General features: G+C 49.1%; 1 protein-coding gene across 4 annotated transcripts; it reads left to right on the top strand.

Moving 5' to 3' along the window:
* The first annotated feature begins 3,664 nt into the window (after window positions 1-3,664).
* JCAD (junctional cadherin 5 associated) lies at window positions 3,665-45,376 on the top strand. 4 transcript variants are annotated; one of them, XM_030321233.1, is made up of 5 exons: window positions 3,708-3,731; window positions 13,523-13,639; window positions 15,987-16,325; window positions 31,800-35,542; window positions 41,060-45,376. In XM_030321233.1, exons 3-5 carry the CDS (start codon window positions 16,045-16,047, stop codon window positions 41,092-41,094), a joined length of 4,059 nt encoding a protein of 1,352 aa, XP_030177093.1. In that variant the 5' UTR covers window positions 3,708-3,731; window positions 13,523-13,639; window positions 15,987-16,044; the 3' UTR covers window positions 41,095-45,376. The 4 variants fall into 4 exon arrangements, with proteins under 4 accessions (XP_030177094.1, XP_030177093.1, XP_030177092.1 ...); XM_030321232.1 differs by lacking the exon at window positions 3,708-3,731 and adding an exon at window positions 13,229-13,281; XM_030321234.1 differs by lacking the exon at window positions 13,523-13,639 and having other exon boundaries at window positions 3,665-3,731.
* The last annotated feature ends 25,450 nt before the right edge of the window (window positions 45,377-70,826 follow it).

Raw genomic sequence — 70,826 nt, forward strand, 5'->3', positions numbered from 1 at the left:
TGTGTCCGACGTGGATGAGGACCAGATAGTCGGCTTCCAGTCAAACCCAACATTAATCTGAAATTAGGTGGTCCATGGAACGCAGTTTGAGAAACAGATTTCCAGTTTAGGGCTAAAAATAATTATGCAGAATAGCCTCTGAATTAATATAGACCATGTCAGTATCTAAAAAAAATATAAGGTTTATTAGCACTTGTTGACATAAAACCTTTTGTAGTTTTTGTATAATACTTATTGTCTGACTTTTAGTACAAGCCAACGAGAAGGATTCAAGATTTTATCAAGGACATTAATCTTTAAAAAATGAGAACTGGTAGTGTTTTTCAAACTCAGAAAAACATCAAAGAATATCTAAGTCAACGAAAGGAAACCGTATATTAGGTCATCACAAAAGAGCCCTAAAGCAAGGAGGGAAGAGGGTTATTCTAGGTCCTTGAAAAGGCAAGGAGTTAAAGAAACAAGGGTTTTTTTTTTTTTTTCCGTTTTTTTTCTTAAGAGGCCATTAAGCATTCTTTCTCTGGTCATCGCACATCTGCCCTGATGACTCAATAATCCAAGTTCCTTCCTGAGTCTGTGAAATCCCTTCTCCAGGACTCAGAGAAAGGCGGAGACATTTGGGCACCCGGGGCTGGAATCTGGTTCACGTTCCCTAGCCGGTGCTGGGTTTCTAACAGCATCACGCTCAAAGTTGTTTTCAGTCATATTTTATATCACATATCCCATAAGCAGCAGATAGATATTTTTGTCCTGTGTTTAAACCTCCCCGAATCAAGTAGGTAGGAACAAGTGACTGAAGTTGCACAGAAGTGGGGTGGGTGGCAATGAGGAGAAGGAACGTGACTCTTCTTACAGTCAAAATAAAACTTACACAGGTGGTTTCTGAGCGACAAAATCCTGACTTACGAAGAAATTTCCTTTCCTCTAAAATCATAACCGCCAACATATGCATACATGCGTATGTACAGCTGGCTTCTCACATATCCTGTCCACCACCTCGTGTCTATGCCCCGGTCACCAGTGTGGCAAATTGCCCAACGGATGGACCTCACCAACTTTCATCCTCATGTGGGGAAGCACCACCCTCCCCTTTGTAACTCAGACAACTACCTACTCGTACTCATGTATCTTTTCACCCTTACCTCCTTCTTCATTTTTCTATTTTCAAATCTTTTGAAAAAATCTCCCACCTTTCTCCTCGCTCTCCAGCCCCTCCACCACCTTCTATCCTCATGTTTTCATTTGCTTGTTCATTTGAAATGGCCTTAGTCATGGTTGGGAAGCAATAGAACAGGGCTGGTGACACATCAGTGCTGGAGAAAGAGGGAAGCAAAACATCTTGAAATGAGGTTGTCATGATAAAGAGCCAGTGCTCAGAAACCACAAAAATCTTTGAAATTGCACCGTCATCTTCTTCAGAATCTACAGTATCTCAATCTCATCACCTTCCTCTAATGAAATCTGCCTTTACCAACCTTTCTGCTGAGACACAACTTCTTATTAAACTTTATTTAGGTATGTTTAGCCTAGTTGCTGGTATTGCTTCCGTGTTTTCTCTCCTGCAACTATATAGCATTTCAGTGACATTATAAAACTTCTGCGGGGGTGACCCAGAAACCCAACAATATAACATTGTTCTAATCAGTTTTCGGGCTGAGAAATGATCTCGCAGGAATATTGAGCTCCATATGTGTCTGCATAGTGCCGGGCACGTATAGGCATTCCACAAGAAGAAGAAGAAGTTATTTCATTGATTTGACAAATTGAGGACAAATGGGAATTGTATGTCACTGAAGCACTCTGTCCCTGAAAGATGTGTTTATGGCAAGAAGCAATGTCACCACTGTGTATGATTATGATTTTCCAGAAAAGCCTCTGCGATTCATCGTCTTTTTTTCTCATCTTAACTCCTCCAGCCTGGAGATGATACCCTTTGCCTCTGCCTAGACGCAACCCACCTGTCCTCCAGGGTGCCCTCCCAGAATGCCTCCCCTGCCGGCTCCAGCCCACAGAACTTTCCATGGTAGGGGCTGCCACTTTCTACATTTTCACTATGTGCCAGGACTATGCTGAGTGCTCAAAAGGCCTTACTTGCCTCCTTCAATTCTCATTTCCTAGGAGGTGAACACTGTCATTATCCCCATTTTGTTAGAGAGGAAATTGAAGTGGACAGAAGTAAAGTAACACATCTAGAAAGTGGCAGAAGTACCCCAAATCGGGATCCACACCTTCTTCCTTGAGCACCTGATCACGCTGCCCTGTCTGCACCGTCTGCCCGGTATGCTTGATGTGCGGTAGATAACGCACACACACACAGCATCAGATTTGATTGTTTCTCTTTTCCAGTGTGTTTAGCTCTTTTGCTCTCTTGGCCTATATACTCTTCCATAGTCAGCGTTAAGGGCAAGGGTCTTTGGCCTGATTCTGCAACTTCTGTGTGCCTCCCTGAGCCCCAGTTCCCGTAGTGAGGATCAAAAGAAAACAATCCTCGGACCGGGGTCGCCCATGGTGACAGTGCAAACAGCTTCATGTGTTAATGCTGTTCTGACACTAAATCCACGGTGTGGCTAAGAGGTTTCCTAAAAATTCTGCAGGGATTCCAGTCTGCTCTGCCATCCATGCTTGCCTCTTGGACTTGACTTAGCCAACACCCTCTCTCTCTCTCCAACTCATCAGCAAACTTGAACGCTTCATGTCTTTACTCTCCAAAGTACAAGGACTTTTGCCCCTGAGTGGACCTGGCAGTGGTCTAATCACTGCTGCCAGGGAAACGTGGAGCGGGCTACGAAGAATTGTTCATTCTGCTCTGAACTCTCCCTCTGACCTCCTCCTTACTCTTGCCTTTAGGCAAATCCTACTCCTAGCCTCAGTTTCCTCATCTATCACAAGAGAGGATAAACTAACTGGCCTCTAAGTCTCCAGCCTATAGCTAAGGCTCTTAGAGGTCTTTTTTTAAACGAGGAAATCCCAAGCACTAAGCTGTTGTCCCCGGCATTATTTACTGCTCCTCACACCTTCCATGATTGTGTTTTTCTGAAAGTGCGTGTGTATGGGTGTTTGTGTGTGTCTGTGTTGTATGTGTGTCTTTGTGTAAGTGTGAGTGTGTATATGTGTGTATATGTGTGTGGGTTTGCCTGTGACCGAATGAGGGTGTTTGTATGCATCTGTGTGTGACTGCATATGGGTGTGTTTATGTGCATCTTTGCGTAATTATATACGAGTGTGTATACGAATATTTTTGTTTTGTATGTATCTGTGTGTGTGTGTGTGTGTGTGGACATTCGCACAGGGTTGAAGCCGCTCAAACCTAAGTGACAGGGAAAGAGAGAGAAGGTCCAGTCACCTGTACCTCTGGGGAGACCCACCCACGCAGGGCCCACTCGAGGCGGGTGAGCTAGGCTCCCTACTCGGGTGCCGCCCTCCCGCGGAGAGAGCCAAAGCCTGGAGGCCGCCTAGCGGGCGGGGCGGGGATATGGGCGGGGCGAAGCAGGGCGGTGGGCGGGGGTGTGGGCGGGGCGAGACCGGGCGGCGGGCGGGGATGTGGGCGGGGCGAGGCCGGGCGGTGGGAGGAGATGTAGGCGGGGCGAGGCCGGGCGGTGGGTGGGGCGGGCGGCGGCGGCGGCTCCGGGCATGCTCCGCCGCGGCGGCTGCAAGCGGGGCGGGTCGCGCTGGTCCCCGGCCGGCCCGAGCGGCGGCGGCGGCGGCGGCGCGGGGCAGCATGAGGGAGCCGCTCGGTAAGTCCCGGTGTGTCTCGCCCCTCCTGACTCCCGCCGCCCATTTGGCCCGTTCCCACGGCGCTACGCGGGCCTCGCCCCCAGCCTCCCGCGCGCGCCCCCAACTTCTCCAGCCCGGACGTTGCTCCGGTGAGAGCCTCCCCCGGCGTTGGGGGGCGTCCGCACCCCCGCCCCGGGCGTCCCACACGGTGCCCGGCCCGGCCGCCGCGGGCCGCACGCCCGCAGCCTCGGGGTGAGGGAGCGTTCGCTTTTGCTGGGAGGGGGCGTCCGCGCCCCTCAGGTGCCCAGCCCGGGTGCGGGACTCGCGGGTCCCGCGCCGAGGGCCGCGGCTGGCGTTAGCGCTCGCTCGGCCCCTTTCGCGGGGAGGGCCCGGAACGGCGGGGGTCGCTGCCTCGGCTCTCGGCGTCCTCCCCGCCGGCCCGGCTCCGGCCAGCCCGCTCTTTCGCCTGCGCGCCCCGACTTCGCGGACAGCACCCCAGGAACTGACAGCCGCTGCTCAGAGTCTCCGAGGTCCTCGGTTCCCACGGTGGCCCCCTACCCGCCCCCCCACCGCCCCCCCCCCCCCCCCCCGGCAGTCCGGACCTGCCCGCGGGACGTTGGGAGCTCGTTGCCGCGCCCGGCGCTCCCTGCTCGGGTCTCCGCCCGGCCTTCCGCGCCCAACGCTTTGCCGGGTCAGGACCCGGGATTAGGGCGCTAATCGCCGCTGCTTCCCAGCAACTGCCCGGGGCTGCCGGGCCTCCCCGGCTGCTGGTGGTTAAGTTGGGGGTGGAGGGGGGGAGAGAAAAGGGTGGGAGAAAGGAAAGAGCCCCGCCTGAGAGTGCTGTAAATCTCGTTAATCAGCTCGTTTATGGGATCTGGAGCCTGCCTGCCTGCGCCGGGTCTTCGCACTTGGATCTCCTGAGTACCCCCACCCCACCCCCGTCGCCATCAGTTCACCCTAGAATGCCCGGGTTTGCCTAGATGCCCTGACCGCAGTGAGGTTCAGCACCGCTCTTGGTCCTTGTCACTGGAGGTAGCAGCCCAGCCCCCTTGGGTTCCTCTGGGGTTTTGAGAAAGGAGCTGTGATTTCACTACTGGAAAAAAGAAAAATGAGAACTCCTCGCCAGCGCGACCTGGTCATGCCCCATTCCTTGCTCATCCGTGCTCTCTAGGAGCAGAGGACTTTGGGGAATTAGCTTAGGCAGATCACCCTCCCTTTCCCCCTCCCAACACACACACCCTGCCACCCTCACGGCCATCCCCGGCATCTCCTCCCTCTACCCCCATGCTCACCTCTCCCTCCCTTAGTCTAGTTGCCTGGCCTGTCTTAGGGAGACGGATGGAGTAATGTGGACCACACAAATTTCAAGGGTGTGTGTGTGTGTGTGTGTGTGTGTGTGTGTGTGTGTGTTGCATCTTCAGGTCTTCCTTCTCTGGCTTTTGTCTTTTCAGATTTGCAAAGAACAGACATCTAGGGATTTGAGATGAGGGTTGGAAGATGGGGTGGGAGGGGTCAGGCTGCCCGAAATATTTAGACAAAAATGGCAGACTCAGTATTCAAAACTGAGTGGTCACAGGCTATGCAGGTAAAACTTCAGGAAAACAGTGCCTTGAGTCAGGCAGTTTTAGAAGTTAAGATGACTGGATTATGGCCCTTTGGCAAGGCAAGCGTGTATAGTGTTTTGGAACTCATGCAGATTCTATTTCAGGAGAATTGTGATGGTTTTCATGTGAAATTGGGAATTTGGTAAATTCATGTGGTTTTTCATAATGTTGTGTGGGTTTGAACTTGCTATTTACCTTGCTATTAGGTGTCTAATTCTTAGCCACCAACTAAACAGGCATCCTGCAGGTCCCTAACTATTACTCTGGGGAGGCAACTTGTAGCAAACAGTTTTCACTCCCACAAGAGTGGGTGAGCAAATATTTGTTGAACAGAGGCCTTAATCTGCTGGGCCTTCCTCCTGGCAAACTTCACCCTGTGCTCCAGAGAATGGAAGGTCAGGCCCTTGGCAGGCCCAAGAGATTTAAGGGGATTGGGTGGGCGGAGAAAGCCTGTGCCAGGAAAAAAAGAAAAAAAAAAACAAACCAAAATTTTTTTGTCTTTCTACCTCCTTGGGATATAACTTAAAGTGCCTGAGTGTTCACATGCTCTGGAGGACTTGACAAGCTAATCAGAGTTAGCTAATAACGCATCTGAGTCGTCACAGACTCCAGAGGCATATGGCTTCTTGTTCAATAGCTATAAAATGTAACTGGAGATTGGAGGTACACAAGGAGAGTAAATAAGGACCAGTTTTTCATTTAAAAAAAAAAACACCCAAATCTGAAAAGATCCTTGGACTATAATTTTTTTTAAATGCAGCTTAAAAATAAACTAGAAATGCTATCAGTAAAGACAGCCCAGAAGTCTGTGGTTCCGCCAAGTTCCCATTGTCCTTGTTGGAGAGTCCTGTAGTTTGGGAGGACAGTAAACACCAGTCGTGCTGTAGGAGTCCAGAATTTCTCCCTTAATGAGCTTGGCGGGATTTCACGCTAATTAATCTAGAGAGAGTTTAGAACACAGAGTGTTGCGTTGAAACAATTGTTCTGTTGTGGTTTTGATTTTGATAAGTGAAGACTATGCCTCTGAAATCCTTTAGGTCTATCGTTGATCCCATTACCGCTGTTTCTTTTTATTTATTTACTTACTTTTTTGGTAACAGATGTTGTTTTTCACCTTTTGGATGGGAAGGGTTCTCTCACTCATTAAAACCTTGCTGCTGTGTTTTGTTACAAGAGCTTACCAACTTAAGGAGTGCTGAGGGACACTTACTTGGTAAGGCCAGCAGCCTGGGGCGGGGCGGGGGGGGGGCAGATGGGTCTCCAGTACTTTGATATATCCTTTAACCACTAACATTCATGTAAAAAATACAGGAACTGCCCTGATACTGAAACGTCAGTTATCTTGATTTAAATTTGTGGTATCTTGTTTAGAATTTGGACTGTTACCTTTACTTTCTTTAAATATATTCTCCAAAAACTTTCTATAGATAATATAGTTGGGCACAGGCAGGCTAAACTAGTAAAGATTAATTATTAGACCATGAAATATCCTTGTAAGTTGCTGCTTGTTGGTGATCTCTCTGTAGCTTACCTGTAAGCTTGTTTCTTCTGTACGTAAATGAAAGAATGAAGAGACACCAAGATACATTTCCAAGAAGAAGAAGAAAAAAAAAAAGGAGAGTGAGAAAGCAACTGCATGTATACAAAGAATAGAAGAGATAGAAACCGAACTGTTGGTGGTTATCTCTTGGCACAGTGGGGTTACTGGGAACTCTTTTTTCTTCAACACTGAATTTTGCAGCGTTTACTTCTAGAATAACTTTACATGACTTTTGCAATTAGAAAATAATTTATGAGTTTTATGAAATGATTTAAACTTTAACATTATTATAAAACCTTGGCTCTTGTGTTCTCAAGATATTTTCAAAGAAAACTAGTGTGTTCTAAGTTTAATAGACTATTCCAGGAATCTTTACATGTGGAGTTTGACATGCATGTTGGTAGTGGGATTAAATTCTAGTCTATTGTAAGTTTTATGGTTATTTTCGCAAATAGCCAGAAATTCCAGAAGATTTAAAAAATCTTATCCAATTTCACTCCTTTTCTTAATGACTACTAATCTTTCAGAAATGTTAATGAGGTACTTAGGGTCTCATAAAAAGGGGGTGGGGTCACCAAAGCAATAATTGTGTGACCGAACATAGAGGTGAAAGAGAAGACGGGAGCTTGGTGTGTGTGTGTGTGTGTGTGTGTGTGTGTGTGTGTGTGTTCACTCAGGTCTTGGGGGAAAAGACAAAAAAGTTAGAAGAGATAATATTTATGAAAAAAATAAAGTGCATAACATTTGGTACTTTGTTTCCCTTTCTCTCTCTGTTTTGGAATCAGTGCCTTAACACCGACCCAACCCAGCAAGATTAGCATTCCAGAAGTCCTTTTGATCTGAGACCCAAGTTTTCCACCTCCTTTTTTTTTTTTTTTTGTCACCCTAAAGAAACTTAACTCAGGAATGGTTGCCATACTGAAATTATTACTTCACAGATTAAATATGCTTTTTATGTGGAGAAGATTTTAACAACTTGAGTGCCCCGACAAGAGCTGGTCATCACAGTATTGTGGTATGGTAACAACAGCGTGTGAGCACTTCACCGCGCCAGAGCTTACACTGAAACTGTTGAGTTCTTTCTTTCACTAAGATGGAAAAGAGAAATGGCAATCCTATTGTTCATAATAAAGTACATAGAAAGCAGTAAATATCCATGTGTCAGTTAGCAACGTGCTTCATCCTGCTGTTAGGTCTTAGCTATTTACCTCTTGTTTAAAGAAAGTACTTTGTTATATATTAATCATAACATTAGACTGAAAAGTTGTCAGTGGAAGAAGTATTTACAGTGAACTGCCAACAACTCGAGGGACTAATTACATCTTAAATATGGAATGTCAGTGAACACAACTGAGAAGTTTTAGGTTTTCTAGAAGAGTAACAATGTCTAATCAAGACCTTTAGAATGCTGTTTTGTAATCTTGTATTAGATTTTTATCAGCAGAACATGTAACTTTAGGCTTCCTGGAAACAGGTTAAGAAACTCTGTAGCAGATAAGACCCATGTGCCATATACTAGACCCTTAGAACCTTATGTAATGTATTGCTCATTTATTTTTTTCTTCAGTGTTTCTTTTCATTGAGCCTTCCAAATACGTAATATATTTTCACAGATACATTTTCCTAATCCTACCTAAGAAACTGTTCTTAATTGTTCTTCTTTCTATCTGTCCATCTATCCATCTATCTATCAATCAAGTAAACCCTACCCCTAACGTGGGGCTCGAACTCAACAAGCCCAGGATCAAGAGTCACATGCTCTACTGACTGAGCCAGCCAGGCACCCCTAAGTTGTTCTTTTTTTTTCTGATGGTGAGATCATATCAAGTTAAAGTACATGAAAGTGTCAGCATGTGGCCATTTTTTCCTTGAAAACGGCATTACTTCATATGGCTCTACCAAATGCATTTCATGACAGGTCACCGTAAAATACAGTAAAATATAAATAAGAACATTAAAAAAAAAAAAAGCAAACCAGAATAAAACACCACTGTTGACATTTTGATATGTTTCCTTTTGGTGATTTTTCTCCTCTGTGTGTGTGTGTGTGTGTGTGTGTGTGTGTGTGTGTGAAATTGCTATTGCACTGAATGTAGGGTTTGTATCCTGTTTTTCTGTTTAACGTGGTACCATGAGCATTTCCCTGTGCCATTGTATATCTGAAAACATAATTTTATACATGTGTGTACATATTCTAGTCTACTGTGTGGATGCATCAGGGTTTTGTTTTGTTTTTTTAACCATATCTCAAGTGGACATTTATTTGGCCTAATTTTTTTGTCATCATAATTGAAACTCGGGTAAGTCTCTTTATAGAAGACTTTGTGGGTATCTCTGATTATTTCATTAGGATGGATCCCAGGAAATGAGATTATTAGACTTTCAGGTTTTTGAAGATTTTATAACATATCACTTTTAAGAAAGGAAATACCCATTTACACACAGATACTTCCCCCCTCCCCATTCATACACCACCACAAATAGGAGAACCCTTACAGCTTACCATGGCCGTACCGACAAATACTGCCTTCTGGAAACTTCGATAATTTGACCAGTGAATAATGGCATTTGGGTTTAATTTACGTATCTTTGATTACTGGTGAGAGTGATCATTTGTTTTACATTAAAAAAAATTTTTTTTACATTTATTTATTTTTGATAGAGACAGAGCACAAGTGGGGGAGGGGCAGAGAGAGAGAGAAGGAGACACAGAATCCAAAGCAGGCTCCAGGCTCCGAGCTGTCAGCACAGAGCCCGACGCAGGGCTCGAACTCACAAGCCGTGAGATCATGACCTGAGCCGAAGTCGGACACTTAACCGACTGAGCCACCCAGGTGTCCCAATTTGTTTTACATTTTTAATTGGGTATTTGTCTTTTTCCTTTATTTTCAGTGCATGTTCTAGGCAAATTTTAAAAGGAAGAAGAGTTTTGGTTGATCTCATGAGCTTATTAATAGTTTTATTTCATTGTGGTGGGGAGCCTTACAACTGTAAATACGAGAACAAAAACTATTTTTATTTTTAAGGCTGTAGAGGGAGGAGGAACTGGTACCTGTTATGAAATAACATCCATTTGCCAACGTCTATCCTGGTGATGAGCCCCTAATCGACATACTACAACCTAGACCATTGCATCTGCAAGGGAGGGTGTTGGCTGGCCTTGTGTCTTTATGTTCTTTAGTGCAGCCCAGTGCCTAGCACATTCAGTGTAAAACAAGTGTCCTGACCAACCTACGTTGGAATAAGTGTGCAACACCTGCCCTCCGGGACCCCTGGGTGGAGAGTTGCTGGATGGTGTACTCCATGGCCTCAGCCCCCACCCTCTCCTCTTCCTCTTCTTCGTGTGTGACCATTTTGCTCAGCTCTCTTGGTTGGCCTCTATGGGTGCTAATGGGGCCAAGGTCAGAGGTTCTGTCTTCGTGTGACCTATTTAGCTTTGTTCCGTGTCATGGCCACAAGCTGTACCCTTTTTACTGTGGCCAGCTGACTTAGAAACACATGCTGCTCATCACAAGGGTGAATAGGCTAGAGAGACAGACAGATTTCTAGAACGAGAAGGACCCCGAAGAACCTTCAGAGAAGACTGAAGCCCAAAGATGTTCCCTTCTTTTGTGCAGTGTCTCAGGCTCAATTCAACACAACAGATACATATTGAACAACGTGGAGAAACAGAAATTCATCCCTACAATGAAGGGGTGGACAGCTCTCTGCTTAAATGCTAATGGCTAATATTGAATAGAACTTCGAAATCTACCACAAAATAAGATTACTTTAAGTGGTCTCATTCCGGTTTTTTGGACAGGACAAATAATCTGATGAAAATCCACTCAAAAATGATTTGGAGAAAAAAATTTATGGGACTGGGTTGGCTAAATTAAAATCAAATTACCTGTCATCTTCTCCAACTGATAAGTTATTTCTGATTTCCGCATTTCTCTTAAATGACCATTATCTTAGTCACCAAGTAAGACATTGCACTTGTTTTCTTGAAAATTACTTGTATTACTCCTTTTCCCCCATCTCCTCTGCTACCAGCCTTGCATGTTACAAGAGAAGAGACATAACTGCTCGTCTGCACGTCTGTCTGTGTTCTAACCACTTTAGTTGTCCACTTTCCCACCATACTGATTGTCAGGCACACTTTCCCCTGCTCGCCCAGACGCTTTTGTGGTTTCCCCTTGCCCAGATGAAGCCCAAATTCTATCAGTGTTGTAGATAAGAGTGACTATTTCTAGATCGATAGTTTTTGTTTTAGAATTTAGGTGGCTTTTTTTTCCTTGGAGGTTACTCACTCCTCTCCCATTTACCATAGCTGTAGTTTGTCTGCTTCTCCAATTCACACAACACGTTTCACGATAGCTCTGTAGGAGCCTGAATCCAAAAATGACCAAAGAGGGCTCCTGAAGGTCACAGAGCAATGACGTGATCTATGTGTGAATGAGTCCTATTCCTGGGCATTGAAAATTAATACAAACACTGCCATAGAAACCTTACAGTCAAGTGAGGCATCAGGCCTTGTGGCTGTGTGTGACTATGTACATATGTGTGTGTGCCCTGGTGTGTATCGGGAAAGAATCCTGTAGAAGAGCCATCTTAACCCAAGAGAAGAAAGGAGATTTTTTTTTTCCTTTTAAGTATAGTTTTGCACTTAAAAACTTGTTTTTAATGTTTATTTATTTTTGACAGAGCGTGAGTGGGGGAGGGGCAGACAGAGGGAGACAGAGAATCTGAAACAGGCTCCAGGCTCCGAGCTGTCAGCCCAGAGCCCAACGCGGGGCTTGAACTCACAGACCGTGAGGTCATGGCCTGAGCCGAAGTCGGATGCTCAACCGACTGAGCCGCCCAGGCGCCCCTAGTTTTGCACTTTAATGTCACCATGCCTTTCATTTTTCCTTGTTTATATTTATACAGTATTTGGTAAATTAGGAAACTTCTATTGTCATCAAGGAAGGAAATTTAGATGGGTAAGCCTAAAATAGTAGTGAGGGCTTTGAAGCTAGACAGACCTGTGTTTGAACCTCCGATCTGCGCTTACAGGCTCAGGCCCTCAGCCTCAGTGTTCTTGTCTGCAAAATGGAGACATCTGTAGCTACCTTAGGAAGTTTGCTGGGAGCATAAAATGAAATAAAGTGTGCTTTCTCTCTGAACATGTTTGTTCTTATGTTAAATGTTTCATCTGTGTGAATGCTATTTAGATATTCACAGAATGAAAAAAATAAATATTTAAAGTGAGCTCATTTGTCTCTTGTGTCCTGGCCCAGCTGGTGCCAAAAGTCCCCTCCTTCCCTGAGATCTGTCCAGGCACCTGCACTGTCCTGATCCCTCTTCCTAGATGAACAAGGTAATGAACCAAAGTAGGGAAGGAAAACATTTCTTAAATGAACTGGCTGGACAGTCACACTTACAGGGTGATCTTACAGTGCAGATCTACCTTGAGGTGGATTTCAGTCTTCCTTCCAGAAGCTTCCTTGACCCCTTGAGACTGGGTTAGGGTCCCTTCTGCCTATTTTCCTGCTGTCTGTACAGCAGGATAGTAAGATTCTCAAGGGCAAAGTATGTGTCTTATTCATTATACTTTGAGTGTCTGGTGGTTTCTAAGCACTCAGGAATTGTGCTTCAATGTTTTGGGCTCTCCAAAGTACCACTTACTCTTCTAAGTGACTTGGATGGAGATCGAAATATCCATTCCCAAAAGATGAGATATGTGGGTGATATAAAGCAGGTTTGACCTTGGAAATCAAAAGTCAGATCCCAAGGGACACAAGAGGAATTAGGAAATGGTCTAAACTTCATGGCGAAAATTAACTAATATGAAGTCTTTCCATAAGGCAAGTAGTAACCCTTCAGAGACAAACTAGAACCACGGTAGCATGATAAATCCACAATCTTGGATTTACGTGGTGATTTATACTTTTATATATCTTTATTTGGTCCTCAAACAGTCTAGTGGCACGGGCAGATGGGAGCATTGCCATTTCGCAGATCAGGAAACTGAGGTTTGGTATAGTTAGTGACTTATTCCAGGGGTCATAGCTGGGGCTGGGTGCCAGCGGCATTAGCGCTAGGATTAAAAGGATCACCCCTGATACTTTGTTACTTGAGCCATACCCATACCTTTCGAAGTTGTTAAATCCAATGCTATAATAATTTACATTTATGGCAAATTTTGCTGTGTATTTGTAGTTACAGCCACCCTGTGAGTCGGTGGGTGGGTGATCAAGTTAAATACTGTTGATTTAGAATGCTGGGATCTCAGGATCAGAAAGAGACTTTAAAAGGGACAGCTTTTTTCCAGTTCATTGGATGCCTGTCTCCTCAGCAAGCCAGCTCCTCTAACGGTGGCCGCTGTGACTGACGTGTGATGGGGCGCTTGCTACCTCTTGAGGCAGCCCATTCCGTCTGAAGTAGATGAGGATGCTAAAGACAGTAAGCAGAAGGTGACAGGGATTGGAAAACCCATGTAACTGTTCCCAGATCTGTCTCAGGTGGTGTTTAGCATGGGTGGAAATGAGGTGGAGGCCCAGGGGAAGAGTTGGGATGAGAAGGTGAAGAGTGTCAGCCCAAGGAGAGAAGTCCTCGGGGATCGGGTGGTGGCTGGGACCGCCCATTTGGGTTGTGGGGCTTGCGGGTCATGCCCGTTGCTCTTTGTTCTCCTGCACGGCTCTAGGCCCGGTGTCCTGAAGCTGGCGTGCGTTGTAATCCCGCTCCGCAGAGGCACCTGGCCTCCGTGAGGCAACACAAGTCCGGAGTTTCCAATAACCAGTATGCTTTTGACCTCACACCTGTAAGTTCGAGTTATGGCTCTTACCTTTTGAATCTTTTTGGAAAGAGGTTTATGGGTCGGCCTGGGTCGTCATGCCACTTGAGGGTTTGTTAAACACAATGTCCACGCGGACGTGACCATACCAGACCAACCAGACCATCTCCTTCCCCATTAGGAAGAGGGGCCGCGTGCGTGTTTGGTGAGGGCCCTCTCTCCTTGCACACTGGCAGGGGGCTGTGCCATGGGCGCTGCCTGCCCCCCCCCCCCCCCCCCCCCCCGTGTCCTGCATGGTACACTTGGCTTTTAAAGAGCCTGACACGGTAAGAGAAACTGAGTGTAATCAGACCTACATTCCAGGGCTTACTGTGGTGCCGACTGTATGTGCGACATGAAACCAGTCAGTGGGGGGGACCCTCCCCGATCTATGGGGGCCCTCCCTAATCTAAATGCTACAATGAGATACTTGCACCCCAGATCTATTTTATATACCAATTCCCTCTCTCATACACGCACATGCAGTTTATCTAGTGAACTCCTAATCATTCGTCAAAACCCAGCTCAAATGTCCCTTTCTCCTTTTTTGTGCATTCATTCCACAGTTATTTATTGAGAGCAGGCTATGTGCTAGATGCCGGGGGTATAGCACCGCACAGAACAGGGAGCCGCCTTCGTGGCCTTGCCTCTGTGTTCCCGTAGCCCCCCCTGTGTTTGTAATGGGATCACTTTCCCCTGTGGACCGTAGTCCAGTGACTTGCAGTGGAATCCAAGAACACATGCTCGCCTCTCTGGTCCTTCCGTTCCTGTGAACAGCCCAAGTGGTACAACCCCTGCGAGCCGTGCAGCAGGAGCGTCAGGAATGGCTTCTGCTACAGTAACCGCCAGGGCCTGTCAGCCTTCCATAAGACGTGGGGGCCTCGTGGGAAGTGATTGACTTCCCGAGTTCGATGCTCTCTGCGCTGATGGCCGGGACTTTTCTGCCACCGTAACGGAGCATGTGGTGAAGAGCGAGGATGCGCCCGGTCAGCAAAATTGTGGGACGGGCCCCCGTAAGAATTCCCCCGACAGGAAGCACATGTGTCTCCCTTTCACCTGCACACAGGCCGGCAGGCATTTCCTGGCCATTGTTCGCGGGGGCTGCCACGGCGCCATTTCCGTCCACCAGAGAAGTGGGGCCGGCTCTGGCCTAGCTCTTGCAGGCCTGGCCCGCGGCCCAACCTCCGGGGCCGCAGGGCTGCTCCCCACTAGCCGGAAGCCACGGGAAAGAAGATTCCCCTGGGTAAAAACAAACACGGCCCCGCCTGTTTTACACCTGTGCTCACAGGTAGGTTCCTTCTGTTCCCCTGTGGTCCTGCTGCCCTGGGCCGGTTGACTTGGGGAAGTTGCCCAAGTAGAATTCATCTACCACGGTGGGATTGGGCAGTGGCTCCAAGATGGAAGAGCTGCCCCAGGATTTGTTGGCGAGAAATCTGAGTCTTAAAATTTTCACGTCACAGGGGCGCCTGGGTGGCTCAGTCGGTGAAGTGCCCGACTTGGGCTCAGGTCGTGATCTCGCCGTCCGTGAGTTCGAGCCCCGCGTCGGGCTCAGAGCCTGGAGCCTGCTTCGGATTCTGTGTCTCCCTCTTTCTCTCTGCCCCTTCCCCACTCATGCTCTCTCTCTCTCTCTCTCTCTCAAAAAAAAAGACAAACATAAAAAAAAATTAAAAACAATTTCACATTGGAAGGGAGAAGTTGGGGATTGTGGAGCGTGCTGGGTGTGCGGGCTTGGCCAGCCGGGCCCGTGGTCTCTCACGATGTGCCCAGAGACCTGGGCTCTGCTCGCAGCAGCCCGGTGTGGCCGCCCCCCAGAGCCCCCAGAGCGCCAGGGTGGATCACAGCTCCGTGCTGATGAGAGATCCGGCTCTGCCCTTTGAGAGCAAAAGGTATGGCTGCAAGATGACAAGTATAATAAGGTAAAGCCGGACACTGGCAGTTTCTCATTTTAGAAACTCAACGTGGTAATTGCAGCTTCCGCATCTGTATTTATTTTGCCTTCGCTGCTCGTGCCCGTTGTTTTTGGATGCCCGGGGCAAGGGAATGGTGGACACTGTTAGTCATTTCATTGCTTCAACGCTAGTCCAGACTCTTCTGCAAGAGGCAGCCGGCACAGGGTGGGGTCCCCAGGTTTCCCTCCTCATCCTGCAGAGCCTGTGCCACGTGCACCATCCCCAGTGAGTTAGACGGGACAGAATTTTAGGGGGAGCGATCCCCATTCCTTCATTCGTTCCCAACTGGGGACGAGTTTGGTGGGAGCGAGGGGAGGAGGACGTGTCAGCCGCAGCTCCGGGGAGAGTCGGGCACCCCTCACGAACCCTCTCTGTTGTCCCTTCAGGGTGGGTCCTGCCAACGCGACGGTCCTGGCGGCCGAGCTCCCATGAAGCCAGCGCATTATGTACAGCGTAGAGGACCTCCTGATTTCTCATGGATACAAGCTGTCAAGAGGCATCCCGGCGCCACACGACGGTGACCGCGAGGGCCGCCGGCACGCCAGGCCCCGCGCGCGAGCTGGCCAGGGCCTGCTGAATGGGTGCGAGGATGGCCCCGCGGGTCCCCCCCCCAGTAAGCCGTCCCCGGGGAAGGGCCACGTGAGCGCCTCGGAAGACAGCCACCACCTACGGAGAGCCCTCGGGGAGCCCCAGAGCGCTTCTGCTTCTAGAGCTCGTGAGGCGGGGTAAGCTCCCACAAGAGCCCGCCGTTTTCTTTTGTCTCGGGGACTTGGCGGCAGGTGTGCAAGACCGATCCTTCAGAGAGAGGTGGGGAAGGGTGAGAGGGGCGCGTCGTTCCATGGGTTGGGGGGGGGGGTGCAGGGTTCGCTGCACTGAGCACAGGGCCTGGCCACGGGAGGCCTTCGATGAACAGTGGTCAGCAGGTGAATTCTGTCATGGGAAACCCACGGCATTTTAATACCCACCCTGTTTTCCCTTAGAATCTCCTCACGTTGCCTTCGCTAGGAATCGTTTAAAAACCCTGGAGAAGCTAGTTTCTGTCAGGCACACATTCCTAGTGCACCAGGCTTCCTTAGTAATTAGTATGTTTCAATATTGCGTACATTACAGAGTTGGAATAGGTGTATGTCCCCCTCCGTGTATGAAGAAGAAAACCTTTCTTCTTGTACATTTGTGTAATTTCGTTGGCTTCCAACCCATCTTTCCCTTGCACACACTGGCCCTAATGTGGGTATCCCATCTGAATACAGCTGCAATCTGTGGGTGTTTTCCTACAACAAAGAAGAGGGCGGGTTGGCTGGGGGGCCAGCGGGGGGGTAAAAAAGAGGGAATTTGGGCAGCTTGCCACAGAGCCGCATGAGAGGGGAGCCCTGTAGCCCTCATGCTCCTAGAGGAGTTTCCACCTCATGCACCTAGGGTTTCCACCTAGAGGAGACCCTTGTCATCACTTCATAAAAGTGCGTTTGTCTCCAGGGCTGCGTTAGGACCAGGCTCAGACTGGAGGAGGAGGGTTCTGCCTCTGTAGAGCAGGTTATGTAATTGTGCGTAACCGGCAAGAAAGGGACCAAAGCAACCAGTGGAAGCAGAGGCCTATCTTCAAGGGAAACAAACAAACAAAAAGCCAAGCAAACTTAAAAGGGGAGTGAGTTCGGTCTAAAGGGAAAGAAGCAGGCTTCCATGGTGAAAACTCACCTTTTCCCAGAAAGGATTTTCCATGTGGGTTGACGGCTTTCAGGTGAAGAAGGGAGAGGGTTCATTCTTAAAATTTAGAGCGTTCAGCCCCGTCGTTATCGAGTAAAAGCCAAGGTGATTGCCTTCCACGTGCGCGGTGCAGCGAAAGCAGGCTTATGTTGCCACGTCAGAACCATTTCTCTGGCTAGGGGCAAGGGTTAGTGGCCAGGTTCAGGACGACACCCACAATGGAAAGGGACGTAAAACAGCTTTTATTTAACCTTGCCCTTCAGACTCACACTTGTGTCCACTACTGTCTTGGGCCTAAGTCTCTTTTTGGCCACGTTCCCTGAAAAACACGCCCGCCCTGGATTTTGGAAGAGGCTGCTTTCGGATGAGTTGGCTGAGAATTAGAGAATTAGTGTAATTACCACTACACAAACTTGTGCTGGACTTTGTCCTGCCCTCTGTTGCTTCTAGCTCTGTGCTGAGTATATCTGTACCTTCCACCTTGGATTTCGGGGCCCTGAGGCTGTACCTTGTCTCCCCTTCTTGTGTGTTTCCTACGGAGTTTGTTATGGTTGCTGGATACACAGTGTGTTTAATATGTGCTCGTGGATTCAGTTCTTTCTTCCACTGTTGAGGGGCAGAAGTCCTCAACTTGTAACGAGGTAAAGACTGGGGCAGTGGAATCCCTACAAATGGCCCTTGGAGGCTGTGTGGGGGCTCCCTCAATCTCAGAGGGCTGGATCAGAGATCAGAGTTGGGTCCCACAGTGGGAGGCAGTAAAATCCCCTCTAGAATGCTGTGTGGGCCATGTGGCCCCCACGCTCGTCTACAACTTGCTCAGGACTTTCTAGCCCCTTTGTGCTAACAGGTTTTTGGGGACCCCAGGCACTCACAGCCCAGCCCCTAGGTAGGTAGGCATAATCGGATCTGTAGGCAGTCTTTCTTTCTGTCATGAAAAGTGCTCAGTTCAGTGGCTTCGTGTAGCACTGGGATGTCTTCATACAGACGACCGTGTTCTCGGCAGATCTGGCCATGTCCCCCCAGTTCTGAGGGGGGCTGATTACCTTCTGAGATGTATCTTAGCTGTCAGACTGAAGGTTGCCTTGTAGGGTAAAAACAGAATATGCATACGTGTTCGCAGAAATCCATGCCAGTGCCCAAAGCCTCCGAGACCAGCTGCAAGCCTTCCTGGGTTGAAGTGAAAAGATGTTTTCTTTCTTTAGTAGCTTATAGAGACCTGAAAACAGGAGGCAAACAGAAAAGCAAACAGAAAGGTAGGCAGGAGAATGCGTTTTCAGGAGAAAAAAAAAAGTGCCTTGAGAGGAAATAAAGAGGTGCTAATCGTTAAAGCCTGAAAACTGAAGAAAAAGCAAACCCAACAATACTTTGGCTCCTGTGAACTCTGAATCTGGATGAGCAAATGGTGCTTTGCCAAATCCTAGCCTCCAGGCTGCCGACCAGGGCAGCCGTGGTCCTGCTGCGTGCCCGTCCCACACGGCGACTCTTCTGGGCTGGGCTCCAGGTCTGGAGGGGCAGGGGGGCCCGGGAAGGGCAGGTGGGGCCCCCAACTCCACGCCATCAGGGTGGCTGGGAAGCATCACGAGGGTACCCTCTTGCACTCTCTTAGGAGGGTTGAGGTTTGCCTTAGAGAGTATCCCCCCCACCCCAGGCCAGTCCTCAGGGCCTCGTGGGCTTCCCAGAGAAGGCGGTGGTCAAAGTGGTTTCCAAGGCCACGGGGGCCAAAAGAAGCCTGGTTTGTTTTATTCTGTTAGGAGAGCACGTTAGCAGAGTCATATTTTATAGCCAAAGGACATGAAGCCCAGAGGTCCTCGGTGACTCTGTAAGGGCCACTCGGAAGGAAGCCTGGCTTGGGCCCCAGGCTCCGGGCTGCCAGGCAGGCCAGCGTCTGCTGCTCCGTAGCGGTGTCGGGCCCGGATCAGCTCTCCCCAGGTGGGGCCTGTCCCTGCTTGAGAGGGGCCTGCATTTCTCCAAGCTCCTTTCACAGCTGCCTTGTGGCGGACTGGCCTCTCTCACTTCCTTGTCCTCCGCCCTCTCTATGGGCACGAGGGGATGTGCGGGGATGTGCGGTGGCTCCTAGGGCACAGCTGTGTCCCTTTCCTGTCTGGGGAGCTGCCTAAGGAATGCATCCTGTCGTATCTAATCTAATCTAATCTAATCTAATCTAATCTAATCTCCTAGATCAGATACGTGTGCACAACGTGGCTTCTCTCTGTGATATTGTCTGTCATCTGGGGTGTGGCTTAAACATCAAGACTGCCTTGGGAGCATGATCGCGCTTCTTCCTTTCCCTCGCGAATTAACATCATCTTACAACAGAGTTTCTTATGTAAGGGCTGGTTATAGCCAGTAACATGAAGAAAAAAGAAAAAAAGAAAAACCACAAATATGGAGCCTTGACTAGATTTCCAAACATGCAGGATGCATGTTTCCCAACTTGGCCGAAGAGGCTGTGCTTGGAGCTTGCACTGTTACCGCAACAAGTGACACGGAGATCCCGACACGGGCAGAGCATGACAGTTGTGTCATGTGGGGAGCTGAAGGAGCCGCTGGCTTGCTGAGAAGCTCTTGTACTCAGGTGGTGCAGACGGGCCCAAGAGTCACTTCCTGCTGGTACACACGTATCCGAATTAGTGAGGAGAGAGCTCCCTTCCAAAGCTACGTGCAGGGTGTTGCACTGGGTCCTTGACCCCCTTCGCCTGCAGCGTCACCCCCCATCTCCGTATGGCCCTGCAGGCCTCCTTCTCCATGCCTGACCTGCCTGCCCTGTGCCTTCTCGTGCTTTCAGGGTGCCAAGCGCGCGGGGCCACCGTGTGTTCCCCAGCACTAAGCCCTGCCTAGAAGCACCCGGGGCCCTCCTCCCACTCCCCTTGGAAGCCCCACCCATCAGTTTGGTGGCTTCTTCAGCTCTCCCAGTCGGAATGACTGGCTCCCCGGTGCTCCTCCAGGGTTGCCACCAGCTTCCTGAAAGCTGACCTCATTTCTGATTCACCTCTGGTTTTGCTAAAGCCTATTAAGGAATTTTGCACTTATTAAAACACTCAGAAAAACTTCTTTGGATAAATTGGATGAAACCTAGTGCTTTCCACGCCAAGGCAGTTGTGGAAGTGCTGAGCATTTCGGAACATTGGGATAAAGCGGGATGGGAAACGGAGGAGGTTTTTCCAGCGGGAGGACCTGTGTGAGGCTGGGGGTGGGGAGGAAGGTTCCACTGTGACAGGGAGGGGCACTGGCTTTCCGCGCCGGGCAGCTGAGGTAGCAGTTTTGACGGCTTTGTCCACATGCCAACTCCTGGGGGATGAACAGGGAGGGAGGGAGAAGGAAACGCGAGTCACAGACTCGGCCAAACTCCCACTAGGCCGAACGGCCTCGGTGGTAAAATTCCCCTCCTTTGTAGATTCTGTGGGTGCAAGAATCTACAATCTAGCCCACTTGAGTGAGACGGGGCAAGTTTTCGTGAGGCCGTACTGGGGCGGCTCGGGGCCCACTGCAGGGAGGAAATGGAGCCTGGCTGGGCCTCGCCGAGGTGGGATCGAGAAAACTAGGAGCCAAGGCTGGTAGTCAGGTGACTTCTCTCAGGGTTGTGAGTTGTTCCCCTGGGGGGCGCTTTCACGCTGGGTCCCACCTTGTCTCCTGTCTCTGCATCTCCCCGCGCTTCTGCTCCCTCCTTTGCAGACCGGACTCTTCCCTTCACTGACGGTCCCTGCTTTCCGGTAACTGGCTCACAGTGACTTTTGTTCCGCTCTTGCCTCTATGTGACGGTTTAGCTCCAGACGGCCCTGGTGACTGCCACCCATGTCTCTTACGTTTTTGAGACAAGGAATCAGTATTTGGCCTTGGTTGGCACATCTCAGCCCTGTCCCATCCATGGGGACAGGGAGCAGGGGCTGATTAGGGGAAGGCAGGGTGGACGGGGAGGAGGGGGTAACCAGATGTGGATGTCTGACCTTTACCTGCCCTCGATGAAGGGGCTACGGATGAGGGAGGTGAGTGCTGACCGTGTACCCCAAACCTGTTCTCTCTTCACAGGCCATTCATTTAGTAACTCTAGAGATTTGGCATTTCCCCCTTAAGTCGGGTACTCCAGAGACCTTCCCCTAATGCTAAACCACTCCTGAGTGGTCTCAGTTGGCAGATTGTGACGGTGGAGATGCCGCAGGCTTTGCACGGACGTCACTCCCGTGGTACAGGAAGAACCTCACAGGCAGCGTCAGGTGTCCCTGCAGAACTGATAGGTTCATAGCTGGAAAACCAGGAATGTCCTAAAACTGCACAGACAGTCAGCATTCCACTTATCAAATGACTTGGTGCCAGATTTTTCTTGTATCCTAATTTTTGCCATCTAACCAATGACAGATACTTCTCGAGCGCGTCCTACGTGGCATCTCTGTCCTCCCTCTGGCAATATGGAAAGGATGCTTCTGAAAGCTTACGTTTACATCCGTGTTCAGAGACCATAAAGAGAAGTATTCTCTAGTTCGTCAGTTTGCACGCACTTTAGCTATTTGTGCACCTACTGTGTTCCAAGCCTCGCTTGCCAACACACGCACACGCGTGCGCACACCCGGGCACAGACACGCGCACGCACGCCCGCACCTGCGAAGATTAAGGAGAGAATAGAGGAAGTGGGCACGGGAGAAAGGCTAGCCGTTATCTATACGTGGAGGAAACTGCGTGCTTAAAATGTAAGTAGCCATAATTGAATAATACTTAGCTACCTTTAAAATATGTAAAAAACTGTTATCAGGCATTCACGGTTTCCTTACTGTGTTTCCTCTGAGAGACTATAATCAGAGGAAGCTGTAAAATAACTTAACGTAGCAGAAGTTTGGATCTGAAAGTCATACCATAATAGGTTCTTCTCTGCTCAGCCCCAGGAATTCTGATAAAGATGTTTGTCAGTTAACCCTGAGAATAACTTGTAATTCTCTCTTGTCATCAGCAGCAGTCATAACCGTGTAGAGACATAGCAATCTAGAAGAGCCTCTGATGTGGCGGTCGGGGGCCTCATCTCGGGAGGTTTATATTTGATTAGCAAACGTCCGTTCTAGATGGTGCTCCTGGGTATGGCAAACAGTCACTTTTCAGAGGCTTTCTAAGCTGCTGTCCAATCATATCCTGCTTATAATGGTTTCCCAAGAAGGAATGCTTCAAGTTTAACGTCTGTTTCTATATCTCTCTTTGTCTTTATGAAATTACATTTCCACAAACGTTATTTGTCTTTTAGCTGCTTGCTTCGCATCCTAATTATTAGGTGTTGTTGTTTTGACCTCTTCACAGAGAAAAGTGCCAGCCGTTTGAGCTGGTGAGCTCATGAACACACGTGAAGAGGCAGACCCCTGGTTTTTCCCATGGTCTTTTCAAGAACAAACCCTTCTTCTGGGGTGCTTTGTTCTTGTTGTTAGGCAGTGCAACCTTTCGGAAGTGCCTGGAGCCGGCCCCCTCTCCTGCAGACACTCTCAGGGTGCTTTCCCGTCTGCAGTTCTTCCCAATGAAAAGCAGGAGAGGAGACTTGTGGAAGAACAGAGACGAGGATGAGGAGGTGCCTCTAGAAGAAATGGGAAGACTCCAGAAGCACAGTCTAGAACTTCATCTGTCTTGGTAGCTGGGCCTCCATCGAGAGAATTGTGAGTTGCGTTTCTTCGTCAGGTGGAGAACCGGGTTCGTAAGGAAGCCAGGACATTTCCAAGTGAGAGGCACTGGATGGTGAGGTTGTGAAACCTGGGTCCAAGAAAGCACTGAAGTTGGGTCTTCAGTTCTGGTTCACTTTGTTTCAGAGATGATGATGCCTCTGAGTTCTTGACGAAGAACAAAGAGCCTTAGACCAGAGTCTAGCTGAGGTACTGACAAGTACTTGATGTACATGACTGTGGGATCAGTGTCCTTATCTGTCTGCACAGAGAGCCGACTGCTTCCTCCTAGCTCCTTCTGGCTCCGGTTTACCTTCCTTGGTGGCTGCCTCCCTCACTCTTCACTGTCGTAAGCTTCGCTTCTGAGGCACAGAGTGAGTGCTCCATAGACCGCCACGTGAGCGTGGGGGTGCCGACAGACTCGTGAAAGGGAAGTGAGGAACTCGGAGTGGTTTGTTTCATTTCATTGTCGATGGCGGCAGTGTGTGGATTGCGCCAGTGAAGACATTTTACCTTGGTGAAAGAATATCCCTGTTAAAGAGAAAATAGGAAAATACTGAGACAGTCTGCTTCACCTATTGGAGTTATGTGCAAAAAAAGGGATCAGAGCTTGCTCTTCCTGCTTTGTTGTAATAAACTAAATATTGGTTTTGTTCGACATCATCATTGTGGAAACGGGTGTAGCTTCTTCCTTAGAGACCAGCCATCACCGGAGGGGCAGAGTCTTGTTATGACAGTCAGCTATATCATTATTTCCTGTTATTGTGAAGGCCCATTGATTACAACTTCAAAAAAGACAATACGGGCCGAAAATAATCATCACATAAGACAAACACTCAGTTCTTTCTCTCTTTCCTTTGTGCCCCTTACCTCCTTCCTTGATGTGAGGAAAAGAATTTCAAAATTATCTACTCTGCTGAGAATTTATTTTAATTGGGTTAATAATAGTAGTGATTGTTTAAAAAAAAAAAACCAAGGTCTTATTGTGTGTCAGGCACTCTGCTAAACAGTTTAAATGCATTATCTCATTAAGCCCTCCCAACAAACCCAAAAAGGAAGGAACTACTCCCGTCCCTTGAGTATAAATGAAGAATGAGAGGCAAAAGCCAAGCGAAGTATCTTGCCGAAGGCTCTGATTGGAAAGCCCGCGCCCGGGCCGGGGGCTCACGCTCCCTGGCGGCTTGCCTCACTCTCCCCATTGGCGTACTGAGAAGTCCAAAGCCACCGACGCTCCCGTCAGCCCTGTCGACTCCGAGTAGCCCTCCCTGGGGGGCAGGCACAGGTACACTGGGCTCCCTCCGGCCTGACTGCAGGCCCCATCTCTTTCCCCTCTGCTCTGCCTAAGCCCTGTCTTCCGGAAGCTCAGACATTCATCAGAAGGTGATTAGGAACCAGCAGTAAATGCAGCCTACCATTCTTGCTGAGACTGAATTTTTGCTAAATAGTGATATGCATCCATAGTGTTTCCAGAACAGCCTCGTCTTTCCTGACTGATCTTTACGGTAACCTTCGTAGGTTAGGCTTAATCTTCTCCTGACTCCTATTTCCCCTTTCCAAAATTACCTTTTTATTACCCTGTGTCAGAGGGTTACTTACCCAGTATAGTGTATCGAATATACCAAGGCACACTGAAAAATAAAATTGCAGGCTTCCGGGCCCAGAGAGCATTAAGAGCAAATTCTGTAGCAGCAGATGGCTGACCCTCTCACGGAAACATGGCAAACATCTCACACGGGGCTGGTGAATATGAGTCACTCTGAAGAGATGCCCCAACGCCTCTGCCAATCTCCAAAGAGAAGAGCTTCTCCCTTGAGGAGTATGAGGCTCCTTAAATGACCCGTTCCACCTTTATGCTCAGACTGTGCATCTGGACTAGGGCATGGCTTTTGAAGGAACAGAATTGGCACAGCTGTCCCCTGGTCCAGGACATGCCCACTGGTGTGGGAAGGCGGTCGGCCATACTGGCATCTGCTAGGCCAGCGGGCGGGCTTGCTAACTGGAAGAAATCACTGGACCAGGAGACCACTTGGGTGGAACCTCCCACCCTCCATGCAGGCCTCCGAGGGAAGCCCAGTTGGCTAGACTTTGGGGCTGCTCACAGGGAACCAGGTTCGGGATTTTGTTCACGGAGGAGGGAGGGCATCTCTCCCACGCCCTCCCGTATCGACACAGAGCTAGGCTGTAGTGTGCCTGGATGGTAACAAGTTGGTGCAGCTGAGGACCGTGGGGTCAGAAGGTTATCCTGGAACGTGTGAAACCATGGTTGAAAGTCATGTCAGAGGGGCGACCTGGTGGTTCGGTTGCTTAAGCGTCCAACTCTTGATTTTGGCTCAGGTCACGATCTCACGGTCTGTGAGTTCGAGCGCCGCGTCGGGCACTGTGCTGGCAGCCTGGAGCCTGCTTGGGATTCTCTTTCTTGCTCTCTCTCTGCCCCTCCCCAACTTGTGTGCATGCTCGCTCTCTCTCTCTCTCTCTCTCTCAAAATGAATAAATAAACTTACAAAAAGTCATGTCAAATATTGCCAATCTACGTAGGCTTTTACTTTTTTTAAAAGAAGGACAGTATTTTCTGTTGTGGTTGAAAAGGAGTCCTGAGAGCACTAATAGAAATGTCTCCGGAGGTTTTTCATCATTAGCTTTTATTACTTCAGTGAATGGGTTTGCCTGTTTTCCTTTAGACATGTTGTTTTTCACATGTTCACATTTCAGATATGTCCCAAGCAGTTTCTTATCAGTTGTTTCGTTGCTATCATGTCTCTTTTCTGTGATAAGGCATGGAGCTGTTAGCAAGTGTGACTTCTGTCTCACCTCGGTCCTGTTTTCCCAGGGGCTCTGTATAAAGACCCTGCTTGTCTCGTTGAACTTGTCCACACAATTTATTTGAGCTCTCACATTCCTCTTTGTTTTTCTTATCTTTTTCCCACCCTGTATTAATGTGTTCAGCATGTTTTTGTAAAACGTCCATTGTTAACTTTTTTAAGATGTAAATTATTAGGTCTCATTTTTTTAAAAAGACAAATTTGATCTCATCTTATTTCCTCAAAGGTATTAGAAAACATATTCTTGGCCTTGAAGCCATGTGAGGGAGGACACAATTGAGCCAGGAATGGACATCATGCATGGTAGCCAGTAGATATCCAGGCTGATAACTTGTCCGAGGGAGAAATTTACAAAACTGCCACCATGTGGGGTCCACTCACGCCTGTCAGACTCAGGCTTATACTGGGTACAGAATAGATGTTTGTTAAATAAGGTCTTTAGCACTATATCCTATGGCTTAATTTTAAAATAGATTATTTAAGGGGCACCTGGGTGGCTCCGTCTGTTAAGCATCCAACTTCAGCTCAGGTCATGATCTTGCGGTCTGTGAGTTTGAGCCCCGCATCGGGCTCTGTGCTGACCGCTCCGAGCCTGGAGCCTACTTCGGATTCTGTGTCTCCCTCTGTCTCTCCGCCCCACCCCCACCCCACCCCCCCAAAAAATAAGCAATTAAAAAAACAGATTATAAAAGATTTCCCAGATGACCTGTGTTTACCTTAAATTGGGATTTTGGTGTATTGTACAAAGGGAGCAAGGTTAATCCAGAATGCTTAGCCATTTGGGTTAGTCAGGGCAGATTTGACAAAGGTTATAGAGTGTAACCTTTTTAGGTGGGCAGGGAAGAAAACAGACTGCATTACTTGTGTAGGTAGTTAGGGTCTGATTATATTCTTGCCCTATTTATGTCGTTTTTTATTTGTCTTCTGATGGTGCTCATGGCACTTACATAGACAAATAGCACCTCGGGAGTCCAGCTACCTCTTGGCACTTAAGCACGCCACATGTTTACTGAGAAACCAGAATTTCCATTGGGAAAATGGGCAAAAGCAACACTGTGGATTTTTCCCCTAAAGTCGGTGTCCCGGCAACATGTTTATGGGACTGTAAGTATCATGTGTGTGTGGTGCTGATTAAAGCCATTAAAGCCATGTGGTATCCACTCCCCGTCAGCTGAGGAATCAAGGCAGGAGAGGGGATTCTGAAGCAAGGCATTAGCCACACACGTCAATTATTCGTTTTACTCTCTCTTAATCGGGGCTGTGACAACTGTCACGCCAGAAGCGGTTCATCCCCCAGCGTTTCTCGGCACATCTGTGATGGACGGGCGGTCATGGAGGAGTTCGTAAGGGAAGGGCCCGTGGCCTCTGGGGTTCAGGAGGGGGGTTCCTTGGCTCACCAGGGTGGGGACAGGAGATGTGCACGCAGGGCTGAGGGTGGTGGCTTCCACGGGAACCATCCTTATGGAACCCGACCCGAGAGGTGTTCTGTTACGCATTCAAAGCCTGAGTGCTCAAAACGTGATTTTGATAACGACGAAAGCCGAGAAGACGTTGACCTTCAGCCACGCCCAGGGTTAACACAGCTGTCACTAAGTGTAAGAAGTAAAGGCAGAAGCACTTAGGCTGCGCAGTGGCAAACGCTTTACCTCAAATTGATCTGAAATCTTTTCTACTTTTTCAACCCTTTCATTCAGTGGCTGCTTAAAACGTTATCTGGGAGTGGGAGTGGGGGCAGGACTTGAAGGGCGACCCTCACTTACTAAGGCAAGGAAGTAATTCCAAGACACTACTGCTACTACTATTAATAATGATGGCATGCCTTGGAGATATTTTGGGTTGGGTTATGGAGTTTTTGGTTTTCTGATGCATATTAAAGCAACGTGTACACCATACTATAGTCTATTAAGTGTGCAACAGTGTTACATTTGAAAAAGCAGAGTATATACCTTAATTTAAAATATTACTAGGGGCGCCTGGGTGGATCAGTCAGTTGAGCGTCCAAGTTTTGATTTGGGCTCAGGTCAAGTTCCCAGGGTCGTGGGACTGAGCCCCGTGTCAGGCTCTGTGCTGAGCATGGAATCCACTTAAGATTCTCTCTCTTTCCCCCTCTACCCCACTCATGCTCTCTCTCCACAATAAAAAAAAAGCAAAAAAACATATTGCTGAGTTGGGGTGTCTGGCTGGCTCTGTCAGTAGAACATACAACTTAAAAAAATTTTTTTTTAATGTTTATTTCTGAGAGAGAGAGAAAGAGTGCAAGGGAGGAGGGGCAGAGATATATGGAGACACAGAATCCGAAGCGGGCTCCAGGTTCTGAGCTGTCAGCACAGATCCCAACATGGGGCTCGAACTCATGAACCACGAGATCATGACCTGAGCCAAAGTCAGACGTCCAACCGACTGAGCCACCCAGGCACCCCCAGAACATGTAACTTTTTATCTCAGGGTTGTGAGCTCGAGCCTCATGTTGGGTGTAGAGATTACTTAAAGAAAATAAAATAAAGCATTAAAATATTGCTGAAAATGCTGACCATCATCTGAGCTTTCAGTGAATCGTCCTTTTGCTGGTGGAGGGTCTTGCCTCGAGGTTGATGGCTGCTGACTGATCAGGGCGCTGGCTGCTGAAGGCAGGGGTGGCTGTAGTTTCTAGAAATAAGACAACAGTGAAGTTTGCCACATTATTGACTCTTTCTTTCGCAATTGGTCTGTAAGATGCGATACTGTTTGATAGCACTCGACCCACCGTGGAACTTCTTTCACTATTGGACTGAATCCGCCCAGACCCTGCCTCTGCCTTATCAGCTGAATTTATGGCATATTCTCCATGCTTTGCTGTCATTTCAACAGTCTTCACCAGGAGTAGACCCCATCTCAGGAAACCACTTTCTCTACTCATCCATAGGAAGCAACTTCTCATCCATTGAGCTTTGATCACAAGGTGGCAGCAATTCAGCCCCATCTTCAGGCTCCGCTTGTAATTCCAGTTCTCCTGTTGTTTCCAGCCCATCTGCAGGGACTTCCTCCACTCAAGGCTTGAATGCTCAATTTGTAAAAAAAAAAAAAAAAAAAAAACAAAAAACGTAGTATCTGTGAAGCACGATAAAGCGAGGTATGCCCGTGATCGTAATGATGGATGTTTACTATGCATTTACCATCCGTATTTACCATCCTGGCTCCCGCAGAGCGGCAGCCTCCTCCTGTGTGTTGGGAGTGGTCCCCCTTCAGCCAGTCCCCACCGTTGTCCCCTCCAAGGCCTTCCCCTGCTGTCGCCCGGACTCCTCCCTGTTCACACCGTCCTCTCTCTACCACCTGTCGGCTGCAAAGTGGGCTGTGTTGTAGAAGTCGTTTGGAACCACAAATGACACCTAAGCACATGGAAAAAAAAAAAAAAAAAGGTAACCTCACAAGTAATCAAGGAAATGCAAATTAAAACCAATCAGGAGTTACTTGCACTTCTATAATAAGGAAACAAATTGACTGGAAAAACCAGAGATGGAAAAAATCAGCAAGACTGGTGCCCTGCACTGCAGGTGGGAGAGTAAATTGGAACCGAGGGCAGATCTGACGATATAGACAACATAATGCCCCCAACCCACTAATTCCTTTTCTAAGGATTTATTCTACGTAACCTGAGACACGCTCAGTGTTTGTGAATGACAGTGTTTCTCAAAGCATTTAGAATATAATCTACGTAGATGCCCAGCAGTGGTTAAGTGAGTCATGTGCATATGACACAATACTCTTCAACTGTTAAAATTATGCACTTGAGGAATTTTTCATTACATTAGGAGAAGTAAAACGGAGTGGCTAACTGAATGGGCTTCATGGAGGGTCACACTTCCTGGGTTTGAATCTTTCCCTGTTACTTACAAGCTGTACCACTTGAGAGAGCTGTCAAAAGCTCTCTGTGCCTCGGTTTCCTTATCTGTAAAAGGGAGAGAGAACAGTGGTTATAAAATTTAAAGGAAATAATTCGTCACACAGGGCCAGAACTTACAGCGTAAGCGCCCAAGTGCATGTTAATGTTACATTACTTCTGTACCTCAGTTTCCTCCTCTGTCAATGGGAATGACATCAGTTCCTATCTCCCGAGGGGTGCGGGTGCGCAAATGTACTGAAAGCACTAAGCATGGGCTGAGCACAGAGTAACCGCCACGCAAGTGACAGCTGCTGTTTGCGCTGTGAGTGCAGGGAAACGTTCGCAGAAAACCAGATCCCTCGTAGAGAACCAAGACTACTTGAGAACCCACATCTTCACCCACACAAAGACTGGAAGATATATATCAAGATAACTATCTCTGGGGGGAAAGATTCCATGGCGGTTTTGTTTTTTGTTCTTTCCTCTATTTTTCTGAATTTTCAACAACAGCTACATATTACTTTTATAATTTACAAAACGAATAGCAGTTTTGGAGCTGGAACATTGTCCGTGTAGCCCATGGTTAATCAGGGTAGGGGAGTGTGCCAAAGCTTCCTTCCAGTTGATGGTTTTTCTGTGTTAGGGTCCTGGTCTCTGGTCACTTGTACACAGAGCTGACTGTCGTAGACAGTGTAACAGTTGTTCGGGTTTTGTTTTCTCCAGCTGCATTAGAGCAGTGATTCCAAACTCTGGCTGATGCTACTAGAATCGCTTGAGGAGATTTTGAAATATACTGGTGGCTGCTGGCTGGTCTGATTAGATCAAGATATTTGGGGGGGGGGGTGGGCCTTAGGCATTAGCATTTCGCAAAGGCTCTCAAGGACATTTCTGCTGTGCAGCCTGGTGATGGGGGGCGACCTAGAAGTAGGCTGGCGTTTGCCACACCCTGTCCCACCTGGCAGGGGGTTCTGCCACATGGACAGAGCCCCCCTTCTTCTGGTCAGAGTCGGCCCGAGCCGTATTCCCACATCGCCTAAGTTAAGACTCGCCTGGAGGGCTCATTACAAAAATGTGGGCACCTGGACTCTAATCCAGACCTACTGAATCTGAACTTTGACAGGAGTGACGTGGTCGCGTGTGTATTTACTGAGCCCACTGGGTGATTCTTGCCATCAGGGAAGTGTGGGAACCCGGCTGCAGTCCTGGTTCCATCTCAGCTGCACACTGGGAATATCAGGGGCGCCTAGAAACATGCCGATGCTGGGTGTCCCTCCTGCCTCCACAATTCTGACGCAGTGGAGCTGGGACACTGTCTGGGCCTCGGGACTTGTGAAGTCATGGTTCCCAACAACTAGCAGTGATGGTTCTCACAGTGGGGTGCTGGGGCCCCATCGCTTGGGCACATGTTAGAAATGCACATTGGGGAGGGGCACCTGAGTGGCTCAGTCAGTTAAGCGTCCAGCTCTTGATTTTGGCTCGGGTCATGATCTCACGGTTTGTGGGATCGAGCCCCACGTTGAGCTCAGCACTGACAGCATGGAGCCTGCTTGGGATTCTCTCTCCCCTCCACTCTCTCTGTGTCCCCAACCAAAAAAAAAAAAAAAAAAAAATCAAAACTTTAAAAAAAAAGAAATGCAAATTGTAGAGTTCCCCGCCCCCCCCCCCCCCCCGAAGCTGCTGAAGCAGAAACTGGGGATAGGACACAGCAGTCTGTGTCCTTAGCAGCCCTCTCATGAGTCCTGCTCATGCTGACGAACCACCACTCTAGGGTGGGGCTGTGAGAAGCAGGTTCCCAGACCGACTCCTGAGAGAACTCAGTGGTCTGGCCTCCGTGGGGTGTGGACTCCCAGTGGCCCATGACCACACTTGAGAAATACTACTTGCGAGTTTACCCTTGCTCCCTTGGGCATTTCAAACTTGTAAGGGCCTTGACATCTGTCAAGTACCACCAGTGGCCTGATGCTCTTGTGGGAAGCCTGCTGCTAAGACTCCTAGGCCCTCGGTGGCAAAACACGTGGCTGCCTTCCAACCATAATTAGTTGGGACGTGTTTTCTTTAAAGTCAGTAAGTACTCTGGTTAGGAATACACTTTTCAGAAGTACTGACCTGAGTTTGACTCAGAAGCAGACACATCCACATTTCTTCCGTGTGGTTCTTCCCCTGGTATAACTTCCACGCCTCTCTGTTTTGTAGGTTTTATCATCAGCCCGTGCTGAGGTGGTCCTCTCAGCCCCAGACCGCTCGCGACCACGCCTACTGGAGAAGAAAAGGACAGGAGGTCGGTGGCTTGCTGGGGCCAAGGGCCCGAGAAGACCCAGAGGTCAGAGGGATGGCCCAAGCCCACAGTCTGCCCGTTCACATGAGGGAGGGCCCATGGGAAGTTGGAGGAAGGACAGAGAACGTGATGAAGAAGGCAGTTTGGGAAGAAGAGCTGAGAATGGCAGGACCTGCCAAGTGGCAGAATATAAGCCTGGAGAGCTGGAACCAGCCAAGGAAATTAGGGAGGCAAATGTCTGATGGTGATGGGGAGAGACTGTTTCAAGATCTGTACCCATTCGTGCAAGGAGAACATGTGCTGAATTCCCAAAGCAAAGGGAAATCCCAGTCATTGCCCAGGGTTCTTTCCCCCGAGGGCCTGAGTTGCATGGAAATTCCCATTCCATTAAATGACGGACATTTTCCAGGTGTTCCTAAAATGCCATTTTATCCCCCAAATTGTGCGCCAAATTTGGAATCCAAAAGGAACCCCGAGAAGGGGGGTTCCTCGGTCCCTTTCCCCCGGCCTAAGTTTGGGAGACCCCTCAAGCCTCCACCTTACGACTCCCACCAACACTCCAGGGCGGGCGTGGAGGCCAGTGACTCTCTGGACAGTCAGCAGGCGGACTTGTGCGTCTCCTACTTGACCAAATCCAGCGAGCCCCGGCTGGAGCTGTGCGCGCCCGACTCTAGTTTGGAGCCTCCCGTGTACGTGCCTCCGCCATCGTACAGGTCGCCGCCCCAGCACATCGCAAACCCCTACGTGGAGGACACAGTGCCTGGGCCCGTGTGTGGTCCCCGTCAGCAGCAGCATCCGTTGGAGCCGGCCGGTCCCCCTGGCACCGGGAATGAGTATGGTGTAAGCCCACACTCTCCTCGCGGGGTCCCTCAGCAGCCCCGGCCGACCACCGCGTACGACGGCTCCGTTCTGTATATTCCCTTTGACGACCCACGGATACGGCATTTTAAACTGGCCCGCCCCCGGGGTTTCTGTCAAGAAACAACAGCCAACGAGAAGTCCTACAACTCTAGTCCCAGCACTGCCCCGGCCCCCGCTCACGGAAACGGTCAACACGATGGTGCCGTTTTGAGCCCACAGAGGGTGAGAACCTCGCCGGGGGGTGTGAGCGGCCCGGCCGCTGCTGAACCCAGTCCCTGGTGGCTGTGGGACCAGCTCCCCAGGGATGCGGAAAATGGCGCTCCTGACCAAAGGGCCCACGGTGCCGTGGGGGGACAGTGGCCTGCCCTGGACGGCGGCCGGGGCGGGCACACGGAAGGCCTCGTCTCCCCCCCAAGCCCACAGGGCGAGAGTACCTGTGAAACTCGAACCAAGCTCAAGAAGTTCGAAACTGGGATTCGGACCAAGAAAAGTTCAAAGAAGAAAATGAACGAGACAGTATTTTGTTTGGTTTCCATCCCAGTTAAATCAGAATCACATCTGCCGGATATGGATACGAACAACAATGACTTAAAACAGGGCACTGATAAAAGGAATGGGCTTGATAAGAGCGCAGCTTTGCAGGAACAAAGTCTGCTGAGCATGTCTTCCACCGACCTGGAGCTGCAGGCACTCACAGGAAGCATGGTGGGGAGAACAGAGTTCCAGAAACAAGATCTGGGGGAACCAGAAGAAGGCAAACAAACAAATGACCTCAGATTCATTCACCCTGCGCAACACAGAGAGCTCAAGTATTCTGGCTCGTGGCCAGGGCACCAGTACAGAGATCAGCAAACCCAAACCACTTTTGCAGAGGAGGCCAGAAGCGCGCTGCCCCTCCCCGGTCAGAAGCCGGGAGGCTCACCAAAAGCAGTGCTGACTCCAAAATACTCAGACCCTCTCGTCTCTGAGGCTCACGCGCCCACGGCGTTAGCTCCCGGCGACCGAAACCAGAGGCCAAGTGCTCATCACCCGAAAGGCCAAATGTCCCTCAGCCCCTCCAGCAACAGTGCTTTCTCAAGGACTTCCTCCTGCGTAAGCCAGGCACCTGTTTCAAAAGCCGGGCCCAGTCAGGCCTGCGCCGAGGGCCGTGGCCGCAGAGCCAGCCCCGTGCCCAGGGGCGACGTGGTGAAGGGGGAGACCACCGGCCCGTGCAACAGCAAACAGCTGTTTGGTCAGTTTCTCCTGAAGCCAGTCAGCCGCCGTCCCTGGGATTTGATTAGCCAGCTAGAGAGTTTTAACAAGGAGCTTCAGGAAGAGGAAGAGAGCAGTCCTAGCGGCAGCGACGGCGACAGCAGCAGCGAGGACAGTGACACAGAGTGGCAGCCCGAAGGCCGTGCTGAGGCCACGGGCAAGCACTGGGGCTGTGGGGGAGACGGCCAGGCGTGGAAGGTTGAGGAGCCCGGGGCCAGGCCGGGAAGAGCCAAGAGTAAGTCCGAAAGCTGGAGTGAGGGGCAGAAGCCTGGCTGGCCTGGCACCCGTGCTCAGTGCCCGGGCCCCACGGAGGTGGAAGGAGGCCGGGGGGCGGCGGTGGCGGCACACGGAGGCCTGATCGCCGACGAGGGAAACCAGGAGGTGGAGCGCGCCCTGAACACCGAGCCAGCCGTCAGCCCAGGTCCTGTGAAGAGAGCGGCTTCCTCCAGGTCAGGTGACACAAAACCAGTGCCCTCGTCGGATCCAGCCTCGCTGAGGCAGCCCCCGGGAAGCCAGGCACTGCCCCGTGTTCCCATTTCTGCCGAGCTGAGCCCAGCGACCCCTCGGAAGGCCGGTGGCGAGGAGGGGAGGAGCCTGCCGGTCCCGCTCGCTCTCGCCAGCAAACCCCGAGGGCTCTCGGCGCCGGACTTGAGGTCTGTGGGACTGACGCGGGCACAGGAGCAGAGCGCCGGGAAGTCAGATGCGTCTTCAGGTGAAGCCAGTGCGATAGAAATCCCCCCAAATGAGTCCCTTCAAGCAAGGGCTGCGAGGATCCTGGGCATCGAGGTGGCCGTGGAGTCCCTGCTGCCAGGCACCAGGAGAACGGGACAGGACCAGCACCCCGAGCCTGACGGAGGTGGCCGCGGGCCCGAGGCCCCCAGGGAGGAGCCTGGGTCCGGTTCACAGCTGGATGACCCCGCAGCGTCCCCTGACGCCTTTTACGGCAGGAGAAAGTGCGGCTGGACCCAAAGCCCTCTCTTTGTAGGGGAAAGGGACAGCGCCCGTCGCGCTGCCCTGGCCGCTGAGCCCTCGGGTGCGGACGGGACTGTCCCCAGCAAGGCCCCCAGCCCCGAGCCTCAGTACAGTCCCCAAGAGTCCAGGTCCTTCAATCCCAAGGACATGGGGACAAAACCACCCTTCAAGTCCACCCTGTTCCATTTTATAGAAAGGACCCCAAATATGCCAGGCTCAGAAAAGAGGCTCAGAAGCACTTCCAAAGTGATTGAAAGTTTACAAGAAAAACTGGCTTCGCCCCCTAGGAGAGCAGACCCCAGCCGCTTGATGAGGATGAAGGAGGTGAGCTCCGTGTCCCGGATGAGGCTCCTGACCTCCCGGAGCGCTGACTCCACGGAGGAGGCCGAGGAACCGAAGGCCGAGAGGGACCCCGGGATGCAGCCCGGAGGCCCGGTGTCTCTGAATGCCGGGGACCTGGCTCGGAAGGCCGGGCTCCCGCTCGTGGTCTCCAAGGGCGCCCTCCCGCCGGAAGAAGACGGTCGTCCAATGGCACACGGGGAGAAGAAGACCGTCCATCAGGATTTCTGGTGCCCAGGTGAGGAGTCAGTGTGCAGGCAGGCGTTACAGAGTATTAGTGTGGTGCTCTGAGCGTGTCACGCCAGGCTGGTGGATGATGCCAGTCCTGCGCTGGTGAAGCTGATACTGTGCATTGTTGCCCCGAAAGATTCTCCATTGTCCAAAGAATTATCCGGAGGCTTTCCTTAAAAATCAAGATCCGGTAGTGTATCGTAAATGGTTGTATATTTACGGAAATTCCTTATGCAAACAGCTATATATAGGTATCTATGCAGACATATTTTGGGCCCCGTACCGTGCAGAGGTAAATCAGTAAAGTACTCGAACTGTGCTGCTGTACCGCGAAGAATCTTGTAGGAGGCGACAGTGTGTGCTCTGCACCCTCCCCGAAAACAAGCGCTCCCCCCAGACCCCCCCACATGCTCTTTGTACCAACCTAATCATATGATTATGTAAACTACGCAGCCCAGGATGCTGTCTTACATTGTACCTTCCAAAATCCTTTGACCCTCATTTTATGTTTTTGCTACCGGCCATTTATGAAACTTTAAAAAGCTTTAGTAAACAAAAGGAGCAGTTTGCACTGTGTCAACACCCTAAACAGGGGGGCTCTGTTGGTTAAGTGTCCGACTTCGGCTCACATGATGATCTCACAGTTCGTGGGGTTCAAGGCCCACGTCGGACTCTCTGCCGTCAGCACAGAGCCACTTCGGATCCTCTGTCTCCCTCTGTCTCTACCCTTCCCCTTTTCACGTTCTCTCTCTCCAAATAATTAAATACTAAAAAAAAAAAAGTTCACCCACCAGCCATGTCCCATAAGGTCCCCTATGGTCTTATGCACTAAAGCCCAGGACAGAGAACTTAGGCAGCAGGGCCTGGCACGCCTCTGGGCCCTCTCCCTTCTGTCCCCTTCAAACCTTCAGAGCTGCTCTGGTTCAAACCACAAGGCGGGTTCCCAGTGGTGGCAACGTGGATTTTCCCCAAACACAGTCTCAGCCTCAGCTCTGACACAAACAGGGATCTCTGTTTCTGGCGTTTTCTTCAGGGCTGGGGAATTATCAATTATGTATCCTAGAACTGATTCGAAGAAGAGTTGTACATGTCAGAAGGCCCACATGCAAACCGCAGACAGAAGAGACCATGAATCATTCACACCTTTTTACAGCGAGGCGAATCCGTTCCCTTGTGTGCGGGACAGCAGGGACCCTGGGTCCCAGGCCCACCTCCGGAGCCCAGCCCTCTAGTCTTCCTGAACACCCCCTTTCTCTGCTTCCTGTGGTGAAATCCAAGGATTTAAAAGTCAGTGGACAAGCTCGCTTGTTTTCAGCTAGAAAAATCCAGAATTTTTGTTTCATGAAATGCCTACTTGGCACTTTAAAAATTTTCCCACAAATGCAGTATGATTCTTAGGAGTGTTAGATGGTGTTGCTTGGTTCCTTATACAAAATACATTACTGAAACAAGCCATTTGTCAGGGCTCTGTCAGATCATCTGACTTAACAAAGTTGGTCTTTTCTGAGAAAGAGAACACTAGGATGTGGAACCGTTGCCATAGGGCGGAAAAAGCGTTACACGGCCCATGTTTTAAGCTGTTGGGATTTATTAGGTTTCTCCTCCTCTCTTGGTCCCCCCGCCCCCACCTCCCCAAATATGCCCACTTGCTTTTCAGTACGAGTTAAAATGAGTTTCTTTATCAGTCCTGTCTCATCCTGAGCATTGTAAGAATTTTAAAATAAGACAAATCCAGGGCTCCTGGGTGGCTCAGTGGGTTAAGCGTCCGACTCTTGATTTCGGCTCAGGTCGTGATCTCATAGTTCGTGAGATCGAGCCCCACATCAGGCTCTGCACTGACATCATGGAGCCTGCTTGGGATTCTCTATCTCCCCTCCCCCCACTATCTCTCTCTCTCTCTCTCTGCCCCTTCTCTGCTCATATGTTCTCTCTCTCTTTCTCAAAATAAATAAATAAACATTTTTAAAAAATAAAATAAGACAAATCCTGCTATAATAAAACACCAGGGTATAAAGATTTCTATGTCTCAGTCCATGGGCACATATTCTGGGCAGTATTTTGTAACACAGAAGTTTTAGTTCAGTCAAGTGCCCCTCAATTTTTAGCGTGATCCCTTGGCATGTGAATGAGGTTGGAGAGGTATCTGAAAACATGTAGATCGTGCCAATTTTAGTGTTAGCTAGCTATCTAAAACACCTCTTCCATGACCTTATTTTTTTTTAACCATAGTGACTAACAAGTAGAATTTTTTTTTCTCCTCCCCACCTGATGCATTTGTTAATAAATAATGAAATGACCCAAAATCTAAAGGCAGAGAGATACTCATGATGCCACACAGCTACCGGTGGCATTCTTAAGCAATTGCATAGCAGGACACCCCGAAGGACGGTTTCATACCCACATAGGGGCTCGGGTGAACCTCCGTCAGTCCTTCATGGCATGGTCACCAGGCCTACACAAAATCAATCGTCTGGAGAGGAATGTGGATCATGTGACTGAGATAGTCAAACTCTGAGATATGTTCACTTTTCCACTCGTCGTTTTACAAGTTAGAGTAAAGCCTTACTGCGTTTTCACAGATGGACTTCTTGGACTTTGTTTTCCTTTTGATACATTTTATCATTTTATGCGCAAGAATCGTCTCCGCCCCCACCCCTCCCCTGCCCCCCTCAGCCCAGTGTGCAGGAACCACTTCACTGCTCCTGAATTCACAGCCCACTTAGATTCGGATTTTGTTCTGGAATTTTAAAATAAAACTATAGTGTGAGTATCTGTAACCTCCTCCCGCCCCCGCCAACCTACACACATGCACACACCCTTCTAGAACTTAATGATCTGTGTTGTGATGGAGCGCCTACTGTATCATAAAGTATCTTCACGCCGTTGAAAGACGGTCCTTTCAGCTGACATCTTTTTAGTGGTCTTTTGGGGCTCTGGCCAAGAAGTCAGCACCTCAAAACTAACTCAGGTGACAGCAGTCCATCCCTTCTGGGTGGATTGTGTTCCAATTCGGAAGTGTAATCCCAGGCACTGGCAGTGCTCAGAACGTGCTGGCTCTATCAGCTTTGGTGGCACACTCCATCCGTATCGGTGCGGGAGGGAACAAGGAGAGACCAGCCAGGGAGGGTGTGATGGAGCCGTCTGTCGGAAGGCTGGATGTCAGCACGATGTCAAGGGCAGTAGCCCTCGAGGGTGCTAATACACAAAATATCCACAAGGGTTGGGCCTTACTGAATTGTCTTCACCTGAAATATTGCCCACCAGAACCAGGATTCTAACTACTCGGTAACCTGTCTGTCTTCTAGACCTGCTAGCTCCTTATTACATGTGGGTCCTTGAGCGTTTGAAATGTGGCTCATCCGAACTGAGATGTGCTGTACGTGTGAAATACATGCCAGAATTCAGAGACTTAGCAGATAGAAAAGTTTAAATTTCTCAACAATTCTTATGTTGATTACCTGTTGAAATGATCGTGTTTTTGATAGATTTGGTGAAATGGGGTATATTATTAAAATCAATTTCACCCGTTTCCTTCCATTTGCCTTAACACAGCTTGTAGAAAATTTTAAGTAATGTTATGTGGCTCACGTCATATTTTTATTGGACCTACATGCTCCACAATCTGAAGAAGGAGCCCATTGTTCTCCAGAGTTCTAGCCCCAGTTCCCTGGCTCCAGGCCCTCAGCTTCATCAGTGGGGTTCGGGGGTACACGCACGGTCTGTGGAGGTGTCTCCCGGTGCCTGGCCCGAGGTGAGCTGCTCAGCGCCCACTGTCTGTGTACCTCAAGGCTCAGTGGATGCTCAGCCTCCTGGCCTGTCACCAGCTGAAAGCGTGCCCTTCCTACCGTGTCATCCATTAGTGACCGCTCTCCTCATTCTCGGTGGAGAAGAAGATATTTTTGCTCAGAGGAGGCCCCCCATTCAGAAGCAGCCCCACTCAGAGGCTGACTGAGCACAGAAGTGTAGCGCTCAGCTGTTCACATCCTGTGTCGTCACACTGGGCGTCGTTCAGCGTAACATGTCAGAAGGCAGCCGACCCACCTGGACTCCACTTGCTTTCAGCCCAGTGGTGCGGTAAATCACGTTCGAGGAGGAGCAGACTGCTTTGTCCTATCTGGCTTGTGATGTCGGGCTCAAAGCGCCGTAGGCACGCTCTTAGGGTCACGGTTGTCTTACGTGCGGTAAACATATGGCGACTATGCCGAGAAGGTGTGAGGAGACGTGGTAGCACATTTTGTGGCTAGAAAAATTGGGATGTACGTGGCCTTCGTGATGTACGGGTGTCCAGATGGGTTTGGGAAGAGATCGTTCTGCCACCGTTTTTACAACCATCAAATTGTACCAATCCTCCTAGATTTCCTAAGCGTTTTCTCTTAAATAAAAGTCAGGACGCCTTTGAGCTTCTGTGGCAGGAAATTCTGGCCGTAGGAGGCACACGTGTGGCCTTGGGGCTTATGTGGGTCCTGGAGGACTGTGAATCCCGGGGTGGTCAGATCAAAATCACCCAGCTGTAGGACTAATGGCAGCTTTGGACCATCGTTCTGTATGGCGGCCCATTTTGGAAACGCAGCTCACTCGGGCCCAGGCTGGGATTTTCCAGTTGTGGGCTGTAGAACGGGTCAGTGTGGTGGCCCAGGCTCCTACACCCCTGTGCGTGGGAAAGGCCTAGAAGAGTGTGTGAACAGGCCTGTGTCCAGGCCTGGGCCTGTCTGCTGGCTGATGGCGGCCGGAGACAAGAGGCCTCTCATTGCTGGCCAAGCAGTCAAGATTTCAGGGTCCTCAAGCCTTCCAGGGACAGCATTTGATCACAAAGATGCATTTTTTAAAGCAAGATTTCAGTGGAGTTGTAATTTATAAGAAACAAAAACAAAACAAACAAGCAAACAAAATCCTTGGTATCAGCCTAGCATGCCTTTGCTGGTTTATGTGTTGTATTTAAAGTTAATGTTGTTTCACTGTGGACAACAGGAAAAGATTATCAGAAATTAAGCAACTAACATTTTTCTATCTATGATTAGGTAATGATCATACGTGTCCTTTTAAAATAGCCTTTGTAAGAATTTTTTGATTTTTTAGTTTTAGAGAGAGAGCTCGTGCTGGCTGGGGAGAGGGGCGGGGGAGAGAGAGAGAGAGAGAGAGAGAGAGAGAGAGAGAAAGAGAGAGAGAGATAAAGGAAAGAAAGAAAAGAAAAGAGAAAAGAAGAAAAGAAAAACAAAAAAAAAAAAAAAAGAAAAGAGAAAAGAGAAGAGAAAAGATCCCAGGCAGGGATCGTGACCTCCGTTGAAATCAAGAGTCTGACGCTCAACACTGAGCCACCCAGGCGCCCCGAAACAGCCTTTTGGTGATAAGTTTTTTTTGCCTCTCAGTGAAAATAATATTGTTTAAATATTGAAGCATCAACTCTACACTTGTGGATTTTGCTCCCTAAACATACTTATTTATGGTCTGAGGATTAAACCAAAACACGCAAATTGAATATACTACTAATTTTTTTCTTTTTTTTTTTTTTTTTTCTTTTATACAGATTCATACGACCCTAGCAGAGTGGAGAGGGTGTGAGGAGACGCCAGTTGAGCACGGGACCGCCAGAGTTTACTAACTGAGTGTTCTCTCGTTTAGCCCGACTTGCCCGTGTGTAAGCTGGAGACTACTGGCCCTTCGTGTACCAAATAACATCCTTTACCACTGCCACCGAGAACTTCGTCATCCCCACGGAATCGCTGTGTGGAAATAAAGCATTAGTCCGTTGAAACCATCTGTTTTTATAATATAAAGAGTGAATGCCTGTATTTGGAAGGGAGTCACATAAACTCTCCTTCATGACGGGTTTCGCCAAGCTGGTAGATAGTTTGGTGTTAATCTGGTTCTATGTGAAAATTCAAACGTGAATGATTTTAAAAGGACTGTGAATGTCGTAAATTCCCCTCTGCGTCTCCACGGCCTGTGGTCCGCGCTTGCGTTAAGGAGTTTGGGACGTGGGCCAACTGCCCAGCGTCCCGGCGCTTTGAGTTTAGGGGAGACGTGATGAATACATCTGACCCATTTCTAAGCAATTTGGCCTTCTGCTGCTGCAAGTAACTCTGTTTATAAGTAGCTTGCCATCAGAGGATAAGAGCGATACCTTTTAAGTTTCTAAAAGATTAAAACTTGTACCATAATGTACTCAGAGCATTATTTATCTGGCAGTGAAATCCTTCGATCACTCGCAAACATGCCACTGTCTGCTTTGCACTCCGTACTATTTTTATGTTCTGTATGGATGTTTAGAAATCCTTTATATGAGAAATGACTGCTGGTTTAAAATAGACCATTTTAACAAAGTAACTCTATTTCTTTTTACAAAAATGCTATTTTTCTATGATGTAAACAATTGTGAGGTGGCAGATTTTTAAGGAAGTATTATTTTATTTAAGAGTCTGTATCCCTTTGTGTGAGAGGAGCCCCCCAAAGGGCTCGGATTTTGCTTTAAAGCACACGTCCCTTGCCCACTCACACCTCAGCCACTTTTATTTTATCTTAGAGATGTCACTATAGACAGTTTACAGGGTTAATAAACTTTTCACGAAGATGCTTTTGCAAATGTAGCTGTAAGGTTATATTTGAAAATAACCCTCTTAAAACCAGCCAACATCCTTACAACTATTTTTGCTGCCATATCCTCTAGGATTACCAAAAAAACATGGTTTCATCTTGATAGGTCCCAGGATCAACCGTGGGACCAAACTTTCCTCCCCCTTCCCCCTGCCCCTCTATGAAATATGTATTTTTATCTGGGATGGTCGTTAATTATTAGTCTCGGCATATTTTTTAAAAGTGCTAGAGACATTATATATATGCCATCACTGAAGTATTACGAGGCCTATGCATTCTGCTGTGTTTACCGTTGCAGTAACGTGCACAGAGTTAATGGGTCTTCACGCTTCTGCCCCTCCTTTCTAAGTAAGGTGTTCTCGTTAGCGAACACTTCCTGAATGGGTTCTTGTCGCCTTCCTTCCTCCTTCCCTTTCCTGTCCTTCCTTCCCCCTCTCTCTCTTTCTCTCTCTGTCTCTCTCTCTCTTTTTTTTTTTTTTTTTTTTTTTTGAGAAACCACCTTATCTATTTTTAGACATTTTAAATTCCTAAAATGTGAACTGTTGGGTGGTCTGCAATTTGGCCCGAAAACACCTCCGACCGGGCTTTCATGGCCCGTTTTTATCTGTACCATCTGATCTGATTTCCTAAGAACTTCATGCATTTGGACTGTAATAAACAATACAGAACCGAAGTCGTCCTGAGCAGTCGTCTCAAATACGCTTCTCTGCAGTCTTGGTCCTTACCCGTTACCCCGAGTCTTCTACTTCCTTCCAGATTTTGGCTCCTGTGAAAAGTTGTCGTGGGCTCTTGCTTTCCCCGCAAAGGACATGGGCCAAGTCTCCGCGTTAGGAGTGGCAGAAACTTCTTCCCGGGAAAAGTTTTAATGGGGAAGAGGTCAGTTACTCTGTTACAGTTGGTGAATCGCTCAAGTCATCTGAGAACTAATTGAGGGGGGCCACAGGGAGGTCTTTGTGGGGGGTTCTTCCCTCTGCGTTGCAGATGGAAGAAGGTATACGTGTATATATATACGTCCACATATAGGCACATACATATATCCATATGTATTCACTCTGCTCTGACTTCCTCCTAAATTTGCTGATCCCATCTAAAAACTTCTTGTAATCAAAATAATTTGAGATTTAGCTGACTCCTCAAGAGAAAGAAAAGGATCCTGAAGAGAAAAAATTATAGTAACTAGATCACAAAGCAAAATTTCTTTCAGTTTCTATTTGAAATTGTATCATCTTTCTGAAACCATTCTGAATTTAGCCACAATTATCAATATTTATACTTTGAACCTTAATTTCTGGATTCCAGCCTGTATATAAATCTTTGGTGTGTGGCGAGGAGGATAACTTGGACAATTTGACTTTTAAACTTGCATATTCTGAAGTAAAACATTATCTAATCCAAAATAGCTTTCCTGGAAGTTTTGAACTTAATGCTGATTATTCTCTTATTATTACTGTTTCTCATACATATATAACTCTCCATTATTATTTGTGGCTGGAAAAAACAAGTGTTCCTATTTTGTGTTTGTCATTGTTTTCTCGCACGGATGCTAACTGGTCGTGTCTCGTACTTTGGGGCTTATAAAATTAAAAGCTATAATTTTGACCATTTGGACTAAACGTTACATGCGGCATTGCATATGAAATGTATTTGTCTTTTTTGTTGTGCAGAGCAAGGGAAAGAATGTTGGTAATACAGCGTGAGTTCCCTTTTTTTTTTAAGACAATTTCTAAATTATCGAAAACCAAGTATCTTCATTTTCCCATTCAACCTTACGTTTCTGCAGACCGCAGAAAGCCTCCCGCTAATGGGGCACAGCTCCTGAGTGTGTCTTCAGAATTCTTTTCCATGCCGCTTGAAACATGGAATTCTTTAGAAGTCCCTTAAAACGCATCTACTCTCCGAGATGCTGGTTTCCTCACTGAAGTCGTAGGTCAAGGTTTGGATCCACGTGCAAATTCGAAGTAGAACCTTTTCTGTTCTGTCGCACTGTTGGTGAAGTGTTGTTAACGTGGAGCTCAAATGTGTAATAACGTGGATGGCTCCGGAACCAGACCCTGACCGCCTCCTGCAGCCACAGAATGACTTCCTGTGATGGCAGCTCGGCCTCGGGCTCCCGACAAGGAAGGGCGAAGCCGATCCGCTGTGGACACAACTGCTTCCCAGCTCTGAGCAGAAACGACTGATGGAAAATCTGATTCAGCCACCACTTCATCCATGACCCCCTCTCCTGCCCCCTCCCCGCCCCAGAGATTGTGTTTGTGTGTTTTGGCTATTTTGCTTTGTTTTGTTTTGTTTAAAATGATTAAGCAGTACACAATGAAGTGTCAGGTTAGCAGCTCTTGGAAAGTGACCAGCACAGCAGAACTCCCACCGTCTAAATATCTGAGCTTTAGAGAAACACTCCCAGCTTCCCAAGTTCTTGTGAGCAGTGACTTTTGTGTCTGGACCATTTTCTGCCAGATCCATCTGTGCTTAGGGGACGGAATGAAGGGTGGGAGTGCGTCTCAGGCAGGGCTCGTAGGCCTGGGGGAGTCCTGCGTTTTCTTTTGCTTTTGTTTTTAACAGCAGATTCTGTACATCTGTTTGTAGGAGGAGAGTTGCTACTCAGGACAGGATTTAAGAGACAGATTCCAAGTGACCTTTAAGAGTCTGCGTGGTGGGAGGCCCTTTTCCAGGAGTGGGGGTTGGCCCACTTTGGGACCCACCAAGTGAAGAAGGAGGGGGATGATAAAGAATAACATTAAAGAAAGAACACCCCACCCCCTAGCCTGCACGCTTTGTTTCAAAAAAAAAAAAAAAAAAAAGAGGGTTAAGACTACAATTCGGATTGAGACCTCTTAGAAAGGTCGATACGGTCTAGCAATCTGCCCATTGAAACAGTCCTTGGGTTCATCAGCAGTGCGGAGTGGGGGGTGGAGTGCCTGCAGATTCCTGGCTTTGACTTCCAAGAGCCCCTATCGCAGTTGTGTTTGTTATAGAAGACAGGGAGGTCCTGGTTCTATGGCCTCTGCTCAGTGACTGAAACCTGAACCCGAAGGCAAGTCCAGATTGTCCAACCATTCGTGGCATTGCCTTGACTGGGAGTGAGGAGGAAACACTCGTCATAAGATCACCTGTCCTCTTTTCCATACCGAAGTCAGGTCTGCTGGGGCCTGTGGCTAAGCCGAAGGAGCAACACATCTCTCTCCTACTACCCTTCACTCCACCCTGTAGCAGGGCCAACATGCGTGACACTCACTGTCACGGAGCAAGAGAGAGACAAGAGCAAGTTCAAGTTGAGAAGCATATGGCAGAAATTAGAAATGAAAACCATATGTCGGAGCCAGGGAGAAAAGCAGTAACCTACGGATTATAAAAATCAATGAATTACTCCCCACTTGGGTCAGCTGAAATTTGAGCCCTCACACTCAGGCCTGTCAGGAATGCTAAGCAGAAGCATCTCAAAAAAAAAAAAAAAAAAAAAAAAAAAAAAAGAAAGAAAGAAAACTCCCGAAACTTGGTGAAAACAAGGCTCTGTAACCCCACAGAAACTTTGTATCTGCTCATCATTTCTTTGGGCACCATTAATAACGTAAGGCAGGTAGAGAGGGTTCCAGGAGAAGACGCAACTGGTAATGGCCAATCGCCGGTTGCTGGTCATCGCCCCCAGTTCAGGCAGCACCAGAGGCCTTAAGGTGATGAGGGGTGGAGGTGGGTGAAGAGTAACGCCAGCAGAGCACAGATGAATGTCTCCCAGGAGCTTCTGTATCCGCACAATGTAAAGACTTGCTCTTTCAGGATGGCTGGCCTGCACCGTAGCACACGTATTCCAAATAAACATTTTGCATGAAAGGACCTCTGTCCATTGTCTTTGGCTGTGGGTGCACGTGCTGCCCTGAAAGCCTTTAAGGCTGGTCTTCGGACGGCAGCAGGCTGAACAGGGTGCAGCTCGGGTGGTATCGTAATACAGGGACGGGTGGCCCAAGGGGCTCCGGCACCTTTTGGCATTCACCGAGTATCGCCCGGGTGGGTGTTCAAGGTCCGCTTGGATCTCCCGCAAGGACTCGCTGACGCGGTGGAAAAGAGGCCTGTGGTCAATTTGGGGACTAGGTTTGAACTTGGGCTTCATTATGAGCCACATGGTCTTGCACATGTCCCTTCCTGGCTTCTGTTGCCCCACCTGCCCCTCTTATTCCTTGACTATAAGGACCAAACATACAGAGAAGCCCACGTCGTGGGTGTTCAATGAATGGAAAACGGATATAGACCTGGGCCTTACGAGGGATGGGGAAAATGCTTGTCTGGGAACTCGCAGGTTTTAGAATCCAGGCCTTAGTCCCCTTCTAGGGATTCACCCCTTGTTTTTAGAATCCCAGCTCTGGAAGCACATGCAAACTCCCAGACTGATGCTCTCAATTTGTTTCCAGTAGCCCAGGAAACTTATAAGCTGGTGTTTCTGAGTTTAAAAAGAAATGATTTGGTCCCTCTTTCCAACTTAAGCTCCTTCTTTTTTCCCCTTCGCGTCTGTAGATTTGTCCTCACTCCTTCTGTGTCTCTGCCTGTGTGGGGCTCCATGCTCGAGGGTTCCAGGGCCCTCTCACTAGTCTGACATTTCGGATCATGTTCAAATGCGGGTATGAAAGAGCTATTCCCGGTTGGGTGATGATTGAATCCACGTAAGAAAATAAAACTGAAAAAGAAGTCCCTCGTCCAAAGTAATGCTGTACGATGAAATACGTAACCTAGGAATCGGGGGACCCAACCCGGGCCTGGCTCTGCAGTAACTAGCTGCGACTCTGGCCACCTCCCCTACTCTCTCCGGAACACTTCACAAGTAGAGAAAGTGGGATTGGACTAAATTAACTGGTTTCTTCCAACGCTAAGATTATATAGTTATTTTTTGGCAAAATTGGAAGTCCATGGGGTCTTTGCCCTGCCAGAAGGGTCCGAGAGTAAAATAACTTGAAAACTACGGCCATACATGACTGAGGACCGGGTCATCGCCGGGGTAGGGAGCGCTGCCATTTTTCTTTCACCAGGGTGGTCCATTTCTCCATTCCAACAACTTATCATACTTCTCTCCGCCTCGCCGTAGTCTGGAACCAGCCAAGAGACTGACAATATTGAATTCTCCCGAACATATTTTTCTTATGTTAGAGCAGGGCACTGGGCGTTTATGAGCCTGGCTGGCAGCCCAAGACATTAATCTGCAGCGTCTGTAGAGAGTGCTTTTCTCACAATTTGCCTGCTTGGGGTTCTTTTAAATGCACTGAGGTTTGGAGATGTTTGTGTCTCCCCAGCAAAGTTGGCCTTTCTGCTACTACCCCACGCGTAAATCTTTCCCCAGGTTGTGTTTCGCAGGCTGGAAATGCCGTGAGTCACCCCACCGCTCAGCATTTTGGGGACGATGGCTCCAGGGAAAACCGGGGGGCATCGGCGCTCCCGGGTGCAGTGGGCCTCTGGTTTGGCTTCGGCTGGAAGGGAGCGTCTAGCTCTTCTTTGAACAAGAGGAGGTCTGTGCCAGATCACGTGCAGCATCCATTTGCTTCTTCTCTTGGTTACCTCCCTCCGTCCTGCGCGCCCGCTGTGTTAACCGTGGCTGTTTCTCCCCAGCCCGACCCTACTGGTGTTTCCCCAGTTACGATGGCAGGGTCAGCTTGTGGAGACATGAAGTCAAATGTGCGTTCACCTAGAGCCTTTTCTGAGTCCCTAAAATGTTCAACATGGGGATGAGGGGGCGACAAGGAAAGTAACGTTGTTGGGTCCCCACTGTGGACCAGGTACGTTGCATGCATTGATTAATCTAATGCATGTCACTTGACAAAAGACAAAAGGGTACAGGGAGGAGACGATAAAAAATTGCAGCCTGCAGCTAGCAGGAGAGGAGAGACTCAAACCTATTTCTATACCCCAAAGTCCATGCTGTTCGTCTTAGCTTGCTGTATCCTGGGAGGATGAGACAAGGATCCTCCAGGCAAGAAACTCAAAAGTCACAGCTTAACGATACTAACTGCATTTGTCAGGATCAGATTCAGCTGCTTACATCAGCCTCTTCACGTGGTGGCTTCCATCCTCAGGGTAACTTTCTGGTCCGTGGTGGCTACTAGGGTGCCAGCCATCTTGAACGCCTTCCAGGTAGCTGACAGGAGAAAGAATTCTCCTTCCAAACGAGTCACCTTCCTTTAGAAGAGACGTCCAGGCCATTTGACACCCTTCTGCTTACATTCCATTGGCTGGAACTCAGTCACATGGTCAAGCTAGCTGCAGGGGAGGCTGGGAAATGTGGTTCTTTTTAACCTGGGCACTCTCAAGGGTCTGCATAGAATCAAAGTTCTATTAGTAATCAAGAGAGGAATAATAGTCAATAACTATAGGCAACCACCAAGCAGCCTCTGTGGCATTAAATTACTGACAGGCATTAGCCCCAGGGCGGACAGGTGCCCACCAGCCACAAAACAGAGGAGTCCGTGTGCCTTCCACGTCTCTGTAGAACGTTCACGACAGAACTCCACAAGCAACACTGAAGATTCTGGCTCATGAAAGATTAAAGAGGTTGCTTCAAACGGAGAGTTTTTAATGGTGCCTTTACCCCAAGGAAGAAGCCACCGTGAAGCCAACAGGGCGAGCTGTAGGCAGCCCCCCTGCAGTCCAGCCTTCGAGTCTGACAATGTCCCTTGCTTTCTAGGACATGCACTGTCCGGCGAAGGAAAATGATGTTGCCACGTCAGTGCTGACGAGGAAGCGTGAGGCAAGGTGACCGGCGCACAAGGGAGCGGAGATGCCGCATTTGCGGGTTCTGAGGACCACAGACTGTGTCCAGCCGCCTCCAGGCTCCGGGGGCCACTCATCACACCTTCTGCCCAGAGGCCCGGGCTGACCTCTGGACTGTCTTCACAGAGGTCCCAACAGTCCTCAGGAGAAAGTCCCCAGGGTGGGTGGGGGAGGGGCAGCTGGTGGGTGAGCCCGCGGTGGAAGGGGGCTGGCGTGGGGACAGCCACCGCGGAGATGGATGAAGCAGCGTCTCCTCCTGCCTCCTCGCTGGAAAGGTCTCGAGAGGGGGGCTTATGCCAGTGCCTTCCGGCCCAAGATGGACGCTTTCAGCCTTAGTCCTGCAGTTGACCACAAGGGAACCGGACCAGAACTCTGAGCAGGTCAGATAGCACATTTGACAGTAGAATATTCTGCCTCTCCAATTAATGATCTCAGCTGGTAAACGATGCAAGGGAAAGTCCCTGAACCCCCTTCCTGGTCATGGAGATTTGTATTTATAGACGCATTTCTACTGAAGCAGATGTGCCCCAGAAACTCTTTTTTTTTTGGCAGACATCATGACTAAAGGCAAAAATGAAACAGGAGCCACGAGAAAACATTTAAAGATGTCCAGGGTGTGGGGAAAAGTTGTGACAGGTAGCACTGTTCATGCAGTCTAACAGCATGCTCTGGAATATTCCGAAGGGCGTAGAATACTCTCCCCGGAAGGTCTCCCCAAGAGGAGCGGAAGAGTTGAGCTCCAGTCGGGTGGGCGCGCTATGCTAAACAAGGGAGGAGAGGCTCGGGGAGTCGGGAAAGATGACCACCATATTTTCACAAACCTGGGAGACATGCCATTATTTGTTTGGAAGCAAATGCTGTCGGTTAAATGATTAGTTGCCTTTGACTCTAAGTCCATCCCGATTTCAGAGATGTTAAGATGTGAGACAGGGACGTGCCCATGCAGTTGATGACATGCAGGAACTGACCTTCACTCCCTCTCCCAGTCTGCACGAACACGTCTCTCCCTTGCTGGGGTGCTGCGGGGCTGGTTCTGGAATGACCAGCCTGGATGCCAGGAGCGCCAGGCCGTCCCCACAAGCAGCGGCCCCAGGGCTGTGGCTTGCAAACTTGGGTGTGTATCCTGTTTCCTGGAACTTGTTAAAAGAGAAAAAGAGGCGGATCCAGCGTATCTGGCGTGAAAACTAGGACACTTCTTTTTTAACTAGTAGGCATGTGACTTCCATGTCCGTCGTCCCGTAGACATTTGAGGAAACTCTTCTGGAGACAAGGCCGGAGGGGCACCTGGGAGGCTCAGTCAGTTGAGCCTCTGAGTCTTGATTTCTGCTCAGGTCATGATCCCATGGTCATGGGATTGAGCCCTACACTGGGCTCCATGCCGACGGGCACAGAGCCTGCTTGGGATTCTCTCTTTCTCTGTCCCTCTGCCCCTCCCCTGCTCATTCTCTCTCTCTCTCTCTCTCTCTCTCTCTCTCTCTCACTGCCTCTCTCTCTCTCTCTCTCTGTCTCTCAAATAAAAACAAAATTAAAAAATAAATAAAACAAGCCTGGATGTGTTTTCACCAAGATGTCAACAATTGTTATCTCTGGGGTCGGGATCATGGGTATGGATGTAAGCGTGCATACATCCTTTCACTGTGTTTTCTATAGGAAATCGCTGTTGCACGGACCAAGAGGAAAGAGTTTAAAAAGAGACAGGAGAAAAACCAGCCAGTGAATCGAACTGGATCCTGAGCGGGGTCAGAGTTGCCCATGTTAACACAGGGTAGTTGGGATTTGAATGGGTCAAGGGCGGGGGGGCTCGGTGGGGAGGCAGACTCAGGGCTGTGGAATCTTAGCCACACACAGGAGGTCCTGGCTCTGTCGTTGGAGTTCAGGGGAGGTGGGCGGAGGGCGTGAGCAGGCATGGGTGGGAGGAGAGCAGGACGCACCCTCCCCCTCCCGCTCTGTCTTCCCCACACAGCCTGGGCTGGCCCTCCCCTGTCTTTTTTCTTTTTTAAAGTTTTTATTCATTTTGAGAGAGACAGAGACAGAGGGCCTGAGTATGGGAAGAGCAGAGACAGAGACAGAGAGAGAGAAAGAGAATCCCAAGCAGGTTCCTCACTGTCAGCATGGAGCCTGACAAAGGGCTTGATCTCTCACGAACCATGAGATCAAGACCCGAGCCAAAACCCAGAGTTGGAAGCTTAACTGACTGAGCCACCCTGACGCCCCTGGCCCTCCCCTATCTTGATGGTGGGTTCTGTGGATGCCGAAGGAAGGACCCCTCCCCCCACTGCAGAAAGCCCACAGATCCCGCACGGCCTCTTTACCCTATTCACTCTTCCCAGGGCCGTCCGTTCCCCTCACATCAGACCTCAGGTAAACCAGCAGGTGATGGCAGGGGTGCACCCCCATTCCTCCTGGTGCGTGCCTCCTCCCTACTTTCAGCGTGGGACGACGCCTTTTATTACAACTAGGCATAAGATCAGGCGCTGGTTGATGGATTGTTGCCTGATATTCACTCCGAAATCTAGCCACTCGATCAGCCGGTGCCAGTGACTGATTTCAGATTGATTTCCATTTCCGTAGGAGAAAGGGATTTCTGTTTAAAAGGCCCCTGACCCTGAGCTGGAGGCCTGGTAGCCAGTCTCACAAAATGGACCCTGTAACCCTTGCTCTGTGGTTTGCACGTGCTTACGGAATCTTCTCCCACATCGAGGAAGGCGGAACTTTGTACCCAACGGCAGCTTGCAAAAACGACGGTGCGTGAATTCTGAAGCTCGATCGTTAAACACACACACACACACACACACACACACCCCACTGGGGTGTCCAGCTTGCTGTCTTGGGTACCTCACTTTGAGGGAAGCCTGCCTCCACGTCAGGATGTGCTCCTGCAGCCCGGGGGAGGGCGCCACGAGGTGGGGAGTTGAGGCCCTCGCTGCCAGCCAGCGCCAGCCCCCCACCAGGCCCTGCGAGCCAGCCGCGGAGGAGGCAGGCCTTCTCGCCCCCGTGGAGGCTTCCAGAGTCTCCTGCTGACATCTCCAGGGCGGCCTCAAGGGACACCTCGCGCCACCAAGCCCGGCTGCTCCCACATGCCTGCAGAAATGATGTGGAATAATGAACGTGTCCCGTTGTTTTCAGCTGCGGTGTTTGGAGGGGATCCGTTGCGCAGAACTAGGAAACTGATTCTTGATGTTTGACCTTGAACCCGAGCAAGGAAGTCAGAAAGCAGAGGGAAACGTGTGGTCGCCATCAGGGAAAAGAAGAAGAAACAGAAGACTGGGGGCCTGGGGGGATTCATTTCGACAGCTTCATAATTTTGCCACGGGGTCTGTTCTGGAAGAACAAATGATACAAGCTGTCAGGAGAGTCACTTCCGCCTTTGGGAAGCCCCGCGTGCATGAGCTTGGACGGAACGCTGTGCTCGGATCACACGGGTGTGCCGCGGGGTCCCTACCACGATGTTAAAATGATTATCTTTATCATGAAGGTCTGTTACACAGAAGATGCCCTGTCAGAGTTAAAATCGCGCCCATATTATATTTGGTTGCGATCCATCCCACGTACGTAAGGTCGTACCATGAGGAAAAATAAGCTGAAGTCTGCAGAATTCATTTCGTTTACAACAGAGCATCTTTATTCAGTTTAGGGACCTCCAGTGGACGGTCTCTGTGGAGGGTTTCAGTTTTTTTTCTTAATCCAGAGAAGTTTCAAGTCCCAGAGCCATCGCATAGATCCCACACAATAGAGAGAAAACGTCTTGTGCAAACAACATGTGGTTTCCCAGTGCAGACTTCTCCATCATGTCTTGTTGGAGACAAGTGTTAGAGACACTGTGCCAGGCCACCCGTTTCAAGGCGTGAGCGCTGGCCTGAGAACCAGGAGTCCCACGGAGGAACGTCTCCACGGGCAACTCCACACTGACCAGCTTGAAGACCCGCCTGGGTGGAGAATTCTCAGCCCGAGGAAGCTGGACCCTCACAGGGCCTTTACCAAGCTGGCCTGCAGAGTTTTGTCTATTCTTGAGTGGTTTTTGTGAAGAGTAGCGATGGCTCATAAATAAGGCCTCCTGTGTGGGAATAGGTCACCCATCCGAGAGTCAGCCCAGCATCTGCTTCTACATGGTTCTGTGTATCCCACCCACTGATTAAGTCAAAGGCACACGAGGGTCCAAAGGGGTGTAATTGTTTGGATTACAGCTGAACAAACGTTTAGTCTCTAATCTCCACTCCCCCCTCCTCGGTGCACACATGGAGGGCGGAGAATCAATTCCTGCCCATTGAGCTGGGGCTTGGCCACACAGCCTGCTTTAGCCAACGATACATCAGCAGACGGGATGTGAGCAAAGGCTGGAAATGTGTTCACATTGTTGGGCTTTCCCTCTTGTGCTTCTCTCATTGCCATAAGAATATGCCCTAGGCAGCCCCTCATTCCAGGAAAATAAGAGACACAGAGAGGCAGACCACCCCAGTCAACCTGAAGACCCATAGCTTGACAAGGGTCAGCTAACCCACAGATGCATGAGGAAAACAACCCTGAAATCTTTCTGGTTGCTTGTTACGCAGCATTACAATGGCAATGGCTGCTGACTGAGACATACGCTAATTCCATTTTTTATGTATATGCTATTACATTCAAAGGGAGAATTGTGCCTGAGGTCAAGGCCTTCAGGAATATCAAGAATTTCCTGGAGAGGGAGTGTACTCAAGAGATTGTCTCTCTGCCCTTTGACCCTGCACCTGACCCGGAAATATCAGTGCTCGATTAACCTAGGACTGGTGCCTTGGGAAATCTCACCATGCAGGCTCACCCCCATTTATTCCTGGTGGTCAAGTTGAACTCAGGCTTTTCCTCTCACACTTCTTCAAAGGGTAATAATGATCTAATGATTTTTAATCATCAGAGGGCTCCTCTGCTTTTTGTACATTCAAAACATTTTTCTAAAATCCTAACGTGAGGAGTTGCTTTGCTCCTTAGTGTACAGATTATTTTCTTCGGACCTAGGTTTCTAAAGAGACGGTGACATGGTAAAAAATAAAGCGGGGGGAGGGGGGGGCAGCGCCTGGGTGGCTCAGTCAGTTAAGCGTCTGACTTAGGCTCAGGCCATGATCTCACAGTTCGTGAGTTCGAGCCCCGCGTCCGGCTCTGTGCTGACAGCTCAGAGCCTGGAGCCTGCTTCGGATTCTGTGTCTCCCTCTCTCTCTCTCTGCCCCTCGCCTGCTCATGCTCTGTCTCTCTCTGTCTCTCAAAGATGAATAAACGTTAAAAAAAAAAAGAGAGAGAGAGAGAGAGACGGCGACATGGGAGAGAATGGGAAATAGATCTGAGGTTTGTGGAATCCGAGCTGAAAATAGTTCCGTATCAACACTCGCCATTTGGGAGGTGACTGTAGCCAACAGTGTACAAAAGTCCCCCTCAGAGTCAAACAAAACTCTCTTCTTGTAGAGCTGAGCTTGCGGGGGTCCTGGCAGCCCCACGTGGCACACGGATGCTGGGGATTTTCACACGGGGGGCCTCGCCGTCCGTGTGGGAGAGCCCGCCGGGAAGAGGCCCATTCTTCAGAGTGGGAAAATGTGGGCTCTGTGCCGCGCTTCAAGAAAAGACGAGGGGCCGCCACCCTGCGCGTCCTGAACCAAGGAAGTGTCCTGCCGCTCTTTGGACACTAGAGGGCAGCGTATGCTCATGCCACTAGAGGACAGAGTGCCTCAGCGCCCGGGGCCCTGCTGGATGGGACCACAGCCACAGCTTTTCCTGCGGAGCCCACGTGGTAGCTTCTGTAGAGATCTAGGCTGAGGGACTTGGCTGCAACGGGCTGGCACAGAAGAAAGACTTTTAAGGGATTCTGCTCCTGGACCCCTACCTGATTTGTGGAGATGTGCAGATAACCCACGAGCCCTTGGCTGGAAGCACACAGGATGGGCCTTCGGTGAATTTCGGTTCGGTTACTTACCTGTGTGACTGGAGCATGTCACCGTAGGAATGCATCTTGTGAGGATTAAATAAGGTCATGCCTGCTACGGGCTTGTCACAGCACCGTTCAACCAGTGTTAACAGGCAGCCAAACTGGTGGCTTGGAAAGGGCCCCCCCCCCCGTTGGGCATGAGCCCCCTGAAGAGACCCAGCAGGCAGGCTGCTGCTTCTGCACAAACCCCTGCCCCTTGGTGGGGGTGAGGGGGGAAGTGCCACCATATTTGTTGAAGCAGAGACCTCAGTCCCAGGCCATGTGACCTCTTGAGGCTGGCAACCTTCCGCTGCTGCACAGGAAGAACCCCTCAGGGCAAGACCCCTGGGGACAGAGCAGCAATGGGCGGGCAGGTGTGAGGCATTGGCTGACCTCCACCCCCGAAGGCCTGCTCCTCCTGCCCCTCCCAGGCAGCTCCTGGATCAGGAGGCTCACAGAGGCCGATCCCCTGTGGCGCCTGATTGCTCCTGGGTGTCGCTGAGCTCTTTCCTATCCCTCCCTCCAGACATCCGAGTTGGCAGGTCAGGACAGCCCCTGGAATCATTCTGAGAACACAGAGCCTAGTTATTCAGCGTCCATATCACCTGTTTTCAAATGAGCTCAGCCTTGGAAGCTTTAGAAGATTCTAAAGGCAGTGAGTGCTGAGTGCCCCCCGGGTGTTACAATCTGTAGATTGTAGTAGAGATGGATGAGTGAGAGATCATCTTGCCAGTGGCCTGGAGTCTAGACTTCTCAGTGTTAGACATGGCAGTTCACCAAGCGGCTGGGTGGCCGTAGGCAAATACTTAACCTCTTCCTACCCCAGGCTCCCGATTCACCTAAGCGACAAAATGGTAACTTCTGCTTCTCCCTCCTCATGGGGCAATTGTCAGAATACGTGAAGTCGGATGCCCTACATGTGCGCAGTGTGCACCCTTTATACAGCACTTCTGTGGGGAGATAATTCTCCATGGGTCTCCCACGTGCCCACAGAAGAGCTGACTGCTCTTGTTCTGGACTTTGCTCAGGACCAGCTCGCCAAGGGTGTCTGTAGAGGGAACAGCCTGGGAAGACAGAGGCAGTGCTGTCTCCACAGCAAAGGCAGGTCTGTTCACTGCCCAGTAGAATGAGGAGAATGTGTCTCTGTGGGGCAGAGCTCACACCAGCTCACCACCCATTCTAAATGCCGTGGGCTTCCTGAGTGCAGGGTTCCTGTCCCGCATGGGGGTCTTATGTTGCCCCGTGAACTGGGTTTTAGGTTGGTGCAAGAAATGCTGCTACCCGGCTTGCCGCTATAGCTGTGAGGAGTAGAGTCCTTCATCTCTGACCCAAGAGTCTCGTGTCTTCCACCACCACCCGCGAAATTGGCCGACTTACTGGCTAGTTTACAAGGAAGGCGGCCGTGCCCAACCCCTCGTTGAGCTGAACAAAAGTTTGAGCCAATGTCTCCTTTCTGGCCTCCTCAACCCCCTGAGAGCCAGACACGGCAGTATTTTCATTCCCATTTTGCAGGTGAGGCAACAGACGATCAGGAAGTTTAGGGACATTTCCAAGGTCAGCTAATACCTTGGCAGAGGAGACGTGTCTGGACAGTAAGTGGAAACGATATTTCCTCCAAACCTCTCTTCTCTTCCCAAACCTGGATGGGGTAACTAGGAGTTACATGTGTGCTTGCTATTAAACTAATTTCTGGTTCCCTACAGAGAGCGAGTGGTACCGATGGGATTTTGCTTTATTATCCTCTTGCTCAAGGGACCAAAGTACATGGGGGTTTCCCTCGGCCATTCCTCCTGTGTCTGTCTCCCTGGAGCCTCAACAGTCACATACCTGGACACCTGGGCCAGGGGGCAGCTGGTGGCCTCCAGGTGATCCCCTCGGGAAAGCATCAAGCCACACCCATCAGCCAGGCTCTCTCAGCCAAGGAAATGCTGAAATGCCCGCAGGCAGGGAGCCCTGAAAGTCCCCACCTCGCCTCACCCCAGCCTGTGGGCGCAGGGAGGGGGCGGGCGGAGGCTGAGCTCCTAGGAGAGGAAAGGGCTGTGACTGCTGGGACTTGCGGCTTCCTCAGCAACAAAGGAGTTGGCACTGTGCGCCTGGAAGGAAGGCGATAAGAGGCGGCCAGCACTGGAGCAGAGGAGGGGCCGTCCCGGCCTCACTGCGGAGGGCAGTACTGAGCTCTCTGAGGGGACTTCAGCCGAAGCCACGGGGCCCCCAGAATGGGGGCTGGAGTCCAGCTATGAAGAAATGCACGAGTGCGACTCTCTCTTCCATCCCTTTGGGTTGTGTTTTATGTTATATTTTATTGATATATTTTAAGTTCATTTATTTTTGAGAAAGTGCGCGTGAGCAGGGCAGGGGCAGAGAGCGAGGGGGACAGAGGATCCAAAGCAGGCTCTGCACGGACCGCAGTGAGGGGCTAGAGCTCACGAACTGTGAGATCACGTCCTGAGGCGAAGTCGGACATTTCACCAACAGCCACCCAGGCGCCCCTGTTTTGTGTTTTCTGATAAAAGGCAACTCTAATAAACCTCTAACATTAGGTTCCAAACATCGTGCGTGTGTACCTGCCTGTGTATATGCTTTTGTGTGTGTGTGCGTGTGTGTGTGTATTTGCATGTGTGTGTTTGTGTGCATATGTATGCATACGTGTATATCTTCTGTGTGTCTATCTTTGTGTGTATTTGTGCATGTATATATTTGTATGGGTCTGTGTCTTTGTGTATCTGTGTGTGTGTGTGGAGAGTAGGATGAGGGTACACACTACACAAGGGGAAAGAAAGGGCTAGGCTGCCATTTGATATTTGGTGACAACCTCAGGCTCCTGATACTCCTGATATCAGGCTCCCGACCTGAGCTGAAACCAAGATTCGGGCCCTAACCGACTGAGCCACCCGGTCACCCCCTGGGTGATTTTTTTTTTTTTTAATTTTTTTTTAACGTTTATTTATTTTTGAGACAGAGAGAGACAGAGCATGAACAGGGGAGGGGCAGAGAGAGAGGGAGACACAGAATCGGAAACAGGCTCCAGGCTCTGAGCTGTCAGCACAGAGCCCGACGCGGGGCCCGAACTCATGGACCTTGAGATCATGACCTGAGCCGAAGTCGGACGCTTAACCGACCAAGCCACCCAGGCGCCCCTGGGTGATTTTTTTTTTTTAATAGCTCCCCAGATGACTCCGATGCACTGCAAAGACTCGGGCCACTCCGTCTCGCACGGAGCACCCGGGACGCGGCCTGTCTGGAACGAGACACATCGTAAGTGGAAAGAAACTGCACCCCAGTTTGAAGGCTCCGTGCAGCACAAATGTAAAATAGCCCAATATTTGTGTATTAGACGTTGAAATAGCATTTTGATATATTGGGTTACAGTAAATACATTGTGAAAAATAATTTTACCCGTCTCTTTTATTCAAAGGTGCTACTAGAGAATTTAAAGCCCCCAGTGTGGCTTCATTGGCAGCTCGCGCTGTATTTCTATCGGGTGCTGCGGCTCTAGCAGCCGCTTCGTGTTCCAGAAACGGGGCAGGGATGAAGTGGCCTGCCTGCCCTCACGGACCTGTTGAGCCCAGGGCTGGATCTAAGGCAGCGACTCTACTCCCCACGCCTGCCTCAGAGCCAGGAGGCCCCACGCTGGCTCTGGGTGCAGCCCCGCCCGGGACAGTGTCAGAAGGAAGCTTGGTCTGGAAGCAGAAGGCATTCCGGTGGTTTTCACTGCCGGCCCCCTGCAGCACCCGGCAAAATGCCTGGCACCACGTAAGCAGTCGACTGAGGCAGCCCGGGAAGTTGGTCCTCTGTGAGTATTGCTTCTGGATGCAAAGTCCTCGCCCTCCAAAGCCTTTGCAATGCTGTCCCCTGCTGGCTGGTCATCGCAAATGCTCTGTGAGGTCCCAAGGAAGCAACCTGCATGTGAGTGTGAGTGCACGCGTGTGTACCGTGAGTCACAGCCGCGTGTGTGACATGTGCGTGCGCTGTGTGTGACGTGCATGTGTTGCATGAGCGTGTTATGTGCACTGTATGAGTTGCATGAGCGTGTGTTACAGGTGCACGTGCAGAGTGTTGTGTGCGCACGTGTTGTGTACGTATCGCATAGCGTGTGACGTGCACCGTGTGTCGCACAAGCGTGTGTTGCATGCACACGCGCGGTGTCGTGTGTGCGCGTGCTGTGTATGTGTATCGCATGAGTGCGTTACATGCGTTCCGTGTTGCATGAGCGTGTGTTGAAAGAACATGTATTGTCCACGCACGCTGCACGAGCGTGTGTTACCTGTGCAGGTGCTGCGGCTGTTGCGGCGAGCGTGTGTTGCGTCGGTGGGCGTGATGATGCGCGTGCGCACTTGCGCTTGCTCTAACACTCCCAAAGCGACAGTGTTCCTTATCTTACCTCTTCCCCCCATCCCCTGTAGCAGCAGTTGCTGGGGCCAGACATCCTCGGTGGTTGTGGGAAGAGACCTCTGTTTACACGTCAGGGTCCCCAGACTTCAGGAAGGTCCTGCTGCCGTGCTGGGTCTTTCTACAACACAAAATGGTTTCCACAATTGTACACAGATGTCCCCCCCGCTGGCCACAAGAAGTCTCAAGTAGGACATTCTAGTTCAAACCTGTTTTGTGGTTCAGATGTCCCCTGCTTTCCACTCCACAGCTTGCTTTCAGGCTGGTATCTTCCTGGGGGAGGGGGCGGTGGGGGATTGAGAGCAGTGGGGGCAGACTTGGATTCTCCAGAGTGGAGAGACCCTTGCCTGATGCCAGACAAGAAGAAAGAACAAGGCACAAATGTCTAATGGCGGTGCTTCCCAGGAGACCAAAAGCACGTGGCACAAAATTCACACATCGGCAACGTGTAAACGAGTGACTCGCTCTCCCGCACGCAGGCTCATCCGAGCGCTGCACATGAAGAACGCAGGTGGGGCCCTGGGGACCCAGGTGGCTTCCTCTCGGTCACTTTTGCAAGAGTAAAACTGAATCACGTTATCGCTGCAGACCGCACAGGCAGGGGCATCCTGTAAATCCACTCTGAAAAACATTCTCTCTTTTCCTCCAAGGGGCAGTTCAATTGTGGTTTCTGGCCAAGAATCAAATGACTAGTCCGCTGGCGATCTCACTTTCAACATGGTTTCCTCATCCATAAAACGGCCCAACTTTTCTCAGTGGGGTGACAGAGGCTCTCTGGAGGTTCTGTATGCCCGCAGCTCTCGGTCCTGGCTGCTCTGAGAATGACCGCGGTCCGTGTCTCCATGCAGACCCATTCCGTCGGAACTTCTGGGTGTCGGGGTTGGGGGGCGCCTGGATGGCTCAGTCGGTTAAGCATCCGACTCTCGATTTCGGCTCAGGTCAGGATCTCATGGTTTTGTGGATTCGAGCCCTGCCTCGGGCTCTGTGCTGGTGGCGTGGAGTCTGCTTGGGATTTTCTCTCTCCTTCTCCCTCTGTCCCTCCCCCAGTCTTGCTGTCTCTGTCTCTCTCAAAATAAATAAATTTAAAACTAAAAAGAAAAAAAAAAAGAACGTCTGGGTGTCTGGATTGGGCATCGATGCTTGCTCTGGCCGGGCCAGGCTTGTGTCTGTCCCATGATGGACACATCTGTCCTACTGTGCTCTCGGTGCTCCCCATGGCAGGTGACATGGCGAAAGATGGCTTTGGGAGCAGGCTCGCTCACATTTAACCTAATCTGGCCGAAGGGAATCTTGACTGGGGGCGGGATCAGGACCCACTTTCTGCAAAGGAAATAAAGTCAGGGCCAGGCTTCCAGCCCCGGGCTTCTCTGGGCTTTTAGGTTCCGCTGTCTCCCTCCACCTCACCTCTGTCCTCTGCTCCTGCACAAACCCCTTCCTCTGGTTACTCTTCCCGGGGTTGCCCAGGAGGTGAGGGGAGGGCTCATTTCCGTCCCTGTCTCCAGCCCAGCCAGGTGTAGGTCTCTGGACTGTGCTCACATGCCTGGACCAAAAACCCAGGGCAAGGGAAGGCCTTTTATTCATTTTTATTATTTTTCCCGGGCCTTTGCGTTATGCACAGTTAGCTCTGACTAACCGTCAGAGATGGAAAGAGGATAAATCGGGAAGATAATTAATTCCCTCAGCATAGAAATTCTGCAGGGAAGTAGGAAAAATGCCCATTGTTGGCGTAACCCCAGCCCCAGGCCTTCAGTGTCACTAGGGAGGGCCCTAAACCCACCAAGTTGGCGTTCCCTCATCTTCTCTCAAATAACTCGTGCCCTCAGAAGGCTTACTGTCTCTTCCCCGAGGCCTATGTTTGGGGGAAAGGCAGATGCCTGTCTTTAAACAATCTTTGGTCCCAAATCAAGGAGCATGTGGGAAGTTTAAGTGGTCAAGTATAATCTAGAGAGATTATAAAATTCCTTGGAGCGCCTGGGTGGTTCAGTCAGTTGAACGTCCAACTCTTGATTTTGGCTCAGGTCATGATCTCACAGTTCATGAGTTCGAGCCCCGGTTCGGGCTCTGCACTCATAGTGCAGAATCGGCTTGGGATTCTCTCTCCCCCTCTCTTTCTGCCCCTCCCTCTCTCTCTCTCTGTCTCTGTCTCTCTCTCAAAATAAATAAATACGCTTAAAAAAAACACACACACATTAATCCTTTTTTGAAGGGATTCCAGAATTTGAACTGGAATTCTTCATTTGGCAGATGCTGGTCAGAGTTCTCCCAGCCCTTATCTTCCTTTCTTCCTTCCTCCCTTTCTTCCTTTCATAGGACCACAAAACTCAAGTCATTTATACACATCGCTGCCTTCCTTGTGGCTGGGTGTGGCCACATAGCTCGTTGTCACCCATGGAATGTGAACCGAAGAGGTATGCGCCACTCCCGCCTCACTTGCCACAGACGGAATTTGCTGCCCTGGACTCTCTTTCCCCTTCAGTGACATCTCACGGCCTGGCTTCGGTCTGGCGGCCAAGGACAGTACCCTAGGAGATGGTGGAGTCATAAGATGGACGTCTGGGTCCTTGCCAATAAAGGTCAAAGCTCTCGTTTTTAGCAGAGCTGATCCTCCAGTATGGGGAGCATTAATGAGTGGGAAAATAAGCATCTGCCTTTCTTAAGGCACCGATTTTGGGGCTGTTTGTTACCCAAATGCACTCCCTCCGCTGTGGAAGTTTCAAGGACCACATCCCCTGCATCTAGGTTCAGTCCTCACGTGGCTATTCACGCCTATCTTCCCAAGAATGGCAACTTGCACGCCTCTATTTGCAAAATGCCTTGAATTCCATCCACCTTTCTTATAATCCCAGGTGCAGCAGAGGGTCCTCACAATGGAGTACCCTCCGACTTAGAGGTTGGGGTCTAACGTTAGAGCATGAAGTGCAGATCGTGGACCAAGTACTCCTTGAAGAGTCTTGTAGTGTTCCTCCACGTCAAGAGCATTCCTCAGGAAGCCCACGACGGGCCAGCTTTTCATCTATCCTGGATAAAATGTTTGAGTTGTATTCACAAGTTAAGTAGTAGAAGAAATGTCTTTGCATATGTCTTTATATTCTCTTTTTCGTTTCCTTTTTGAGTAATCTCTACACCCGACGTGGGGCGTGAGCCCGTGACCCCAAGATCAAGAGTCACATGCTCTTGCAACCGAGTCAGCCAGGCGCCCCCTGGAAATTTGAAAGTGTTTATTGTGGCAAGGTACTCACAATACAGTAAGGTCTTGGGTTCTGAGCACGTTCTCACGCTCACTTTCTCTAGGGCGCTGGTTCCCAATAAGAGGTGCGTTCGTCCCTGAGGGGCACATCTGGCGATGTCTGGAGACCTTTTTGATTGTTTTGGTTGGGAAGGGGGTGCTACTGGCATCTGGCGGGCAGAGGCAGAAATGCCATTAAAACGTCTTACAATGCGCAGGACAGCCCCTATAGAAAAGAATTCTCTGGCCCCCAGTGTCTATAGTTCTGAGGTTGAGAAACCCTGCCGTAAGGCATAGGCTTGTTGAAAGGCATGGGAGGTTAAGTTGTACATGCACTTTCCAGAGCTCCCCCCAGGCCCTTCCCTGACTTGCACATGCTTACTCTAGTTTCAATTTGAGTAAGTTACATACACCGTTGCTGTTGTTCCTCTGGACCAGACAGGACACAGATGGCAGGATCATGGATCCTTGGCAATTTCCTTGAGGTACTAGTGTTCTAGAGACCAAAGATGTCCTATTTGGTTCGATCCCTGGCTGGTTCAAGAAGTTTCACCTACAATAATTAATAGTACTCTATCTGTTCTAATTTTTTTTTTTTTTTTTTTTTTTTGCTTTCTAAGTGACAGAGGCTCCAACTCTCCTGTTGAAAAAAAAAAACCACAACTCTGCTGACCTGCTGTTTTTTGTCAGGGACACCCCACAACAGCCAGTCTTAGGTTGTCTCCCCTTGGTTTTATCCTGGAGCATTTCAAGAAACACTCTCGTCGTGCTAGGCTCACACCACATTAATAGTTGCTCTCCCGTGGCGTCTTCTGCTCTCAGTGGTCCTTTCTCCAGCCACGCCTTGTAAGCCAGCCTGTCAACTGTCCTCACTGGAGCCAGAGCTCTTCTCTGAACCCCTCCAGTGGTCCCGCACCATGTTGGTGATGAGGTGCCAGATGTGAATGGACAGCACCTGTGTGATCTGCGGGAGTCTCTCCAGCCCTGCTCTGGGAGGCACACAGGGTGACAGCCGCTGTGGGGGCAAGCAGGGACACTTCAGAAGGCTTTAGTGCCTCAAGAGCTAAAACAGGCACCTCAATTCACAGTTCTTGTGGGGTGCCTTTGCTGGTGGATGGCCCCAGGTATGCCCTCCGTAACTGGGCACGTGAATGTGAGCTACGGACGAGCCACCTGGCAGGTCACACAGTCAGAACGATGACAAAAAAAAAAACCCAGCAACCATTCATGAGGTTCTGTTGTGCGTCGGGCATAGTGCCTGCTGCTTTACATACATTATCTCATTTAACCCCACAGCCTCGGGACCGTGACTCTAGGTATCAGTTCTGGGCACCGGGGAAACAACAGGGAATAGAGCAGACAAAATCCCAGCTCTTAGAAGGGCTGCATTCTACCCTTGGGTACCCAAGCCACCTCGGGTGGCTCAGTGGTGAAGCGTCCAGCTTTTGATTTCAGCCCAGGTCATGATCTCACAGTTTGTGAGTCTGAGACCCCCATCGGACTCTGCACTGACAGTGTAGATCCCACTTGGGATTCTCTCTCTCTCTCCCTCTCTCTCCCTGCCCCACCCCCACTTGTGCTCTTGCTCTCTCAAGATAGACAAACTTAAAAAAAAGAGAGAGAAGGGCTGAATTCTAGTGAAGAAAATAAACGAAAATAAGCAAAATGCGTAGTTCTTTGATTGAATCCTCATCTGTGATAAATAGAAAATTAGAAGTAGAACTTTCTTAATAGGCTAAAGGGGAACTCTAAAAATACCACCAGCAAGCATCCCAATCAATGATCATCTGATCATTGAAGGCTTTCCCTCTGACATGAGGAAGGAAACAAAGAAGTCTGCTCTTACCACATTTTTTTATGTTTTTTTATTTTGAGAGAGAGAGAGAGCCAGACACCGTGAGAGAGGCAGAGAGAGAGAATCCCACGCAGGCTCCACAATCAGCATGGAGCCTGGTGTGGGACTTGATCTCACAACCAGGATATCATGACCTGAGCTGAAATCAAGAGTTGGATGCTTAACCAACTGTGCTACCAGGCTCCCCTGCTCTCACCACTTACTATTCATTCTGTGACAGGAGGTCTTAGCTGGTGCAATAAAGCAAGAAAAATAAATTGATAAATAAATAACTTTTATAAGAAACGATACTGTTATATTGTCAGGCACAATGATTTTGAACTTAGCAGTTAAACTTTTAGGGTAAATAAGTGAATTTCTGAAGGTTACTGGATTTCAAGGTTTTTTTTTTTAATTTTTTTTTCAACGTTTATTTATTTTTGGGACAGAGAGAGACAGAGCATGAACGGGGGAGGGGCAGAGAGAGAGGGAGACACAGAATCGGAAACAGGCTCTAGGCTCTGAGCCATCAGCCCAGAGCCTGACGCGGGGCTCAAACTCACGGACTGCGAGATCGTGACCTGGCTGAAGTCGGACGCTTAACCAACTGCGCCACCCAGGCGCCCCGCGGATTCTAAATTTTATATGGAAGGGCAAAGGGAGAAGAATAGCAAAGACAGTTTTGAAGAACAGAGTTGGAAAATATGCACTGTCAGAAATCAAGTTTATTACAATGCTACATAATTAAGAAAATGTGGTGTCGGCCCAAGAAGAAAGAATAGACCAGAGAAAATGAATGGGAAGTCCAGAAACACATCATCCCCTACGTGGTCGCTTGACTTAGGACACTTCAGTGGCAAAGGATGGATGTTCTATTCAATCAATTGTGCCTGGAGGTATTGGATATTCATATAAGAGAGAAATCAACTGCATCCCTCCCTTATGCTATCAATAAAACCAATCCCAGTTGGATTTTAGATCTATGATAGGGAAAGCATAAAGTTCTACAGGCTAATACAGAAGAATGTCTTCATGACTTTGGCTAGGCAGAGTATTCTTAAGCACACACACAAAAATGGACTTGAAATTTTTAAAAATTTGACTATATTAAAATTAAGAATTTCTGTCGATTAAAAGCTACCACTAAGAAAAAGAAAAGACAAGGCACAATGTGGGAGAATGTATTTGCAACTCACGTCCCAACAAAAAACCTCAGATTTAGAATAAGAATTCTTTCTTTTTATTAAAAAAATTTTTTTTTAACGTTTATTTATTTTTGAGACAGAGAGAGACAGAGCATGAACAGGGGAGGGGCAGAGAGAGAGGGAGACACAGAATCGGAAGCAGGCTCCAGGCTCTGAGCTGTCAGCCCAGAGCCCGACGCGGGGCTCGAACTCACGGACCGCGAGATCATGACCTGAGCTGAAGTCGGACGCTTAACCGACTGAGCCATCCAGGAGCCCCAGAATAAGAATTCTTATAAGTCAATAAGAAAAGGCAGATAGCTCAAGAGAAATATTACAAAAATACTGAATGTATACTAGAGGAAAATATCCAAATGGTCATCAACATATGAAAAGGTGTTCAATCACATTAGTCATTAAAGAAATGCAAATTAAAGGGCATTTAGGTGGCTCAGTCAGTAAAGCAGTTAAGTGTTAAGCATTGGACCCTTGATTTTGGCTCATGTCAGGATCTCAAGGTTCTAGTTCCTGAGTTCGAGCTCCACAGCTCCGTGTTGACAGCGTGGAGCCTGTTTGGGATTCTCTCTCTCTTTCTCTCTCTCTCTCTCCCTCTCTCCCTCTCTGCCCCTGTCCCACTCATGCACTCTCTCTGTCTCTCAGAATAAGGAAATAAACATTAATAAAAATAAAAATGCAAATTAAAACCACAGTGTAGTATCTGTACACTCACATCAGAATGGCACAAATTTTTTAAAAGATTGACAATATACAATGTTGGTGAGATATGGAGCAAAGCACACTACCCGCTCTGCCCGTCGTCACATAAACTGCTGCAACCACCTTGGAAAACTGACCGGGAGCGTCTATTAAAACAACATACATGAATTCTATCACCCAGCAATTCCATTCGTCAGTCGCTACCCAATATGTTGATCGAAAGATGTGCAAGAATCGCTCCGAACTAGAAACACTGCAAATGGATAACTAAACTATGGTATATCCGTGCCATGAAATAAACACAGCATTGAAACTGAACAGGCAGCTCAGTCCCGTGACATGAATGCATCTGACACGCAAGAGTAAATGAGAGAAACCAGACACGAAGAGGACGGACTTTCCAGCTCCATTTATATAAAGTTAAGAAATAGGCAAACCTAATCTATAATGACAGAAGTCCAGGTAATGTACACTTGGGGAGACAGCTTGTGACTGTGGAGGGCTTCTGGGGTGCTGGAAATGTCCCATGTGTAGGTCTGGTGGTCATTACAGATCAATGACATACGTAAAACACATCAAGCTGCACACTTACGCATAGGGCGGATTACATACTTTACTGTAATCATTGAGTTCAATTTAAATAATTAACCCGTTAAATAAAGTCACAGTGTTAAAAAAAAAAAAAACCCTCCGATTTATTCTTTGTGCAAATGGCGTGTGGGGGTGCAACGGGTACAGAACAAGGGGCTGGCGGCATGGGTCTAGAAGCTGAAGAGCCGGGTTTTTTGTAACCACTCACACAGTCTCCTCTCCTGTCTCTTGAGGGAAGGGAGTTAAGCCTGATGATGACTTTAAAAGTTGCTCTGCTAACCAAAAATTCTACAACTGACCGTATGCAGTTATTTTGGGGGGGGGCAATCGATACTCCCATACACGGATGACGAGAGCGTAAATTGGAGGCAATTTGGCAGCTATCGATCACAGGTTTTAGGACACACAATGTTTCATCCAGCAACTGCAGTTCTAGGAGTGTGTACTTGCCCACACAGACCCACGAACCTGGATGGAGGGTGTTTATTGCTGCCTCCTGAGAGAAAAAGCAACAATCTAAAGGTCAATAGGAAACGATTACGTAAAACACAGAGCACACGCAGAAGGGAATTTTATGCATGGCGCGGCCATTTAAAAGGATGAGATGAACAGACATGGAAATGTATTTACAAAAGACATTTTTAAACACAAAATAAGTTCAAGAACCAACAGGAGAGCTGGTCTGACTTGGTCATAGGCAAGAGTTCTACAATCAGACAGCCGGGGCTCAGAGCCTGGCTCTGTCATTTCCCAGCAAGCCACTGACTCTCGGCATGCCTTTTCCCCCCTCTCTGTGTAATGGGGGTGTAGACAGTACTTACAAGGCTCTTCTGAGACTTAAGTTCTGCACGTTAAGGACTCAGGGTACCGGTGTCGAGCAAATACCTCCGAAATGTTACTTGTTACTATACATGTAGTGTGATCCCATTTATGAAAATCAAGACAATAGCCAATGGATAGGCATCTCGATAAATATGTGCAGATACACTTAAAGAGGAGCTATATCATAGTTTCCTCTCTATATGTATTAGTGATGTAATATTTTTACTGGTGCATTTCAAAAAGGCCACATTCTCTCAACCAGTCAAGCTGTATAAAGCAGAGAAATAGCTCCCAGCCCCGTCAACCCGGTTTTAGGATTCAGTCTGCCGAATGCTCAGACCCTCTCTCCCATTTCTGAAGACGCAGCCTTCTTCACACCCGCCCCACCCCTTCAACCCCACCTTCTGCAGCCCCACCCCCATCCGGTCCGTTTCCTCTTTCTTTTTTCTTCTTTCCACCTCTAATCAGGAAAACATTCATCGGATATTGCAAGAGAGCATCATAAAGAAGCAGAACTGATTTTAAATAAAAAAGTATCGTTTCTTAACCAGTTCTATCAAACCAACATGCTGTTCTGGAAGGGACCACTTTCTCCAATAATGCCGGAATTTTCTGGAAGTCTTAGAGGCTAAGGAGCGTAAACTCGTACCAAAGGCTCAGACAGGACTATCAAAGTAACTCCTTTAGACACAAATGATGCTCCCTTGAATGTTCATCTTTCACACATAACTGCAGGAATGTCTATTACTTGAGTTTGACTCGCTTCAGGTTCAAGGCCGGAGTGTGAGAAAGTTTTTAAGAAACTTAACAATCTAGTTTCCATAAAGTTTTTAATAGGGTACCACAAATATGGCAGGAGATGCTAACAGTCGGTGCGGCTGGGATGGAAGAGAGAACAGTTAGAGACATCCGGGAGGAAATGGTACTTCTGTGTTGTCTTGAAAGCTAGATAACATCGGATCAACAAAAAGCTGTTAAGCCTCGTGAGGAAAGATGGGAAGAAGAAATGCACAGAGCCTCCAGGGAAGCCTTTCTCCATGGGCTGGGTTTCTATTTTCATCTCCAGTGGAATAGTCCATTGGATTGATGGCAGGAAGCGGGGAGGAGTTTGGAGCCTAAGCTATCAAAGAAGAAAGTTACCAAAAATACATTGAGCTAATGTTGTTCCCAGTACAGTGTGGTTTTATACTGAAGCAGCAAGTAGCCATGGAAGACTATTATTGTTATTATTATTATTTTCATTGCGATAAGTGTACTCTTTAATCCCCATCACCTATTTCACCCATCTCCCCCTGCCCACCTCCTTATCCATGAGCACTTGGACGGCTTCCCTATCTCAGGTATTGAAAATAACGCTGCTATAAACATGGCGGTGCACACATCCCTTTGATTTAGTGTTTTTGTTTTTGCGAGGTAAATACCCGGTAGTGAGATACGCTGGATCATACAGGAGCTCTATTTTAAATTGTTTGATGAAACACAATACTGTTTTCCAGAGTGGCTGCACCAGCTTGCATTCCCACCGACAGTACACAAGGGTTCCTTTGTCTCCACATCCTTGCCAACATTTGTTGTTTCTCTGTGGAAGATTTTTGAACAAGTGAATGACTAGATCAAAATAACATTTGAAAATTACTAGTCAAGGGGCGCCTGGGTGGCTCCGTTGGTTAAACGGCCAACTCTTGATTTTGGCTCAGGTCGTGATCTCATGGTTCATGAGTTCAAGCCCTGCATCAGGCTCCACTAAGCAGTATGGAGTCTGCTCAGTATTCTTTCTCTGCCCCTCCTCCACTCATGCACATGTGCACTCTCTCTCTCTCTCAGAATAAATAAAACTTAAAAAAAAAAGAAAAGAAAAATACTAGTCAAGCAACAAGGAAAAGTCCTTCTATGAGTCAATGGCCAATGGAATCCACTTTCTTTTCTCATTCAAACTTCTGCCTCTGGGTAGATTAGCCTGCTGTGCACACAGCCTTTCCTCCTGCAAGCTTGGGGCCCCCAGTGCTCCGTGTTGGGCCACGAACACACGAAGTTTCTGGGGAGAGGTTGGCAAACACCATTTCCAATTGTTTTGCTATAGGTGTCATGGGTTTAATGCCAAGACCTCTCACCTGTGCCATCTAGACTCTTGCTACTTCAAAAACGGTTTAGTGACCAGCAGCACTAATGTCACCTGGGAACGTGTTAGAAAGTTTCTCTGGCTCCCCCCCAGCCCTAGTGAAACTGTACTGTCACAGAATTTCTAAATGATTCATTTGCATTCTAGATCTCTGGGTCTCCCCTCCACCTGCCAGGCTTACCTGGCTTTATCCCCCACAGCTTTGCCTGGGCTCCCCATCCCACCTGTGGGCTCCACTGCCATCTCCCATGCTTGGCTTGGATCTCTGGATACCCATCTCTGTGCCATCAACCTCTTTGCCATCGACATTTCTCTGATTATCTGCCTATGGAGACCCACATGGTTATGGAGACAACCAAAAAGAAGCCAAGGGTCATCAGAGAAGAAAACAGATCTGTTAGTTGATGCTCGTAACTTCTTTCTTCCTTTCTTCCTCTCTTTCTTCCTTCAATTTCTTTCTTTCCTTTTCTTTTCTTTTTCTCTCTCTCTTCCTTCTTTCTCCTTCCCTTCCCTTCCCTCCCTTCCCCTCCCCTCCCCTTCCCTTCTCTTTCTCTTTTTTTTCTAGTCCTTTCTTTTGTTCTCTAATGTGCTCTGTGGACCCACAGCACCAGCATCCCCTGGGAACTTGTTAGAAATGCAAATTCTGGGACCCCCAGTACTAACTACTGAATCCGAAGCTCTGGGGTGGGGCCCAGCAGCCTGTTAAGCAAGCAAATTCTGCTTCCTCCTATTCAGGAGAAGCTCTGTCTGAGCTGCCTCTCATTGACTAACGCAGCCATGGCAGGTGAAGTCACCAGGTTTCTTCAAGTGTTACAACTGCTCTATTGATTCCCATCTGTCCTGATGTATTTATTGATTTGGAAGACAAAATAGAAGATACCTGAATGCCTACTAAACTAGCCGATCATAATATCGTGAGTAGGCTGATGGTTCTGCGGTAATTTAAATACAGCAGAAGGTATTTCCAACATCTGATTATTGATCTGTGAGGTGGAGGAGTGATTTCAGCCCATTGTGTGAACCCAGCTCCCTCTGCCTCAATAGGAGGTGATTCTGTCCCCCAGGTAGATAATTACAGACCCTCCCCCCAAGGCAGCCATCACCCCATCGGGTGGGAAAATGATCACCCAGCTGAAAAATTTTGA

Source organism: Lynx canadensis, chromosome B4 (genome assembly GCF_007474595.2).
Source record: "Lynx canadensis isolate LIC74 chromosome B4, mLynCan4.pri.v2, whole genome shotgun sequence".
NCBI lineage: Eukaryota > Metazoa > Chordata > Mammalia > Carnivora > Felidae > Lynx > Lynx canadensis.

What these genes read in the sequence shown, in the direction of transcription:
- JCAD (XM_030321234.1), top strand. Translation starts at nt 16,045, where the DNA reads ATGTACAGCGTAGAGGACCTCCTGATTTCTCATGGATACAAGCTGTCA. An exon ending in TCTAGAGCTCGTGAGGCGGG is followed by an intron (nt 16,326 to 31,799) that starts GTAAGCTCCCAC and finishes TCTGTTTTGTAG; the next exon opens with GTTTTATCATCAGCCCGTGC. An exon ending in TCAGGATTTCTGGTGCCCAG is followed by an intron (nt 35,543 to 41,059) that starts GTGAGGAGTCAG and finishes TCTTTTATACAG; the next exon opens with ATTCATACGACCCTAGCAGA.